Here is a 72,089-nt window from a genome sequence, read left to right on the forward strand (position 1 = left end):
AGAAGTATTGTCTATTGGGGGGGGTGATGGATATCTACAATCAATATTATTTATAACACTCCCCCTTGAATGTCCATCAATAGATAATGTACATCGTTAAAACCTTACTAAGAAAAAACCCTGTGGGAAAAAATCTTAGTGAAGGAAAAAGAGTATACATATCTAAATAATACGTATTGGTAGCTGCCTCATTAAAAATCTTACCAGGAAAACCTAGTGAGACAAAACCTTGGTGAAGGGAAAAAGAGTGCAGCACGTATTTTACTCCCCCTGATGATAACATCATTGAGTATCTTTGAATACTCATATTCCAATATCATGTACCAGCTTCTCAAACTTTGAAGTAAGCAATGCTTCAGTAAATAAGTCTGTCAAATTATCACTTGAACGAATTCAATGAACATAGATTTCACAATTTCATTGAAAATCATGAGTGAAGAACAATTTCGGTGAAATATGCTTTGTTCTATCTTCTTTGATGTATCATCCTGTATCTGCATAACAAGTAAGTTGATGTCCACATTCATAAAATAACATAATGTCAATAATTCATCGAATATACTGAAATATATGTTTTATAATATTTCAGTGTCTTCGTATTGGAGAGTAAATAAATCTTGTTAATACACTTATAGAAAATGTTACATCAAATTGTGTATTATCAGCAAGATACATTAATGCCCCAATTGCACTAAGATATGGTACTTCATGACCAATAAATTCTCCACTGTTTTATTGGGGTTGAAATGAATCTTTCTTTATATTGAGCGATCTCACAACCATTGGGGTACTCAATGGATGTATTTTATCTAGATAAAATTGCTTCAAAATATTCTCTATATAAGTTGATTGATGAACGAATATTTCATTCGTCAAATGCTCAATTTACAAGTCAAGACAAAACATTGTCTTTTCAAGATTTTCATTTCAACTTTCTTCAAATAATCTACTGCTTTTGGAAATTCTTCAGGAATTCCAATGATATTTAAGTCATCTTCATATACACTCATTAAAATCAGATCCATATCCTTTAATAAAAACATAATAATAAAATTGGATCATTTTTATACTCTTCATTTAGTAAATATCCACTAAAGAAGTTATATCATATATGTCATAATCATCTCTGAAGCCTTATTGAACAAATTTCATAGGAATTTTTATGTGCTTCAGGCATTTTGAATCTTTCTGGGATTTTCATATATATTTGACACTTGAGTGAGCCATATGAATAGGTTTTAATAATATCCAGTAGACGCATGTCAAAATTTTCATATACTGTCAGATTAATAAAATATCTGAAGGTGATTGCATCCACCACAAGAGAACATGTTTCCATGTAATCAATGCCAGCCTCTGCGAAAATTCTTGTGCCATAATTCATGCTTTATATATCATAATTTCATTCTTTTCCTCATTTCATTTTTCGCATGAAAACTCATTTGTACCCCCACTGGCTTTATATCTTCAGATGTTGGACTACAGGTCCACTTTTTCAAACGAATTCAATTCTACTTGAATTGCGTCTGTACATTTTGGCCAATCATTTCTTCATTATATTCATCAACAAATTTATATTCAAGATCCTCGTTTTGTTGCATTATTTCAACAAAAACATTATATGCAAAAATTGTTGTCGACAATTTTATATTTTCGGTTCCATCTTTTTCTTACAATGACATAACTAATCGAGATCTCTTCATTATTTTCAGGTACCTGAACCTCTTCTGGGGTCTTATAGAAATTTATGTCTTCAGGATCTTCATAATCAATTGTCCATATTATGACCATCTTGATCATTTGCTCATTTCCTTTTCTAGGATTATATCCTTGGAACCGATTGATCTTTCACGTTTTAACCGTGGTTTAATTTCATTTGCACTGATAAATTGTCCTACTGGGACATCAATTCTAATTGGAGCATTTACAACTGGAATATGAGATTTAGTAACTCTTAGCAAGGTTAGCAAATCTGGCGTTAGTTCATAATATTTATTGTATTATCTTTTGAACTTCAAGTTCACAGTGCTCAGTGCGAACATCTAATGAGATAATGATAATGCATACAATCAATCACTTTTTCCAACTGTTTATTTTCTTCTCCTCATGTTGGAAAAACTAATTCATTAAATAAATCTCCTATCATTAGCAATATATTGAATTATATAATGAGCATATCCAACATATATTCCCAACTTTATTTGGGAACTCATCTTTGTGCGTTGTGATGGAGCAATTAGAACATAAGCCGCACATCCAAAAAATTTTAAGATGATAAATATTTTGCTTCTGACCATAAGCCAATTGTAATAGGGAGAATTTATGACAACATTTTGGCCTGATGCGTACAAATGATGTTTTGTTCTCATAAACAATGGTTTAGCTATTAATTGGAGACATTTAATAAATAATTATACCAAACCATTTTAGATATAAACATGAGCAATAGGCTATTCAACTGTGATTTCAGTTGTTATACAATAATCATAAAGCCTGAGATATAAATTCATCAGCATTATCAAGATAAACTATCTTTATCTTATAATCTATAAATTATGCTCTTAGTCTCATTATTTGAGCAAACAATCTCGCAAACACCAAATGGCGAGTTCATAATGAACATACATGTGACCACTTTATAGATGCATCTACTAAAATCATATATTATCTGAATGGTCCACATGATGGGTGAATGTGCCCATATATTTCACCCTCTACACGTAAAAAACGTAGAATGTTCAATCTCAACTTTAGCTGGTGAATATCTAATAATAAATTTCTCTTGAGAACAAGCAACACAAGAAAATTCATTTAATTGAAGAATCTTCTGGTTCTTCAATGGATGACAATTGAATTTTCAATAATTTTTCACATCATAAATGATCCGGGATTGTTTAACCGGTAATGCCAAATAATAAAATTATTGGAATCAATGTTCATTTGATTTACCTAAGCATGTGTTTCAACCATGTGAATATTCATGTAGTACAAATTGGGAGAAAATAATGAATTATTTATAGTCAATTTCATCTCCCAAATAATAATAGATTAGCTCTTCCGGAGCTTCCAATCAATGTTGTACTACCGATTTTTATATGAACATTGGCTTCCGCATCATCAAATAAGAGAAATATGTCTATTTTTCTCTCAATATAATATGCGTCACAGCATATAAGAGAATATTCACATTCTTCATCAAAATGAAATAAAATATATTAAAAGATATATAGAAAGTTAATAAAAAAATATTAGAATAGAAAAATATTAAATTTAAGATAAACTAACATATGAGATGAGATTTGAAGAGAAAAAAAATTATAAACTAATATAATATTAATTTTATTTTTATTTGAATTCCACTAACATAATCAAATCTTCGACTATTATCTTCAAAGGAGTTTGTAGCATCTAGATGTGTAGTCTCTGTGAGGCTATCAAAATCATTAATTTTATAGACTAAAATTACTCAAGTATCATGATTTTGGAAAATCCAATTTATCTCCACATTATTTTTATTTCTTTAATTAAAGCTTGACAAAGCTTAATTAAATATAGTGGAGTATGACAGATACATGTCTAATGACTTTCATACCACATCGGTAACAAATATTATCTTCACTTCTTGAATTGTCATATTGATAATCCTTATTATTATCTTATTTATTTCCATAAAAATGACGGTAATTATTCCGTCTTTTGCCTCATCCTCTTCCACAGTCATGACAATAATTTCAATTTTGCCTTCTTTCAGGCATATCATGAATTGCTGCATATACTTCAGAGAATGGAACAGAACCAATAAAACGAGCTTCATGATTTTTCATTAATAGTCCATTATTTTACTCTGTCACAAATAGGCATGATATCATTCAAAGTATTTCTTAAAACTCTTTTTACAATATTACTATTGTAACAACAAATCTAAAACTTAAAAATTTGCTGGGATATTTTCATGAATAATATTTTCTCCTTATATTTTCAAAAGAGAATTAATTTAAAAAACTACAGAACTGTATTTATTTATAGTTTCAAATCTTGCAGTTTCAAATCGTGCAACTTCATGTGCATCTGCAGAACTGTATTCATTTACAGTTGCAACTTCAAGTGCATTTGCAGAATTGTACTTATTTATAATTTCAAATCTTGCAACTTCATTTGCATTCGTAGAACTGTACTTATTTATAATTTCAAATCTTGCAACTTCATGTGCATCTGTAGAACTGTATTCATTTACAGTTTCAAATCTTGCAACTTCTTGTGCATTTAATAATATTTGTGGTACAAAACTAGCAACCACTATATCCAATAAATAAAACCAATTGTTAATGACAAACCACAATTGTTTAGGCAATTTAATATCTGATTATTTGTTTGATTCTTATATTCAATAAAACACATACATTTTTATCATGAGGCACCTACATTTCAAGATGGACAAGATAAACTCCATTGTTTACAAAAACGTGTGAGGATGTCGATCATTTTTTTCACTTTGGAATAGAAAATATAATGATATATAGTCTACTGTCTTTCTTCTCAAAACGCAATACTTGAGCCAGAATCGTGTTGATAACGTGTTATAAAATAAAGAAGAAAGACAAGATGAGTTCAATCAGAACTAGTCCATTCAGTTGAGTGCATTACATATTTATAGTAGAAGGAACATCTACTCTGATATGAAAATATCAGAGTCTACAAAGAAATACAATATATGATTCTCACACACAATAAGATAATCTTGATATGGAAAGATAGATTGCCACCCAAGATAAAAGGTGCATAGAATGGAAATATTGACTGCCAACATTGTGTGTTGAGATCACTGTAATCTTCAATTAAGATGGGAATATGAATCACCAAGATTGTATGATGAGGTAGTTGAGATCTTCAATTGGAAGTATTGTCTATTAGGGGGGTGATGGATATCTACAATCAATATTATTTATAACAAGACTTTCATTCTTTTCATTTATGTGCTGGTTCACTTAAAGTTTTTATAGTTAAGATGAGGGTAAAATAGTCAATACACATTCTTTTATAAAAATCATACTTTTCCCCTATCTTCTCACTTACTTACTATTATTTTCTAACAATTTTTTATTTTGACACCAAATTTATTTTCGACAAAATTCACCAAACCATTTTTCATTATTGACCAATAATGAATTCTTGTATTTATTTCTTGGGTAATTTTCATCTGGACCCCCTGAGGTTTGGTCCAAGTCACTTTTTGTCCAGTTTAAGTTTTCTTTTGCATATGGCTCCCCTGTGGTTTCATGAAATGATTAAATAAGGACAAGTTTAACAGAAACTGTTAATTTAATAATTTTTGTGACAAAAATGCCATTTTTCTAATTTATTTGTTTTAGTTTTTTTTTCTTCTTCTTTTTAATAAGTTTCTTTCTTTTATTCAAAGAAAAAATGTAAAAATTTCATTATTGATAGTCAAAGGACTCTCTCCATCTTCTCCATCGTCGGCCAAGAATTCAGTCGCTGCTCAGCCCTTGTTGCAGAAGAAGAGCCCCTTGAAAAGAAATCTCAAAAATATAACTCCAAAACTTCTAGAAGGGAAATACGATCATGGTATCATCATTCATAAAATCCTGAAAAGAAATCTCATTTTACCCAAAAAAAAAGACAAAAGAAAAGAAAAAAAAAGAAAGAAGAAATCTCAACAACAATGGCGTATCGTTCCCATCACGGGTACCCACTAAACTAAAATATGCATACCACTGCACTGTTCCTCTGTCTTCAGAAAGCTTCTCACCTGAAAACCTTATCTTAAACCTCCATCGTAGAGGTCTCTTAATGGAAATCAATACCCCCATTTTTAAAATTCTCAACCCTAGTTTTTAAATTCAAGTTGGATCCGCAGATTCATAAAGTTCAGGTGAAGGTTGGATCATGACAGCATCTCAACGATGGACAGCAAAACAGAAAGAATGTAAGACAGCAAAGGAAGGATCAAAATCCCTCTGGATCTAGTGAAAGAGAAAGCCAACAGTCACAGAGAGAGAGAGAGAGAGAGAGAGAGAGAGAGAGAGAGAGAGAGAGAGAGAGAGAGAGAGAGAGAGAGAGAGAGAGAAATGTGAAATGTGACTGTTAGGTTCACCTTACGCTTCTAAGCTCTTCGAGTGTTGCTCTCAAATGGCTACCACACCTCAATTTCAAACTTCCCCCTAGGACTTGTGGTTTCGTTTCTTCTACTTTGCTCAACTTCTTATGTTTCTCTCTCTGGCACTCTCGAATCTTGTTCTGCACACCAGGCATTTTTGGAATTGGGTTTCTCGCTATGGAAGAAGGTCTTTCTCTACCTTTATCTTCTTCTCCTTCTTCTATCCACGTCAATGGTGAGCCTTCAGGTTCTGCTTAATCTTCCTCCTCTTCTTCCTCATCTGGAACCGTACGGGAAGAAGAGAACCATGATAACCAGGAGCTGCCGCAAGAGCTTCAACAGCAGCAGCAGGCGAAATGCCTAAAATGCGAGCTGAAACCTGGACTGTATGAATTAATCAAATACCAGGGTGTTTTGTTAAAGCAATTATCTCATGAATATGTTGGAGACGCCATGAAATTAAGGACCCAAAGCTACACCTAACATGAGTCGTGACTAAGTAATTGTTTTCTCCCACTCTTGCCTGCTTCGTCTCCGAAGCTTTCGAAATCAGCTGCAACAAGGGCGAGTTCTTGGCCGACGATGGAGAAGACAGAGAGACTCACATTTTTTCTTTGAATAAAAGAAAGAAACTTATTAAAAAAAAAAATTGGAAAAGGGCATTTTCGTCCAAAAAATTATTAAATTAACAGTTTCTGTTAAACTTGTCCTTATTTAATAATTTTATGAAACCACAGGGAACCATATGCAAAAGAAAACTTAAACTGGACTAAAAGTGACTTGGACCAAACCTCAATGAAAATTACCCTTATTTCTTTTTTTCTTTTTTTTTTGGTTTGCCTACCTCGGTTTATAAACCGGTTGTTCGACCCGCGTCGCACACTGATTGCGGTGTGTGAGTCTTCCAGCGGGGATTTTTTGCATCTACAAAGATTCGATACCGGAACCTTGCTTAAGCGAACCACTTAGACCAACCGCCGTTGGTACCCTTATTTCTTTTAAATAGGCATAATAGAGAATAAAAATTGATACAAAAAACATCCTAAGTTAGTCATTCTAGAAATTATTCTATTTATAGACCATGAAACCTATTTCTTATTCTACAACCACCAATGTTCATTAGTCATCAAACATATCTATCCTTGTTTTTCATGATAAAATGGTTTGCCAACCTGAGACTGAGACCAGTAGTGTACAGCCAACGTTGGTGGTGTTGACTTTTCGCTTGCAATGAAAGAAACCAAAGGAAAAAACTAAGCTTCTTGTCTTCTTCCAACAAATGACAAGCTCAGTTCACCCTCCAAGCATATTTGAGAGATCCTTCATGGTAAAATTAAAAGAAATTAGTCTTTTGAGAAAAAGAAAAAGAAATAAATCTTCAAATACCTTTGACATTGAACTGCTAATTTTGAATTACGAAGGAGGAAAATGTTTTTATACTAGCATTCACGGTTGTGTATGCATACAACAATATTTGTAAACTATTGTATGGAGGTGAAAAATTGTACATAACATTAACTTCTTACTTGATTACTGATACCTCTAGCCAATGGATGAAAATATGATCATATATATACATACATTGACCGTATATATACATAATTATACATGAATCTTTTACTTAATAAAATGAAAGAAGAGATAAATGAAGGAGAATCGTTTTCATTTATGTGAAGAATTTCTTCCAACAAATTTTCATTTTTTTTGGGAACTAGTATCTTTGTTAATATTGGAAATGCCGTCCTCAAGGGTCAAACCCATGACCTCTCAACGGATAAGTATTGTTGTAAATATGTTTAAAATTTTATATAAATATTTTATTTATTTTAATTGTGTCTTTTATCCATGGTTTTATTTAGTCCCACATTGGGTGGAGAGGATCTGATTATATGGTTTTTATATAGTAAGAGCCCATGTATCATTAATTTACTTGAACCCTATAGTGACCCTGCCATGATTATATAGATAGATATATATATTAATATTAATATATCTATATGACTTGGGATAGCTGGGTGAATACGTGGAGATGCCATTTGAGTGGCACTCTCCTGTAGGGAGGTCAGCTGGAGGTACTTTGTTGAAGCGAGTTGAGCTGAAAGGTACCCTCACAGCCTTACCCTTTCACCCACAGCCTTTGGGGCTCTATATAAACTCAATTTCGTGCTCATTCTTGACACACAGAATTCCTCCTCGTCTTTCTCTCTCTCTCCCTGTTATTTTGTTAAGCTGATTATACCTTGAGTAAACCTTTCTGGGGTGCAACCTTAAAGAACCCGTATTGCACAATTCAGGGTGTCTAAATACCTTAAAAAAAGTACTTCATGTACGTTTCAGTTCTAAAGGAGTATTGTGATTACAACAATAGTTTTGGTGTGCGGTGCAGATCCCTCAATCATCAACAACAAGTATGAATCTTTATTTGCATATTTGAAGAGTCTTTCCCTATGCCATTTGATGGTATCTATAGCAACTAGGAAAACAATCTCCTTTCCATCGTCGATGCGTAAGAATCTGGAAAATTATCCTCTCAAGTTTTTGTTCTCTGAATCCTCTAGTTATAGTTGAGAAAAATGACATCTGATTACTAAAAATCTAACAATCTCTTCAAATCTAGATCTCTTGAATTGACTTTAGTTGGTGAAGAGGTTGAGAGAGAAAAATTTGACCATCACAGGGTTGTTCAATTGGTGAGACCAACAACTCTTTGTGAAAAGATCGTGGTGGTATATTATGTAATACTCCTATCTTCAACATATAAAAATCGCGTCTTTCAAAAGAATTTTGCTATGTAAACTCCTCTGTATTGCTTTCCTATTCCCCTGCAGGGGCATCCTTGCTTGAAAACAAGATTTTTCATATTGTGGTCCCAATTGGAAAATATTTATAAAACGAGTAATCAAATACTTATATCCAAACAGAACATGATCTTCTAATATAGAAACATGTAAAGCAAGTTTATATAAGAGCTGATCACTCAAAACAAAAATATTAGCAAATACATATTTTTCAGTCTGGCCAATTATATCATTTACAAATTGAAGACGAACTCTACAAAAGGAAGGATAATTACCGTTGCTCCGTTGTATTGTAGCTTAAATACTACTTTATTCTCTATATTTTTTGAGATTATTAATCTAACATTTGATTTTGCTTGTAATTACTAATACCCCTTCCGTTGAACTACGTTAATTAAGTGATGACATGGCATCTTTGAGTCATACAAAAACCCCAAAATAACCATGAAATTTTATAGTACTTGTTGTTACACTTTGTATTAAATTACATTAGTATCCTTAGTAATTGAGGAAAAAAATTAACCTAAAGTGCTAAATGTTCTTCTTTCTCTTGAAAAAAGAAAGAAATAAATAAAGAAGAAAACACATCTTCTTCTCTTACCCCGCTAGGAAAAAAAATGATTATCTGGTAAAAGAGCTCACGGGATTTCAACTCATAGTCTTTTTTTTGATAAACTTGATTTCGTCTCATTAAGATCAGATTTCCTAGAATCTAAAATGACAAGATTTATAAGGGTAAACTTAGTATTTTATATGACTTGATTTCTAATTTTAAAATGACAAAATAGATATTAAACATTCAACCATATAAGTTTCTTCATGTCTTAAAAAATGAAGGCGATATAAGTAATTTTTCTAAAAAACTTAACTTCTTTTGTAATAACTAAAATACAAGAGGCCAAGAGTAATTATGCCAAATAAAAATCATCGAAGTGGGGCCCAAAAATCGGATTAACGATCGGTAACTACCACTGGGCCAAGCCACGAGATGAATAATGATGCTTGGTTGCTTCTTGCTCTTGCAATAATGGGTTGTTGGAAGCTTGGAAGCTTGGAACCTTCAACGGTGGGCTTTGGGTCTCTTCTACTTTTTTGGGTCTCTTCTACTTACTACACAAATTACATGATAAAAGCAATTTCAGTGGGCACCACACCAGAACGTCACCGCCGGGCCCACCTCATTACCAAATAAATTACTTACGAAAGCAGTTTTGGGTTACGTCGATGTCCTATACGACGTCGTCTTCTTGCGCTCTGTATTGGTATTTATCGAATTCCACCTTATGACCTTTTGCTTAAAAATCACACCTCTCCTCACTCCTCACCACCGAAACTTGTGGGTTAATAACGTCATTATCCAATTAACTAATTAAATTAAAAGAGCTAAATTCAGTAATTATTTGGACGGAAGTTTTGGTAGTCAGTGACAGCAAACACGTGTAGCTCCTTGTGTAATCACCTTTGTACACGTGTCGCTTACACGTGCTAACTATGTCCTTGCATTAGTACTCAACTACTCACCGTCACCTGTGCCTCTCCAATCTCCACTCGCGTTTCCACCCGCGTTCCCACTCTCAGTCTCAGACGATTACCAATAAGATTCCGATTATTTTATTTTTCGTATGAATAAAAAATTATGAAAAGGTCAAAAAAGAAAAAGAAAAAATCGTTTAATTATACGAATTTCAATTACTCCCCTATCGCATCGTAACAACTGAACAATGACCAGTTAACGCTTAAATCTACTGGTCCTCTTACCTTCTCTATCGCTCTCGACTGATGCTATCTTCATGAGCAGGTCGAGCTGAATGCCGTTTAATCTGATATTCTTCTGAGATCAGAAATTCATTTCAGACAGAAGAAATGTTCAAGTTGCACAAGAACCGGTCCCGGGAGTCAGGGGATAAGATCGATTTCAAGTTTTCCAATTTGCAGGCTCTTCAGGTGCAAGTTTATATTTCTCGTTTGATTTATTTGTTTTTCCTTTCTATATGCATTTCAAGTTTTAACATTCCGTTTCAGTCCAACAACCCACTGTTGGATCTGTTTCCATTAACATTCAATACAATTCTTGATTCTTCTTCAAGAAGAAAATACTCAATGCTGTAAGAAGCTGCTCTGATGTGACTGAATTTTCGTTTTTATAAATCTTTTTATCCTTTTGAGATTCAACTATTTGTCTGATTGTGTAGTGCTCAATCAATTTTTCGGTTATAGCTTTCTTATTTTGTTTGATTGGGAGTTATGGCTTTCTTGTTTATTGCTTAATTTTCGACGTTAAACTCCCAATTTCGCAGAGACCATGTTTTAGTAGTAGCAGCAATGAGAAATAAGATGATGCTTTTATGAGAATTTAACATTAACAGTTTACATGAATCACATTAGCTTTTCTTGGTTGTGCTTGGCATGATTCATGAACGACACTACTTGGCTCAATCTGTTTAGTCCTATTTAGAATTTTTATATTACCTCAGCATGTTTGGGCAATTTTCCACGTTATCACATTTATATAAGATACTAGTGTCCAGTTACCTAATATATGAAACTGGGATGCATACACTTTAGCCACCAGAGGTATGATACAACCAGCCTTTTGGGATTAAATCAATGTCTGAGATCCTACATGTTTTTAACGGATCCTGACCAGCACTTAACCAGTAAGGATAATAAGGTAAAAACTATCATCGAGAGCAGCTTTGGAATCAAGAGGCTTTAAACTGAGTAGAACGAAGACAAATTATCTAGTTTGTAACTTTAGTCATGATCGGGTAGACGATGAAGTGATGAAACTTGACGATAAAGAGATTCTTCAGAGAGATTGTTTTAGGCATCTAGGTTCAATCATAAATAAAAGAGGTGATATAGAGGATGATATTCCTAGTGAATTAAATAGGATGGATGAAGTGGAGAGGTGCGTTCGGGGTCTTGTGTGATCAACGTATTCCATTAAATTATAAATGAAAATTCTATAGGATCGTCGTTTGACCAGCTATGATGTACAGTGTTGGGCTGTAAAAAAGAATCATATAGATAAACTTAGTGTAGCAGAAATGAGGATGCTAAGATGAATGAGTGGCAAAACTAGGAAGGATAAGATAAGGAATGATCATATTAGAGTTGGTTTGGGAGTTGCTCCCATGAGTGATAAGCTTCAAGAAAGTCGTTTGAGGTGACACGACCACGTTCAACAGAGACCTATAAATGCCCTTGTATGGAGAAGTGATATAATCTAAATTAAAGGAACTAGAAGAGCTAGGGGCAGACCTAAGATAATCTTAAGAGAAGTGGTGAGAAATGATATGCATAGCTTAGGTCTTGCATTTAGCATGACCTCAAATAGAACTAATTAGAAGGCAAGAATCCATGCCAACCCCATTTAGTTGGGACAAGGCTTGTTGTTGTTGTTGTTGTTGTAAACTATCACTAGAATGGAAAAGTCTTTTGTCCTCCATGCAAGCACTAACCTGGCCCAAAAGTTGGGCCTAGCTCAACTGTCCAACCCAGACAAGGTAACAAGGGCTGCCTTCATGACCATTGGTCAAAAACCACCATTCCAATTGTATAATTACCTGACTCCCATTTATCACTTACGTACAAGTAATACATTTGAAGCTGGATCTAAGGTTTACACATTGTATATACGCATCAACCTAGAGGCACTAAAGTTCAGTATAGTAATATTGCGTCAAAAAACATTATTTAAACATCTTAAGGTCTCATGTAGTGTTTCGAATATGTGGACATAGCTAAGGATATGTATGATGGTTCAGTGACAAGAGTAGGAACGGTTGGAGGACAAAGTAGTGAATTCCCAATTATAGTTGGGCTTCATCAAAGATAAACTTTAAGCCATATTCATTTGAACTTATAATAACTGATTTAACCAAAGACATTCATGACGAGGTTCCTTGATGTGTGTCTTTTGCTGATGATATTGTGTTGATAGATGAGACTCAAGTAGGGATTAATACCAAGTTAAAATCATGGAGAACAACTTTGGAATCAAAAGGCTTTAAACTAAGTAGAACAAAGATAGAATATCTAGTTTGTAACTTTGGTCATGATTAGGTAGACGATGAGGTGGTGAACCTTAATGTTAAGGAGATTCCTTAGAGCAATTGTTTTAGATACCTTGGTTCAATCATAAATAAAAAAAGTGATATAGAGGATGATGTTTCCCAAAGAATTAAAATATGGTGGATGAAGTGGAGAGGTGTGTCCGGGGTTTTTTTGTGATCAATGTATTCCTTTAAAGCTTAAAGGAAAATTCTATAGGACCGTTGTTTGACCAACTATATGTATGGTGCAGAGTGTTGGGCTGTTAGAAAGAATCATATAGATAAAATCAGTGTAGTAGAAATGAGGATGCTAAGATGGATGAGTAGCAAAGCTAGGAAGGATAAGATAAGGAATGATCATATTAGAGTTGGTCTGGGAGTAGTTCCCATAAGTGATAAGCTATGAGAAAGTCATTTGAGACGGCATGACCATGTTCAACGGAGACCTATAAATGCCCCCTGTATGGAGAAGTGATATAATCTAGATTGAAGGAACTACAAGAGCTAGGGGCAGACCTAAAATAACCTTATGAGAAGTGGTGAGAAAGGATATGCATAGCTTAGGCTTTGATCTAGCATGGCCTCAAGCATAGCTGATTGGAAGGCAATAATCCATATAGCCGACCCCACTTAGTTGGGACAAGGCTTCTTGTTGTTGTTGTTTGCAGTGTTTTCAAATGTACTAACAGCCTATGAAATCTGGAGCTGTGTACATCTCATCTCTGAACAGAAGTATTGACTGGGAATGAGCTAATGGCTTCATGAGGAAATCATGTTAGACTACGAAAAAGTTTTCTTGTACCTCAACAATAGTGTACAGGTACAGCGGTTCTACTGATAAGTCAGGTTTTGCCAATACTTTGAAATAATGATATGGCTCTGTGCATGAGAGGTTGGCCAGGCCACGTTATTTAACCCTGCAGCCTAGTACTGCAGCCCAAGAGAGGAATGACATCGCTCATACTTGTACAGTTGTACTTATATTCTCATAGTCTCAAGAGATGGCTTGAAAAACCTTATCCAGTAACTAACCCCCTAAATGAAAGGATTCACAGGGATCATGTTCTCATATTTCTACCTTTAATTCACATGTCTCATATACTTGTTCACGCTCGTACTTCTCATACTCTTGTTAGCATATCTCATTCACATATACATAACAACAGAACCTGTCATGTAACACCTTAACATATTCTTAACTTCATCATCTTCACATACTTTATATCATATACGCAGGAATTATTCACTTTTCTACATATTCTCATATATTTATTCACCTTTTATACTCGGACACAAGCTCATTCATCTTGGCATGTAGTATTACCATATAAACTTGTCGTCATTTCATATCACTGGCAACCATATAATAGTACTCACTTCAATCAGAAAATAGTAGTTGTCACTCATACATGGATCTTTATCATTCTCAGCCCCTACATTTATTCATTTTGTAGCAATACTAATAGGATTCCATCACTTTTCAAACGTAAGTTATTAAATCATATTAGCAGAATTGAATATGAAGATTCATGTAGTAGGTGCTTCTAGTTATAAACAACAGATTCACACAAATATTGTACAGTACAGTATATGATCTTCACCTAGTTTTCGTACTTGATCTTTACAAGCTTAAGGCTGGAAAATTGGTTTGACTTACAGGATTCAGGGGAATCAGTTCAGGTCTCAAAGTAGAACTGAAAGATATGGGAGATGAATTCTCACGCAGTACTTTTCAGGGGCTTGACTTTCAAGCTGCAGGCTCTTGGATTGTGGGTGAGTTGGGCTGTTTGATGAGAAGTCAAAGACGATGGGAATGGTTTGAAGTTTGGAGTATGTCAGAGAGAAGATAAGCAAAATAATTGAAGATAACTTGGCAGCTAGAGATTCACTAGAACCCACCTTAGGAATCCATCTAGGTCAAACAAAAGAAATCCATCTTTGGCCACTTGAGTTTGCAAGCAAGATTCTCGATGAGAACTTGTTTTATTTATTATGTAGCCATAAGTCGATTCCACGGTTTTCTTATTTCGATCAGGTTCTGGAGGCTAAATTCCTCTTGAAATTACAAAGCACAATAAAGAGGATTTTTGGTATTCTAAGACGATGGTAATTCCAAGAAATCAAATTGAAAGATCTGAACATAAATTAAACTTACCACTGCTTAGGAACTGGAAAAAGACTAACTGCCTTAGAAATCAGAAAAGGCTCATTACCTTCATGCTTTTGCAATACGAGACAGGTTAGGAGATATCCTGGTGGCTTCCTAGCAAGGTCATTAGATGAACATCAACAAACCCAGGCAAGAAATGCACTGGCGAGCCTAGGCGAAGATTTATGGAATGGGCTTCAGCTTGGACCTGCACCAGCTTTTTTTGGAGAATTAAAATGCCTATTGGCTGGTAGATGGCCTGCATAATTTTTGTTTGATATGCATTTGTGCTGTGACACCCTGGAATTCTAATGGCCAGCTTGAGAGATCGTGGTCCCCATAAAGAAAACGCGTGGTTCCAGGGAGGACTGGGAGGCCACTGGGTCAAAAACTGTAGACCCAAATCACCTAGTGGGAAGTCCCTTACACAATGGATGAACTCAAGCACCTCAAGCTAGTATGATGCCTTCTAAAACCTCGATGTCCATAGGCCAAAGCATACAATATCATGCTGCTGGTATGGATCTAGGGCGTTGCAAATGGTGTCAGAGTGTACCCTAACAGTGTAGGGCCATGGCAAGGATATTGTGTCCATAAGGGGTTAGTGAATACCCAAGGGAGGGCAATGTAGCAGCCTGCCTAGGAGAATGTTGAGGGTTCCTCTCCTAAAAATGGTAAGGAGTAAAAGGGTGTTTGGGCTTTTGAGGTGTTGCAAAACTTCAGTCCCACATTGCCTAGGATGAAAGTTCCTAGACAATTGATAATCTCAAGCACCCCATCCTAGTATGAGTCATTTTAAAATCATGAGGAACCTGGTCCAAAATAGACAATATCATGCTAGCAATACGGGTCTGATCATATGTGCACCTGTAGACTGTATTCTCTGTTTTATAGAGCCATTGTGCAGTAGTTCTAGTTCCTTGTTCTCCTATGAGATCTATAATGCGTCTAAAAGTGTAGGGACCAGTCATTGAGTCTATTATACAGTCAATGTGTTAAATTCTTTCCTCACTAAAATTGGAATTATCAACAAAATTTTTCAGTGAATCAATTTTCTTAACTTTTTGCCTTAACTGTATTTTTCATTGAACTCTCTTTCCCATTTAAAAGTGAAGATAAATCTTTGTGATGAACAATGTCATATGGAGTTTCAGGCTTGTGAACCATGTCATTGAACAGAATTCTGTTTTTTTTGGGTAGCAGGTACCAAAAGGATGGGATAAACTCTTTGTGTCAATCGTGTCTGTCGAAACAGGGAAAACAATTGCCAAGTCAAGTAAAGCGTCAGTACGGCAAGGGAATTGCCAATGGACAGAGTCTCTGTCAGAATCTATTTGGCTTTCACAAGATTCAAAAGAGCTTGAAGGGTGTCTTTACAAGTTTGTTGTTGCCATGGTGAGATTCTTATGTGGATCAGCTAGTATACCTAAATCATTGATAGGGATTTCTTGTCCATTGCGTAGCACATCATTTTTTTTCACCCCTCAAACATTTAATATTGTAGATTGCTACTATCCTAAATGACATTCTTATTCTAGGGATCTGTTAGATCTGGTATTCTTGGCGAGGCTACGGTGAACCTGTCAGACTATGTTAAATCCAAAGCCTCTTCTCCTGCCTTATTGCTACTGAAAAAATGCAATCATGGGACAAGTTTACAAGTGAGTTATTTACAATCCTCAATTCTGTTATCTTTATAGCATTTCCAGGTATGGAGCCTTTTTTTTTTGAATTTTTGTATTTTACTTGATATGGGTGTATTGTCAAGCATCTAAACCTTTTATAGATCAAAAATTTCCTTTTTGGCTATGTTACTGTATCAAAGAATACCCAGAATTAATTTCTTAGTTATGTATGCATGGCTAATTAGAAAGAAATAATGATAGTGAATATTAGGCATATTTATAATGCAAAAGAAAACTGTGAATCATAAGCATTGATTAAGAATTGAAAAGTTGGAGGATGACATATGGGCCCATGATCTCAATTACAAGATCTTGCTGAATTGGAGGAACATGGAATATTAGGCATATTTGTAATGCAAAAGAAACTGTGTATCATAAGCATTGATTAAGAATTGAAAAGTTGGAGGATGAGTTATGGGCCCATGGGCTCAATTACAAGATCTTGTTGAATTGGAGGAGCATGGAAGTGCTTTATGCCTAAGGAAGTAGAGAAGAAATGGTGTAAATGATATGAATATTTGCAACTTCTGTTTGTCATTGAGTAGGCACATACTCATTTATTTATTGGAGAGCCAAGTTCAGGTCCCATCCATTGTTCATCTATACTGTCTACTCACTTTCTGTATTTATTTATTTATTTGAATAATATAATGGTGAACAAAAAGTTGCCGCTGAGGATGTTAAGATTTTGATTTCCATGTAACATATTGAGGATGGAGAAGGTGTATCACTTGCTTCACCTCTAGCTGTTGGAAAAGGGTTCAAAACATGGAAATCTTCTTAGATCTTCATCAGTTTTCATCAGCAAATCAAATATCTGTGAATCAACTTTACCCTCAGAAGGAGGTCATGCTTCTTTATACTTGTAGATAAAGTGGTGACCTCTTTGTGCTCTGTGATGGTGAATTACATAATACTTGTGATTTGTGTACTCATAATCCCCTACCACTATTTTACAAGACGACTTAAATGTAAAACTTGGTGTGGAAACAAAACCATTTGCTTGAACAGTGAGTGGAGAGAGGAGACCATTCGTTGCTGGGCTTTTTGATACTTAGTTTCATTAATCTTATAGGGGCAGTTTGTCTACAGATCTGGTATTAGTTTGTGCTAGTTTAGTAAGGGAAATCTGTCCTTCGTTGTCTATTTTTAGTCCTGAGTAGGTTGGTAGTATTAAGGGTATATTAGTCAAGTTGTGATTTATGTATTCAGCTCCATGATCTGTATTAAAGAAGACACCCCTGCAATCGGGAATTATTCACTAATTGTCTTGGGATGTTGAAGACTTATGAAGCTCTGCTTCTTGCTCTCTCATCTTTCTTCTTTTCCTCCTCTGCTTCTTCCAAATCTGGTTACTAGGTTCTGGTCTTACGATGTGGTCCCAGTTGTGACTTTTGTTGTAATCTTTACGGCTATTTTGGGTATATTTGTAATTTTATATTGTTCTGGGGGTCTATCTTCTTTCACCTCGGTTTCTTATTAGAAATAGAGCATGGCAGCCCTCTTGAGACACAAAGCATTTTTTCCTTACTCTCTCTCTTTCTCTCATCATGGTGTTGGAGCAGGAACCATTCTTTATTCTTGCCCTAAACCTAGAATCTAACCGCTACACCTCTTTCTCCCCTCACAGATTAACCTTTCAAGCTTTCACCTTCTTCTCTTCTTTTCACTTCATGTAAACCTATCTAGACTAGTGGCGGACTTATGGGGAGAAGGGGAAAGAGATCGCATAATCAAAGTTCTCAAAATAAAACACACAATCTTCTGTTTAATTCACTTTATCAACTGCTGAGTTACAAGCAAGTATTTAAAGAAGAAAATATGAAACTGAAAATAAAGTACAATTCAAATTATAACTCTAATGAACTCCCACATGGGTATCCATAGAATACTTGAATAATAAATAATAAATTTACTAATTCCAAGCCTTGTTGGATGAAAACCCACTAGAATAGCTGTTTTTTGGGTTTGGGCCTCCAATACCTGGTGTTGGTCCAACAAATCAAGTGGATACTACACCACAGGTCACCTAAGCTCTTTCCCTTCCTTATTGGGCTCTCAGAGGTCTCCTCAAGGATTTGGGGGACCCATTTATGAAAACAAGCTTTTGTCAAAGTTTTGAGGTAGATCGACTTTTAAGGATTTTGAGGCTTGGATGGACTTTCTTATAGTTTTCTTTCCCCTCTCAACCTTTTTATCAGTCCTTTTGTGATGTCTCTTCGATCTCCTCAAGCCTCTTTCTAAGACCACGACTGACAGAAGAAATACCTTCTTTGCAACTACCAAAGGAAGTGAGTGTTCCACATTACTTGGTGCCTTGGTAAAATTTAGATGGTAGCAACTATCTTTTGTGTTTTTGCTTTTGTTATGTTTCAATTACTGCTCATGTCCTCACCAGAAATCTTATGGCTATGCTTAAAAAAGCTCCCCAGGACTTATGTCCCTTAGAAAAGTGGCTTTCTTATGATGCCCCTGTGATAGCTTTTCTGATCAACTCTATGAAGCCTGATATTGGTCAGGGTTATCTTCATTTGGACTCCACTAAGAAGGTCTAGAAATTTTCCAAAATAAACTTATTGGGAAGTGGAATCTAACTAGGGTTATCTGCTTTGAATATGCACTGGGGTTTTCAGGTGAACAAATTAAATACTGGCATTCCTTACCGTCTTATATGCTATATTGAGTTCCTCAACTGATGAACCCAAACATGCTTGATTTTGCCATGCATATATTTGATTTATGATTGGACTTGTTGGAAGCAAGTACCACGCAAGGGTCGGAATCTCTGTTTTGATGCCGATTTTGACCATGGTAGAGATTGAGATATGGTGGTGTTGACCAAAATTTGGACTGCAACGATTTGCTTCCTTTAAAATCTTTGTTTTATTCTTATTCTAACATCCTGCCTGTCCCCTCAACAAACAAAATAAATAACAGTTAAGAAGTGCTTTGCCCCCTCACATAATTTATTTTTGTTTTTAACAGATTTTTTATGGGAAACATTATTTATTTTGTTTGTTGAGGGGGCAGGCAGGATGTTAGAATAAGAATAAAACAAATATTTTAAAGGAAGCAAATCGTTGCATATATGTTGAGGCCTCTTAGAACATCTGTGAGCAAAGCATTGAAATAAACTATGGCTTATGTATGTTTTGTCAAATATTACTAGCACAACAAGAGTTCTAAAGGAACAAATCACTGTTATAACTACAGTGAGAATATAGGAAACATGCTCCCCATAAAAAGGAAAAAATCTTTTAGGGTAAATTTTTGGTGTCATGTCACATTACCTTGTCATGCACTCTGAATTACATTGAACCACTTTTGGTATCCAAATGTCTTATGTTCTCAGCTTTTAAAAATAAATGCATTCTTAACTGTTAAACTTGCTGACTCTGAGAAAGTATACCCACTTTTTAGATGACTTCTGCCTATTATAGCCATCTCTCTTTCTTGGAATTTTCAAAAGAGCCTCAACGATTTTTGAAGACCGAGATTTGATGCATCTGTTGAGTTTGGTACGACTTATCTCAAACATGGTTCAAAGATTATATGTACACCTATTGAAGGTGTTCCATGTTGTTATGTAATGGGCCATGTACTTATTGATGTTGGTAGACATTGATACAATACATAGGATATAAAATGTAAAAAGAAAAGATACTGGGTTGTATTGATCCATATCAACCACGTCCTGTTCATATGGGTCGCTACAATTGATGCTTTATGGTGCCTTGTGCATAAATAATGTTTTGCACGTACTTAAGCATTTCCAAGCATTTTTAAGTGTTTGTATGTGGTTTTCAGTCTATCTTCTCTCTTGGTGTCCATCCAATATGTCTCAAGATGTTTCCAAAAACCACCTCCCAGTATGTTGACCAATACTGATTCTTGACACCTTGGACCAAGGAATCCATGTATTCCATCTCTGAATGTGGCAAGGCAGTCTTCTGTTTTTCAGTGATCTTAATTAGTTGTTTCCATCATGCATTACTTACTTGGTTTCTTAAAATATGCCTTTTTTCTCCCTTGCAACAGTTGGTCATAAGTCATCATTGATGGCAGCTTCTCTTGTCTATATGATATGCAGGTCAAAATTCAATGTCTGACACCAAGAGCGAGAGTCAGGTTTTCAGTTTACGGTGGAAGTTCTCTACCATTTTTCAGAATTTTAGGTTTCTCGTTTGATAGTGTAGAATCCATGTGTATTTCAGGGATAATCAACAGAAAGGAACACTTTCCCATCCAGAGGATCTGAATGCAGACTATGATGACATGGACAACAAGTCAGATGGATCTGACCATACATTCAATCAGAGTTTTGGGTCTTCGTCCAGCAATAATTTAGACAGCACTTCTCATCCTGGAGATCTTGGTAGCAGGGTCTGGTTTTCATGCTGACTCTTTTTTGGATGAATTCATCCTCATTCTATTGAGTTACATGTTGCATTGATGAAAGTTGGTACTATTGGCATTTCTGGTTTCTATAGTCAGTGAGCTTTTCGTAATCATCTTTGGTATTTTTTTATTTTTTATTTTTAAATATTCTCATATGATGCAGGTAACTGGCATGCAGTTCTTATCTATTTTGTGAAGTCTGGGATACATAACTGTTGAAATTTTCTGTAGTTTGTATCCTAATATGGGATTCAGCATTGTGAAGTTTGTGATGGCCTTTTTTGCTGTCAGTTGCACTGTGACAAATTACAATCCCTAAAGTTCTTGAGAACACCTATCTGAAAGCATAAATTATCTTCGAAAATAGAAAAGAAAGGCAACACAATATCTTATTCAATGTTTGATCTGATATAGCTAGCTAGTATTGCAACCTGAAAGGTTTAAGCCGTGTCAACTCAAGTGAACCACACTGTAGAAGGGTTACTATCTTCTTTTCGTTTTGGGTTGTGTGCATGTAGATGTGATAGGTAGGCCCCGAAAGGAGATTCTCTTTTGCCAACTAAGCCCCTCTTGGAATTACAAAAGGATGATTGCTTTACACTATCATTGAAATGGTGATGCAATATTCAATTTAAAGACCAATACAAATGACATGCTTCATACAACTGATTTCTTACCTACTACCTAAATCTCCAAAATACACTAGCTAAAGTTATTGGTGGTTTCATGATTTCCATCATATGCACAATACTGTATTATCAGTATCTGTTTTTATCCCTTATTACTGTTGGATTCTACTAGGAGTCAAATTAGAGTTTGTATTCATGTAAAATTCTATTTCTTGTAATAGTGTACTTTCCACTTAATTATAAATAGAGGGCTTGAGATCATTGATCAATAAACCATTCTACCAATATCGTGTTTCTCAACATGGCATTAGAGCCTAATTTCGATTAGGGAAGTGAGAAAAAAAGAGAGTGTTGAACCTACCTCCTCCGCCTCTCTCTCTTTCGCTGTCTTTGTCGCAGACGAGTATCGAAACCCATCGCCCATCACCTTTTCTTTCTGGCAGTTCTTCAAACCCATCGAAGACCCATCAAAACCAATCGCCCTTTCTTTCTGGATATTCTTCAGTACTCATCAAAACTCATCGCCTGGCTGTTCTTCCGTACCGCTGCATCCGGTGAGTGCGATTTGACAAAATCAAGAACAGAAAAAAGGGAAAGAAGAAGAAGAACTCCGCCATCGTCTTCACCATCGCCATCGAAGTTCCGCCATCGCCGCCACACTTCACCTTGTCCTTCGTTTCGGGGTGGTGGTTTGTGAATTCTTGTAAGTGCTCCCTAGGAGGGTATCACTCCAGATCAGCAGCGTCTCATCTTTACTGGGAAACAGCTTGAGGATGGACGAACCCTCGCGAAGGAATCCACAGACATCGCCATCGCCATGAAGCCAGGTACCCTTCGTCTGAAACATGACCTTCAACCCTTAAACCCTTCTGAAAGTCTTTATATTTAAACCCAGCCAAACCAAACCATATTTGGTTCTCTTTACATTTAGACTAGACCCATTGCTCTTTGGCCGAACCATATGTTTGGTTCTATTTTTTTCTTCCCTTTTCTATTGTTCTATTAGTATAAAAAAAAAAGGGGCTCATATCATTACTTAGAATTGTTCGGCTATTGCACTTTGCGACGTTTCTGTTACTTTGAAATGGTGAAGACTGAAGAACTGCAGATAATTTTGTCAACATGACAACTATTGATGGTACTCTTGCTCAAAGTGGCTCCGAACATTACCCCACTCTTCCTCCTCTTTCGGTGAGATTTGATGGAACAAATTATTTGATCTGGTCTCGATCTGCTTACTTGACTATTGCCGAAAGAGGACTTGTTGGACACATTACTGGAGCCACTATCAAACCTACTACCATAGGTCTTTACAGGATAAATGGATTTCGAATGACTCTCTTATTATGTCATTTCTTTTGAATTCCATGATTCCAAATATTGCCCGTGGATATTTATTACTTGATACTACACCCCAAATTTGGAAGGCTACTACTGAAACATATGGACAGTTAGGGAATGATGCATAGATTTATAAGCTCCACAAAAAGCTTCATGAGACTACCCAAAAGGAACTGACTGTGGCCCACTATTATGCTGAGTTAAGATCTCTTTGACAGGAGTTGAATCACTATGGGGATTATCACCCCACTAATTCAGATGATGTGGCTACTTATAAGAATCACATTGAAAAGATTTGAGTATATGACTTCTTGGCCGGTTTGAATGTAGAGTATGATTAGATCAGAGTGCAGGTATTAAGTCGTTCTCCCTTTCCTACTCTTGAACAGTCTTATGCCCTTGTTCAGCGTGAGGAAAGTCATCGTTTAGCCATGCTTTATGCTCCTATTGTGGAGAAATCAACTTTATAGTCTGTTAGCACTAAATATGATTCAACTAAGGAGATTGTCAAGTGTGAGCACTGTCGCAAACCATAACATACCAAGGCAAATTGTTGGAAGCTCCATGGGAAGCCTGTTGATTTTGAGCAAAAAAGAGCACAAAGAAGAGGAAAACCAAAGGCTCATATTTCTGAGACAGTTTCCACAATACCCTCTGCAGACATTGGTTTTTCATAGGAGGAGTTAACTACTCTGCGACATATTCTACAGTCTTCTACTGCAAGTACAACCTTTACCACTGCTTCCTCTACTACCCATACCAACTCTTACCTTGCTACTTCAGTTAAAACTTTTACAGGCTTCCAAGTTTCTTCAGTTTCTACTCCTTGGATCATTGATACAGGAGCCATAGATCATATGACAGGTTTATCCTCATTTTTCTTACAATATTCTCCAACTTCTGGAAAGGATAAAGTTCGAATTGCTGATGACTCCTATTCTTCCATTGCTGAAAAAGGGACCATTCAGCATTTTCCATCAGTTTCTTTGTCTAAAGTTTTACATGTTCCCTCTTTCTTTACTAACTTGCTATCTATCAATAGTCTTACACATGACTTGAGTTGTAAAGTGACTTTTTTCCCATCTTACTGTGTCTTCCAGGATCTGGTCTCGGGGAAGGAGATTGGATGTGGTAAACTAGAAAATGGACTTTATTTGCTCGAGCCGGTTGGAGGATCTATCTCTACTCTGACTACATCTTCTAATCCGGTCCATTCGGTAACATCAGACATTCATTAGTGGCACCGTAGGCTAGATCACCCCCCTTTAGGAACTCTTAAGAAAATCTATTCCTTTTATGCTCATTCATACTGATGTGTGGGGCCCTTGCCGATGTGTGTTTATTACTGGCCATAGGTACTTTGTTACTTTTATTGATTGTCACTCTCGTTCTACATGGTTTTATCTTTTAAAACAAAAAAAAAAAAGAAGAGGTTTTTCGATGTTTTCGTGATTTTCATAATATGATTAAAACTTAGTTCAATGCCACTGTGAAGATCTTTCGCAGTGACAATGGCACAAAGTATATTGATGGTGAATTTCAGAGATATCTCTCTGACTCTGGCATAATACACCAGACCAGTTGTGTTGATACGGCTGCCCAAAATGGGGTTGCCGAAAGGAAGAATCGGCATCTTTTAGAGATAGCCCGTTCAATTATGATTGCTATGCTTGTACCTGACCAATATTGAAGTGATGCTATACTCACGATTTCTTACCTTACAAATAGGATGCCTAGTAGGATACTTGGTTTTAAATGTCCTAATGAGATTCTCTAGGGAGTCTCTTCTTTTATTATTCCCCCAAAGATTTTTGGATGTGTGTTATGCCAGAATAACAGCCCACCAAAGTAAGTTGGCTCCCCGTGGCCTACACTGCATTTTTTTGGGGTAATTCTTTACTCAAAAAGGGTACAAATGTTATCATCCTCCTTCTAGGAAAACCATTGTATCCATGGATGTAATTTTTAATGAGTCTAGCCCTTACTATACACCTCTCTAAGGGGAGAGTCTTAGAGGAGAGGTGTTCTTTCCAACTTTAGATCTTCCTATCACACACCAACATAACTTAAGAGTTCAAGAAGAGTTTCCTGACCAGGGGGAGACTTCGGCCAGTATACTTAAGGACTCTAATCCTCCCCCTTCATTTTTTGAACCATGTGAAGAATCTAGCCAGGGGGAGACCACTCCTGTGAGACACACTGTTGAGGTCTTTCAAAACCAGATTGACCAGAATAAGGAAGTGCAGACTTATCAGATGAAGAATTACAACCGGCTAAAGCTGGTGGAAAAAGGTGATACGTTGCCGCTTCAGTCCCCTGCTCCAAAATCAGATTCTACTGTTCCCCTTAAGGTATCTTCTTCTGATCTTCCTATTGTTGTTAGAAAAGGAGTCAGAGCTTGTACTCAACATCCCATAGCTAATTATGTTTCTTATAACTCTTTGTCTGATTCCTACTGTGCTGTTATATCCTCTCTGTCATCTATATACGTTCCTAAAAGTTGGCAAGAATCCTATGCTGATAAGAGATGGAAGGCAGCTATGGTAGAGGAAATGCATGCAATGAAGAAAAATTACTCTTGGGAGCTGGTTACACTTCCTCCAGGAAAAAAACTAGTGGGCTACAAATGGGTGTTTGTGGTTAAACAAAATATGGATGGATCAGTCAACAAGTTGAAAGTTAGACTAGTTGCAAAGGGGTTTACCTAGACCTATGGGATTGATTATCAGGAGACTTTTGCCTCTGTTGTGAAACTAAACACTGTCAGAGTTCTGTTGTCTGTAGCTGTGAACAAAGACTGGAACTTGCACTATAGACGTAAAGAATGCCTTTTTACATGGGAGTTAGAGGAAGAAGTCTCTATGGAAATCCCACATGGTTTCTCCGATGACAATACTGCGGGGAAAGTTTGTCGGTTGAAGAGGTCAATTTATGGGTTAAAACAATCTCCTAGATGCTGGTTTGGATGCCTCCTGAAGGCAATGACTTCTATTGGGTACAAGCAAAGCAATGTTGATCATACACTATTTGTCAAGAAGTCAGGTACTAACATCACACTTCTCATTGTCTATGTAGACGATATTGTCATCGCAGGGAATGATGGTGAAGAAATTCAAAAGTTGAAGGACTTTCTTGGCAGAAAGTTTGAAATTAAAGATCTAGGGAAGTTACAATAGGGGATTGAGGTGGCTCGATCAAAGAAAGGTATATTCTTATCCCAAAGAAAGTATGTCCTAAATTTATTATTAGAAGTGGGAATGTTGGGGTGTAAAGCAGTTGATACCCTTATTGAAGCTGGAGCTAAACTTAAAGAAAAAGAGGGAGAACCAGCAGACAAAGGAAGATACCAAAGGCTAGTAGGGAAGCTTATTTACTTGTCCCACACCAGGCCAGGCATTGCTTATGCCGTACGGATAGTGAGCCAATTCATGCATAATCCATATTTAGCTCATATGAAGGATTACCAGAATATTACAGTATTTGAAGGGAACTCCTGGAAAAGGAATACTTTTGTCATCCACTGATAATCTAAAAGTAGAAGCATATATTGATGCAGACTGGGTTGGATCTCCAGACATGAAGTCAATTTCAGGTTACTGTACCTTTGTTGGAGGTAATCTAGTTACTTGGAGAAGTAAGAAACAGAATGTGGTAGTTTTATCTAGTACTAAAGCTGAATATAAAGCTATGGTTCGTGGAGTTTGTGAGCTACTATGGTTGAAAGGCTTGTTGTAAGATATTGGAGTCCAAGTTCCGAACCCTATGATGTTATATTGTGACAACAAGGCTGCTATTAGTATTGCTAATAATCCGGAGCAACGTGATCGAACCAAGCACATTGAAATTGACAGGTTTTTTGTCAAAGGAAAGCTGGAACAAGGGCTTATCTGCATGCCTTTTGTAAGATCTGGAGACCAAGTAGCAGATGTTTTCACTAAGGGTTTGAAAGAAAGAGATTTCCTTCATATTGTAGGCAAGTTGGGCATGATTAATATTCTATGCCTCAACTTGAGGGGGAGTGTTGGATTCTACTAGGAGTCAAATTAGAGTTTGTATTTATGTAAAATTCTATTTCTTGTAATAGTGTACTTTCCACTTAATTATAAATAGAGGGCTTGAGATCATTGATCAATAAGCCATTCTACCAATATCGTGTTTCTCAACAATTACAAACAAATTCACCACAGTATATCAGAATCTCTCTCTCATGCACACACTGAACTCTCTCGCATTTTTGTTCACTTGCTAGCTCTTTTGAGTACATTTTTGTAATGTAATTTATATGTTATTACCAAGAGGTTTCTCTCTGTCTTGCTCTCTTAATATGCATATATTCTTACATGCATTGGCAATTCTTTTTGTATTTTCTGACCTCTTCCATTTTGTCTCACAACTGATAATATTTCCTCTTACTATTCCAGGATCCAAGTTTCTCTGCATCAGGGTCACACCACAGCTCTGATTCTGCTGAAGGTTTGATAGGCAGGAAAAAAATTTCACCCATGAACAGCTTGACTGCTGATGTCTGCAATCCAATTGGAAGACAAGATTTAAATGGTCCTTATTCTACTGATGATCATTTCCAGTCAAATCATGCTTCCCCTAATTCAAGAATGACAATTTCAGGCAACAATCTAAAGAACCAGAGAGCAGAATTGTCGCGTTCTTCACCTGTGCATCATGCAGCATCCTTGAGGAATTCTGGTTCTTCTGAAGGTGTGGAAGCTGCAGAAGACACTGTCAAGGAGCTCCGTTCTGAAGCTAGGATGTGGGAAAGAGATGCTCGCAAGTTGATGCAAGATATGGAAATATTGAAGAAGGAATTCTCTGACCAGTCAATGCACCAGGCAGATCTTGATATGGAGCTTTCAGCAGCAAATGTGGAGCGTGATCGGTTGAAGCAGGAAATCAAACAACTTAAAGCATTGTTAGAGGAATCAACAATGAAACAAACAGCTACTGAAGATTCCAAATTTCAATTGAAAGGCATGTCACATCTTCAAAAGGAATTGGAAGAAGAGATCAAGTTTCATCAGGAGTCCAATGCTGAATTGGCTCTTCAACTGAAGAAATCACAAGAATCTAATTTTGAGCTCGTTGATATTCTTCAGGAACTGGAAGAGACCATAGAGAAACAAAAATTGGAAATGGATAATCAAAGATTGGAAATAGAAAATCTTTCAGCTAAGTTAAATGATCTGGAGAACTGTGTCCAAGACAATGCAGGACTAAATTCAAATAAAGAAGCTTTAACCATTAAGACAGGAGCGAATTCTGATGTGGAAGGTAGTACTGTTGAAATCATGCCCAAATCCCATGAAGCAGGGGAAGAGGATAAGTTGATATTCGAATCCCAGCTGAAGGAGTTGCAAGAATCACAGAAGAGTTTGCAAACCACTGTCGAGTTATTGGAAAAGGTGGTGGAGGAAAAAAACCAAGAGATCGAGGTAGAGCGAAGTATGAGGAACCAAATGCTACTGAATACGGAAGCTAATTGGAGACATGAGCTATCTGCAAAAGAGGAACAAATCCTCACTTTGGAAGCAAAACTATCCGATTCTCTGAATACCCAGTGTTCAGAGGATACAGGGTTTGTTAATGGATCTGACCTTGATCTGCTCAAAGAAATTGAAACCTTAAAAGAGCAAGTGCAGGAACTAGAGAAGGACTGCAATGAACTTACAGATGAAAACCTGGGTCTTCTACTTGAGCTCAAGGAATCAAAAAAGGACCCTCAGACTGGAGGCATTATGTTTCAGTCTTGTGAAGTTAATCTTTCTGCCAGTGCATCTGTGTCTGAAGCAAGTAATATTAAGTCCCAGATAATCAATCATGAAGAGGGGATGAATAAAGAATTGGGGAATGATGGTTTTCCAATTAAAAACTTACAAAACCTATCGTTGGATTTTCAGAAGAAGTGTGATGATCTGGAGCTTCAGGTACAATCTTTTAAGGACAAAGTACACGATCTTGATACTCAACTCCAAAAGAGCCAAGAGAAGGTAGCAAAGCAAGAAATTGAAATTGCTGCACTGCAGAGGCAATTTGTCAGTTCTGAAGCAGTAAAAATAGACACAGAAGATTTGCTTACTGTTCCATCTGCAAAAAATCTTGAACCGAATGGTGAGATACAAATGCCAAAACTACTTCCTGAATTATTTGAGCAGCTTCATTTGGTTCTGGCACATATTCAGAAGCCATGGCTCAACTTTTGTCTTGTAAATAATGGATGTGAAAATCCTAGTGATAATTCAGAGGGTTTGAACAGTGTACATATCGTCACTCAGAAGGAGCAGTCTGAGCTTATTCTAAATGATTTTGTCAATCTAATTAAATTATTGGAAGAGGAGCTTAGCAGGTTTGAGGAAGTACTTCATAACAATGAAGCAAAGAGCAAGGTAGCATGTGGACGTGATAATGACGCTCTGAAGAAGCCGCATATTTATGATTTGAAGGAAAATAGACTTCATCACTCAATCCAAGACATTGAGAATTTAAGTTCAGAATCAGAAGCTAAAGTTTCTTGCCCAAATAAGGAACCACTTGCAAAGAGGTCTGAGACTGGGGAGCTTGTAGGTGGCTTATCATCAAAGGAAGATGAGATTGAGGTTCTGAGGTGTACTAAGAGTGAGTTAGAATCACAGGTTTCTGATCTTCAGAAAGAGAAAAGTCATTTGGAGGAGAGCATAGAGGCCTTGCAAAGAGAAAGCAGTATTACCTCTAAAAGTGTGGATGATGCACGAAAAGATTTGATGGTGCTCAGCAGTTTGGAATCCCATGTTTCTGCAAATAAGATTCTTGAAAGGAAATTGTCGGAGCTAGAAAGTGGAAAATATGAATTGGAGCTCCATTTATCTGAGCTGGAAGAAGAGAATATACAGTTGTCAGAGCGGGTATCTGGTTTAGAAGCGCAACTAAGGTATTTTACGGATGAGAGGGAGTCCAGGCGATTGGGGCTGGAAAATTCTAAAGAATTTTCTCTTGGTCTCCAGGATGAGATTAGAAGACTTGGGGTTGAGATTGAGGCACAAAAATCGGATCTAAAGCAAAAATTGCAGGATATGCAGAAGCGTTGGTCTGAAGCTCAAGAGGAGTGTGAATATCTGAAGAGGGCAAATCCAAAACTACAGGCCACAGCTGAAAATCTCATTGAAGAATGCAGTTCTCTACAGAAATTGAATGGGGAGCTACGGAAGCAGAAACTGGAGTTGCATGGACGTTGTACACATTTGGAGACTGAACTGAGGGAATCACAAGAGAGGTTTTCTGATTGCTTTAAAAAAGTTGAAGTTCTCGAGGAAAGTTTGTCTTCAATGCAGGAGGATATTGCCTCAAAAGGAAAGTTCCTAACATCAGAACTTGATGCTGTTCTACGTGAAAACAAGGAACTTAAAGACAAACTTATGGAAGAGAGCTTGTTAAATCAGATGCATTTAGAGAAGAAAAGTGAAATTGAGAATCTCCAAAGAGAGGTAGCACATCTCACTGGGCAGATCTCTTCAAATCATGATGAAAGAGGGGTGATAGGTTCAGATGCTGTACATGAAGTGTCCAGTTTACGTTTGGATAAAGCCAAACTGGAAACTGTTCTTGAAGAAGTCCAATCTAGAATTAAATCAACTGAGGATGAATTAGATTCCCATCGAGCAAAGTCAGAAGCTAAGGTAGAAAGCTTGATTATTGAGCTGTCTGCTTCCAAACAAAATCAGGAACTGCTGATGTCTGATAATGACAGACTGCTTCAATCATTGCATGATGCAAGAGGTAACGAAGAAAAGCTTAAAAGTAATGTAAACATGCTTGAAAAGAAACTTTCAGCTTCTGAATATGAAAGGCAACAACTGATGGAAGAAATTACTACCTTGAAGGTTCAGTTGCAGAAAATTGCACATCTTCAGGAAGAAGTTTTGGCTCTTAAGAACTCGCTTAATGAAACTAAGTTTGAAAAGGAGAAATTGGAAGCGGCATTGCAGCTAGTGTCTGAAGATTGTGAAGAACTGAAGGCAGAAAAAATATCATTTCTTGAGAAAATTTCAGATCTACAAAATACTGTGTCCGAATTTGAGGATTGTAGACATGCAAGGGTTGCCCTTGAAGAAAAACTTCTGCGTCTTGAAGGTGATCTGACTGCAAGTGAAGCATTATGTGCCCATGAAGCTGAGCTGAAGAATGAGCTTAGCCGCCTTAAAAGAGCAAATAACCAACTTCAGAGGAAGATACAGCTCCTTGAAGAAGAGAAAGAAGAGTACCTGAAGAAAGCTCAAACCCTTGAAGAGGAACTACAGCTGAAGAAAGAAGAAAAACCTGGTCAAAGTGAGTCCAGAAATGAAGATTTATCAAGATCTTCCAAGTCCGATACCATAGCTTTTCCATCACATGGAGAACAGGAGCTCTCAAAGGTCTGCTCCAGCTATTCATCCATAATATGCAAGAATCATTGCCTGTATGTTTGGTTATGACAAATAAGTTACATTAGAGATCTGAATTCTGTCTTAAATATTCCTGTGTTGACAGAATGAAATGGAAAGTAATACTCAGAACCAAGAACCATCCATGAAGTCGAGTTCCATGGAAGAGCTTCCAGAACATCAACTGAGTTGCAATGTCAATCAATGCAAGAGAGAGGTAAACATCACCATCTTATCCAATGACCTCGACAAATGGACCAATTTAATGTTTGGAATGGCCAGACTTCAGTCACATTGTGCTTTCTGGTTTTCTATGGATATTGACCATGGCACTTAAGATGCACACAACTATACCAATGTCATGTTTCTTGGCAACCATAAAACCCAAGCAGTCTTTTTTACAAATTTTCATTGAAAATATTACCTAATAAATTGGTTATTAATTGGCATTCATTGGTTTGCAGTTTTAAAACTTCTCCTTCCTTTTTATGGAGTTGATCTACATTTAATAAAAGCTAGATTATTAGTAATGTAATCTTGCCCCTACTGACCAAGTGGTCAGGGTTTGATTCTGGAAAAAACTTCTTTATAAAAGCAGGAGTAAGGCTGCGTACATTATGATCTCTCCAGACACTGGGTGGGTGGAGATTTGAGCACTAAGTACACCCTAATTTTATAACTAGTTGGTAGCGATTCACTATGATATTATGCCAAAATACTGCTAGGTAATTGTTTTCTTATTTTGGGTTCATCTGACAAGTATTTGATTCTCCATTATTGCAATTTGAGGGTGTATAAAATATTTGTTGTTCTTCCTGATTTTTTTAGTTCTACTTGCTTTGACTGTTGAATATATTTGGCTCTATTTCGTTAGAATTTCAAAAAGAAAAAAAGGAAAAGAAAATGCATTTCACTCATTGCATTCACTTTTTGTCCTTGCAACTAACATTGATATGCTTAAGATACAACTATATTGGTTCTTTCATATTTGTTTTCAGGGTGATAGCTTTCATCACGGTCAGGGTGGAAGTCCTCATGTTATAGGAGTTGATCTTGTAGCAAAGATCCAACAGCTTGAGAATGAACTTGCGGAGGCTTTGGAGGCAAATGAAATGTATAAACTGCAGCTTAGGAGGTATTCATGTTCATTTTCTTGGACTCAATTTGTGTCAGTAGAATTAGCTTGAAGAACTTGATCTTTCCGTCTGTAGAATCAACATAAAAGTCCCTATTGTTCCTTGTCCGCCAATTAGTTTCCTCTTTGTTCCTATTTAGCAATTTATAAGGATGAATCTAGGTTTCAAGGAGGGGTGAATTTCCAATTTAAGTATATGGTATAGCACATATTGAATGATTAATTGTGAGAACATGATATTGTTATTGAGCTGGTAGGAATTCAAGGGCATGTAAAACCCTCTTTGATGCATATACTGATCAAGAGTTTCATATCCATTACATCATTCAGGTTGTTATCTGAAGGGGAGAATGGTCATTCAGATGTTTCGAAGCAATTAACAGCTGAGCTTGAGATCTTAAGGAAAGAAGGATATGAGCAGAAGGCTTTATCGCTTGAGGCAGAGTTACAAGATATTCGTGAGCGCTACTTCCAAATGAGTCTAAGATACGCAGAGGTAGAAGCTCAGCGTGGGGAACTTGTGTTACAGCTCAAGACTGTCAAAAATGGGAGGCGATGGTTCTCATGAATCCATGTCCTTACTGGGTCAGTTTCCTTGCTGTCTCGTGTAACTCTTCTAACTAGCTAGAAGTCTTTTTTTGGCCTTTTTCAGTCTCAATCTCAGGGAGGAATAATGTGTTTGGTCAAAAAAGAGGGCAGAGAATTTTTAGCCAGAGGAACATGCATGTAAATTGGAATAGATCAACTTAAAATTTACCAAATTTCTGCTGTATTCATGTAATAACATCCCAATATATAGCATGACCGCATGTTACCAAAACAATTTAAAAAGATGAAAGAAAATCAAATTTCCAGCAGGAAGAAATGACTAATCTGAGAGAGGTCGATTCAAGACCTTAAAATTAGAAGAAACTCAGAGAACAGGAACTAGAGCTTTTGCAGATTTCCATCAATCTGTGAACTGTATCAATGTAGACATATTGATCCATAAATCTATACATCTTGATCAGAAAAGAATCAAATTGATTGATATCTATCTCGAAACTTGTCTTCTGAATCCTTACAAATGCAGTGTAGTTTATGCTTATGCAGCATATGCAACTCAACTGTGACTGATCCTTCTTAAGATGGTAAGCTATATGAGTTACTGTTTGCCTTTCCTTTCCTTTTTCATGTCATATTGGAAGCGCCAATCAAGAATCGATGAAAGGCTGGTAAGTTAACCTGTTTCTGGGATACCTGTTTTGTAATTTCTTATTGGTTATCAAGGGTGCCAATCTCACTGAATGCACCTTACTGGGACAAACTTGTTTATGGAACTCATGTTTATATGTATAGCCATCTATTTAGCATTTTGAGCATTTATGACCCTTGTACCTCTAATCTCTGGTTGAAGTTCACAAATAAACTGATATACTTCTGGCAAGGCTCGCCACATGCATGATTTACTGAGACATTCTTTTTTCTGAGCTGAGCCAATAGCTATTGGTTTGATACATCAGTCAATAGCTATTGCTTGCACAAACTGTGAAATTGGCTGAATTATTGGTAAACAACTTTTGAGTCTGATTTAAGTCATTCAGTCATTCTCAGGCATATGAAAAGTTACAGTACCCTTCAAGATTATATATCAACATTGTCTTCCAAACTTCAAAAGGCTTTTAGAGAGGGTTTTTTGGAGGAAGCAACACAAAGGAGTGCGTCAAGTTTGGTGCGACAAACTCTTGTCTTACATCAAAGGACAACAAAATCATATATGCGACCATTAAAAGGTTGTTCAGTTGGCAATGACAAACACATTTTAGTAAAGAGGTCACAGGTTTAATTCTCTATGATAATTACGTGAATAGGATTGTAGTTCATTAAAAAAAAAAAAGCGCCCCCATTTTTATTTGCTTAGTTCTGGCGGTTAAAAGAGTGCAAGCATTAACACAAATTTAGATATATGATTCCAAATTTGAGGATGGAGTTGTAAAGACTAACCATATAATAGTGATCGTGGAGAAGGTGGTTCTGGAGTTCTGATAAGTATATCCTCCGTATGGAAGGAGGGATATATGTCAAAGAGCTACGATCCAAAATTGTATTGTATGGAGAATCTCCACAGGATTTAATTTTTTGAATTGAACAAGTATTGGTTTCAGGCAAATGTAATAAAATGTGATTACTAATGGGAAAACACCAATTCATGATGGGGGCATCCATTGGAGGTCTATTCTCCAATTTATACAAACTTCAAATAAAGAGGAGCATTTTATTAGCTCAGCTTTGAGTCCTAAGGGGCCTGCTTCTAATAGGTGTTTCGATATATCACAACCAAAGAAGACATGCCAAATGGTCTCCTCATGAGATTTATAAATGGAGCATACTTTGGAAATAGGGCTACATTTTATAGGGCTACATTTTCCAATGATTGAGTTGATCATAAGTCCATTTGAGATAGTTCTCCAAAAAAAAAAAAAGGACACTTTATACCAGGGATGTAAGTTAACCTTTTTTTTTATAGGAAAAAGCACCACCACTTCATATGCTTAACTCCGATAGGAGTAGGAGGAGGAGAAAGATAAAGAGCAGCCATCCTTGTGGAGAATTTGGTACCCTGAATGAAAGAACATTCCCATTTGTCATCCTCTCCAGCAATCCTGGAAGACACAATTTTACATAATGAGCTGGCAAAAGTGATATTAGTTGATTTATATTCCAATTTCTCTCCAGTATTGTTTGAGAAACCCATTTTATATGAGAATTATGATGAACTTCCTTAAGAATAACCTTATTAGCTAAAGTTGGGATCCAAGGATCATTCTAGAAATCAGTACCTATCCCATTTCCTATTTGTCTGAACACTAGGGGCTTAAGGAGGGGCAAAGTAGATGCAAGACTATTACAAATTCGTGACCCTTGGTTTTTGTGTATTTTGGGATAAACAAGGAAGAGTGGGGGAAATACTTCCCTTTGATTACCTTGGCCCAAAGCGAGTCAAGTTCCAAGATTAAATGCAACCCTTGCTTGAGAAGGAACGCTTAATTATGAGTTTTGGAAGGACGGATACCCATCCCAGCTTTCCAAGTAGGGGTGAATCGTTTACCCTCTGGTTAGGGTTTGCTTGAGTTTTCTCTCTAGAGACTTTGTTATCACTTTCTTACGGAAAGTTTTATTTGCATTTGCTAGTAGGTACTTGTCTTCCTTCCTCGGAAACTTTGTTATCCGGCTATATTTCAACTTGTGGCTCTAGTTGTTTTACCTGAACGCTATTAGGTATTCATTCCCGTGAGGGGTTGGGATTTTCTTTCTTCTCTCTTTCTTATTTTCTTGTGAACAAGCTTTCTGCAGGTCTTAGGAAGCAGCTCAACTCTTCACACGCTATTACATAGGTTATTAAATACTTTTGGGGTGAACGGTGAACCATTAAAAAAGCTTGTTAATATCTTGTCTTAGTGCCATTTTCTAACATTTCCTTTCTGAAATCTACTTCTTCTAGTGTTCTCTATTTTGTCATTTAGTTTATTCATGTCTTGTTGTTTTATTTAACCATCGGGATTGCAAACTCCACTACAGTGACTCACATGCCTTGTTGTCTTCTTAACATTGTAAATAGCTCTTAGTTTCTTGTGTGCAGAATGGCGTCCCCACCTGTGTTAGGCGAAGCTTTTGCACCAGATATTTTTATTCCAGATGAGGACCCTGTTGAAACAGGGCTTCAACAACAACCGAGGGAGCTCGTTTGGGAATGTGTTGTTATCGAAAAACTCATCACAACCAAAAGAATCAGTGCTTCTACAGTATTTATTTCTCTAGCAAATGCATGGGGTATATCAAGATATCTGGAAGTTTGTCAAGTTGGAGCACATGTTTTTTTTATTCAACTTCTTGAGCTCACAGGAAATGCACACAACCCTCAATCGAGGTCCTTGGCTTGTGAAAAACCACCTTATAATTCTGAAAAAAGGGGCCCAGGATATGCCAGTTAACCAGGTGGTGTTTGGTCAATATGAAATATGGGTTAAAGCCATTAATCTTCCACTAGCTTTACAGAACCGAGAGATAGCTACCCTGATAGGTGACAAATTGGGACTATTCAAAGAGATGAAACCTCATAACAGGTTTAAGGATTTTGGAAGGCCTATAGAAATCAAGGTAACTTAGTCTCTACAATCTCCGATTAAGCTAGGTCTTCGTATGTTCAGACCAAGGTAGGGTGAGATCTGGGTTGATTTGCAGTACAGTAAACTACCTCTTGTTTGCTATTTTTGTGGTTATTTTGGACATGATTCACGATCTTGTCAATGGCATCTGCATCTGAAAAGTAGGGGGCTTCCAATTTATGAAGGAATTAAAGATATAGAGTGTAGTGATATGTGTGGCACCATGTTTGGGGATTGGATTAAAACTGGAAGCACATCAACCCGTCCGGCAAGAGAAGTAATCCGCAAACTTCTGGTGAAAACAACGTTGATTGAGTATAATTTGTTGAGGCCTCCAGTAAGTATTCATGAACCAGTGATTTTACACCCCCAATTTCTACAATTCGTCAAGGAGCTTCTTTGATCTGCTCCAAATACTCTAGTAATCGCAACGGCATGGAAATTCAGAGTGGTGGAGCTGGAACTAGTAGAAAAGCCGGCAACAATTCACACCAGGTCACCCTAATGCACCATCATCAGCAAAGTTCCCTTTCTACTCTTGGAGATACAGCTTCTAGATCTTTTTCAAATGTGAACCGTGTGGGATTTTTAGAAATGGGTCAAGACAATGGATCTGGGCTTGCTTTAAGCTTTGAAAATAATTATATTTCCAACCAAGGACAAGCTCATGGGCTCAAGGTAAATCATAAATTGAGTTTGGCAGAATTAAACTTGGGTGCCTAGGAAGATATTAGGCCCAATATATCTGGCAATAATATTTCTTTTTGGAGCCTGAGAAGAAGCTATGGCTCAAGTTCTGAAAGATATGGAGAATTTTCTACCGACCGAAATCCTAGAGACAAGTCAGAGGGAGTTGTGGTCAATGCCCAAGGAGACCAAAAAGGATATAACACAACCGCCTTTGGCTTCAAAGCAAAGGCAGAGAGTTCCGCCGGAGATCTTGCCAAGAGGAGTTTCGGAGAATTGGATTCAACATGAAAATGGTTATCCTGGGTGATAGCGGGAACGTCTCAACCATTACTAGATCTACATCAATTTGATGCATGCTTGGTCTTGATGCAATAACAAATTCTCCAAACTCAAGATCTATTTAGAGTTTACGCCTGTCAGTTAGGAGTAACTCCAACTGTAGTAGCTCCAGCCGTGGAAATCCGGACAGGCCTAAATCTCCCTTCTCGAGTTGGAGAAAGCCAATTCGACCTACTCGAAAGCAAGGATCCAGAAGGCATTCAATGGAGGTGAATTCCAAATCTGAAGGACAAGGACAAAATCACAATGAAATTCAAATAATCTACCTTTAGAAAAGAATCCTGAAAATGCAACTCGATTAAGAAACCAGCAGAAAGTAGAGTAAATCAATCCAAAACTTACAAAAGCAGATGTGATCGAAAGCAAGGAGGAAGGATGAATAGAGTAACAATATAAATTTTCTACACGAATCTAAGATTAACAAGAGATTCAAGATCATGGATGGAAGGATCGAAAGATTATACAAAAAAGATGGAGAAGAGTATTATAAATTGGTGAGCTAGCATCCGTTAGCCAAAGAAATCATGGAAGCTCCGCTTTCAAAGGGATTTAAATTCCCAATGACTCACTTGACCATCGGAGATAGATTGCCGATCACAACGATCGGCTATGTCTAATGATCTCTCTCAGTGATTGCAGGATCAGATTCTCATCCGCAGATTCCCAGCAGATCAGATTTGCTCAAATGACTTCGACCAGAGTCAGGTTGGTCTGCTCAAGTGTTGGAGTTGAATGGTTTAACAACCAGCTAAATTCTTCACCAACATAATCATATAACTGACTGGTCTCTCAATTGAAGAGCCCCCCAAGTAGGGGCAGATCCAGGATTGAATTTTTTTTTTTTTTTTTTTGGGGGTGGGAACATTTGCATTTTTGCAGAAACTAACTGTCGTCATGCCAAGAATAACTACAAGAAAACAAATGGGATAGATCTCCATTTTGCAAATAGTTTCTGTTGAAGTTTCAAGCGTTGTTGATGCGTTATCTACCAGCGGTTGCTTATAATACACTTCGAATTTCAAATTTAAACACAATCCAACCACTATAACTAATTTTCTTTTCTTTTTGGGGTAAAAAACCATTATAACCATCACAACTCTCATTATTAACTGAATTCAGCCACCAACACTTGACACATTGAACTCACAACTCACTAATCACCAACCATTCAGTCACTTTCTTCATTCACCCATTGCTTGTCTTCTACAATGCAGTTCGCAGATAAGGGAAACATGATTAAAAAAGGATGTAAAAATCAAGTTCTAATAGTTTTTGCCCCAAATTACCACCTTCTATAATTTTTTGTGGGAAAATGTACCATGCCAGTTTCGTTTTCTGGATCTTTCTTTGTTGGAATCACTCCCTTAGTACGCTTCTTGCTTCTTCTTTTTTGGTGAAGGTCTTGTTGACAATTCCCTTTGTTGGGTAACTTGGGAACCCAAATGAATTATTTCTTGATTAACCATGTTCTGGAAGATGATGGTAGCCCAATAAAGGGTCCCCGTATCTTCAATATACATAAGATCTCCATGCAGTGATAATACCATAGAACAATTCAGTATACGTAATATGTAAAACCAAAAAGTCACATTTCAAGCCAACATCCTGAATCGGTTATCGAACAGGTACTAGTTCCTCCTGCAGCTCAAACAGAGGGATTATCACCCAATGATGATAATTCTTCACCACAGAATGATAAAAATCCTTGCATAATATACATATATCTTTTTTAGAACACCCATTGATGCAACATGCAGTGAATTCTTTGCTTCTACCCCTTTTCTCGCACCCTCAATGTTGAAATTTGTAGGCAAAAGTCAATTTTGAGACCTTTATTGAGACCATGAAGGATTGAATTTAGGACTGTTATTCTAAGGGATTACATTTTGCATATATGTTCAAACAATTAATCAGAACAGCAGGCAAGAAAGAAGGAAAAATGAAAATCTACAGATGAAGAACCTGGAGGAGCCTTAATTCCACTGAAGACAATTAGAAGGGGAAAATAAACTCCAGCATCTTGTCCTTCAACATTTTTCTCCCTCCAATTTTACAGGATGGAGTAAGCTCGTATCACCTCAACAATGGGTGCACGGCACAGCGGGCATTTCCCTCCACCTCGAACCAGCTCATTGGCACATTTTGAACAAGTGCACATATGACCACATCTGCAAATTTCAAAAAAATAGGTGTTTTTAAATAACAAGAAACAATAGTACTCTATTCATTGTTCTGGCATGCGCCAACCTAAAACTCGGCAATGGCTCGCAACTGAATAATATGGCACGTGCTTTTTTATAGGATTAAGGCTTTTCTTGGCTTGGCTGACTTTGTCAGAAAAGAAATTAGGTTCCGGGGGTTCATTGGTTAGATGCTCGCGCCTATGAGCATTGAATCTTCAATGGTAACCTTGCCATGGCATATAGGCTACCAATACAATTTTTTTCCCAAAGCGAATGCTTTTGGTCTTAAAATCTTCTTGGCAAAGCTACAAATATGTTAACTTACCTGTACAATAGAGAATCAATATGGTTATCACAGCAAACACAACAAGTACCCTTCTTCACATGACCCCATTTTGATCCGTCTTCCGATGATTCTACGCCTGCTCCTCCTGCAATGCATGAAATGTATACCGATCAACTATGAGGAGAAATAAACCCAAAAAAGACAAAAGTATTCCATCCAAAGCAAGAGGAAATTGTAGTGGTCTAAAACATAAATTACTTTAGGCATATAATAAAGAAACTAATAACTTTCTGATGAAATATCTGCATGTTTTCTCAGAAAAGTGTAGGCAACTTGATTAAGGAATTCTAGACACCCACCCACGGATGAAAGATTTTCCTCAATCAAGCATGCCCAAAAACTGCTGCATCACACAACCTCCCTTTAAAAATGCAAATAAAGATGCTAAAAAATTTTATAAGCAAAAGTGAAGTTAAAATTCCTGGACACGTCTTTCCATATTCCATTAAAATATCTAAGATAAGAAAGAACAATGACCTTGAACAGTAAAGTAAGCACTCACAAAGAAAAAAGCAGTGAAGTAAGCACTGAAGAGATTCTTTTTGTAAGAGAATTGGGAAAATAATTGTGATAGGGCCCTGGGAGGTAGACATGTGGAGGAGAGAGAGTGAGTTAACGGGAGTTTAAGGGGATTATAAATAGGGGGAATTTGGAGGAGGACGTCCGCCATTTGTTGTGTGAGTTAGGGCAGCCTCTGGCTGAGGGCACCACTCGGTGTTGGGGTGACTGGCACCATAAAACCAGATCTGCTTGTCAATTTCTCTGTTTTGATATTGAATTTCATACTACTAGATTTAAGGGATCTTATCAAATGTATATGAATGGTTTCTGGGCAGCATTGAATGCTGTGGGGATGACTGGTACCATCAAAGCCAGATTAACTTGTTGATTTCTCGGTTTCTGTATTAGTTTTGATATTGGATTAGAGGGATCTTATCAAATTATACAAAAGCAAGCAATTAGAAAATTAGACTACTCCAGGAATGTACACAGACCTTCACCGGAAGCAGACCGATTCAAAGCTGCAGATACCTCCTGTCTGACTGAGCGTTGCAACTCAAGTTGCATATCCATGCAGGCTTCCAACATCCTTTGCATGTGGCTCATCCCTTGCTGAAGCCTAGCCATGTCAGCTCTCAAATCGTTAACGATCTCCCACTCCTGTTCCAAATCAGTACTCACATTCAGTTCTCAAGTATGCAACAAAGCCACATAAAAGAAAGAGATATTCTGCTAAGCAAATTAAGATGACTCACACTCAATTCATCCATGACCTAAGAGACACTAGAAAGCAGCCCATCTTACTTTTAAATTCCACTAGGAAATCATACACTGCTGTATAACTGCTTCTACATGTTGTATCAGTTATCCCATTTGAGGATACTTTGTATGCAAAGAAGAGGAATCTGTACAATGCCATAACAAGCTGCATAAAGCAGCTCCATAATAAACTAACACAGTGGTGGGTTTTTTTTTAAGACCTAAACAGGCTACCACTATAATGCGGGCACTAAACAAAGGTGAATGCTGATCAACCAAGTTGGTATAGACGATCAATTTGGACACAGGAGGTACATAATTCACAATCGCAAATAAGCAAAAATTGAGGGGAGTTCATAAAGAAACAAGTGTTTGTACAGACAGCTGGCCACTGCGATATACCCTGAAAAAAGTCCTCCGCATGTCCAATTTTCCTGGCAGAATCAATTTGGGCACAACCCTAGAAACTGAGACTCTTACATAGCTCTAAGGACATTATGAGTAATGCAATTTGATGTCCTGATCAAAGTAAAAGTTGTTTAAGCTTGGTAACTCAACAGTAAGCAACCCACCAGAAAAGTAAGGGGAAAATAAAAGAGGAACCTCACCAGACAATCCCAAGTCTGTACATTCTAAAAATGATTCAATGACTTGCTTATCAGATTTTAGAGAAGGTAGAAAACCAGAAAGAATCACATTTTATGAGTTATAGAGGAAAGATAGCCCACAATTTCTGAGCGATGCATGCTGTGGCGTGACCAATGAGCATTATGAAGATCCTGCTGCCAAATTGGCTGTGGTGGGGGAACTGGTGGAGAAGGCATCACAAGTGGAGGTCTACCAGCAGTATCTTGACCTTCATTCTGATCTCTCTGCTGCTCCTGATCTTGATCTGGTAAGTTAGGAGAAGGCAATGTTCGATGCAGATCCCAGTCAATGGGAGCACGACCTTGTCTATCTACATAAGACTGTATCAACTGGTCCAGGCTCTCACGGAACCCACTTCGAAGAAGATTCGATACACTTCTCCTACAAGGTAAGTTAAAATTCTATTAAGCACACATGTGAACCATCACCAAAACGGATTCACATCCTCTGTAATTCCCTTTCCTATAATTCCCTGCAATTCCCTCATAGGATTGTGCCATTTAAGTAATCCAAAGGTTACCCAACAAACTAGAGTTTAAATAAAATTCAAATTTATGGGTGGGTTTAAATAAAATTCAAATTTATTTTAAATTAGATAGGAATTGTAGGGAATGGAATTACAGAGGATGTGAATCCCACCAAAACCTACTCCACAACCCAATGAATAGTAAAAGAATAAGACAAATACCGCAAGAAGATAATTATAAAAAATTACCTGCTTAGGAGTTCCCTCAGTTCCATGCTGTAAACATTATCATCGTCTGGTGGATGGAATCTATTGACTCGTCTAATAGGAATAGCTCGCCGAGTTCTTGGTAGATCAGAAGGTCCTTGTGGCCAATTTTGCACAGCATCCTGAGAGCCAGCCTCATGCCACTCGTGAATTTCTTGTAGATGGCCATCTTCTCCACCTTCATTCCCTGAAGCTTCCCGGGTCCAGTCACTGGCAGTAGTCTCCTGCCAGTTTCCATTCATTTCTTGCCCATTAACATCTTGCCACTGATTAAGGTCAGCTTCAGTAGACTGTTGCAAGTCTCTCCTCTCATTTTCTGCAATTTGTTCCTGCCAGTTCCTCCTTTCAGGACCTGCATTATTAAGCAAGCTCCCAGTTTGCTCTGGCAGCCGACTGAGGTCAGCCTCCAGAATCCCAGTTTGAGATTGCTCATGGTTTTCATTTGAAACCTCCCTGCGAGGGGCCTGATTGAGTTTGGTCATTTCCATGAGGACTAATATTATTGTTAGATGACACATCAGAGTGACTGGTTGCTTGACCACGAACAATATTTTCTAACCTGGACCGAAATCCTTCCCTAATAACATGGCAGATTATTGTTAGGGGAGCCAACAGATCACAACAATAGCCACAATCCAGAACTTACGTAGAAAGGCTAAAATAAAAGGCCAGGAAACTAATAAAAAAGAAATATAACTGAAGCAGCACAGAGATTCATGAGAGAAGCAGCGTCCTTCACATAAGCACACATGTGAGAGCAACACCCAGAGAAAAATTTCACAGCAACCCACCTAGAGCAAATTACATATACACCCCTGGAATCATTCTATTGTGTTTAGATCCCCTATGTCTCAAGTTATAAATCAAATGCACCCCTACTGTTTAGAAATGAGGTTGACCAATGACTCAGCATGTACTGTATTTTCAAAATTCCCAAACTACCCTCAAACCCACTTTACCCTTCACTCTGATCTTTCCCTTTAGCAAAGAACTCCTGAGCTTCATTCTTGTCCCTACTGCAATCAACTGGAGTTGGAAACGAATCAGCTTTTCAACATAACACATTCAAGAAGTAACTTTTCTAGAGATTCAAAGTATAGCTGGTTTGGTAAATGTCTGACTTGATGCAAGACACAAAACCGTGACTTCCTGTTCGAAATGCCAGAAAGATTCAAATTCTTTAAAAACACCTCTTCCGTGGAAGTGAAAGTGTCCCACAGCAAAAACCTTAAGGGTAGGCAGTGAGACAATGGAATCCCAGCGACTCAACCTGACCAAGTAACAAGATCAACATTACTACTGTCAGGTTTCTAGTTCTCTTGCTTCTCCCACATTATCAATTTTGCCATTACAGCTGCCTCCATCTAGAATCATCTTTGCTCCTCTTAGGTTACAAGGTTGCAGCATGCTATTTTCTTTAATCATCTATAATTTGGATTGATAGGAAATCCCACTGACAACCATCAGAGGAAAGGGAAAAAGAGAAGGCAACGGAGCTCAGGGATAGAAAAGAAGGGTTTGAGTTTTGATTGACCATTATGCTCCTGCTAGTAGAAATTCAGTGGCTTTTTAGGGGGACTTTTTTTCTTGCTCGTAAAAATTGAATTAACGATGAATAAATTCTCAATCTTATCTAGCTTCCTAAAGTTAATCATTGGAAGCTAGTTTTTTGAAGGAAGTACCTAGAGTCTAATGATTGGAGTTCTACAACTTAAAGAAATCATTCTCTTTGATATAAAAAAGAAAGAAAAAAAGGACGTAACGACAAGCAAAGAAACACAGACATAGGCAGAAGGAAGAAGACAACCGCCTAGTGAAGATGTTCATTGGAAAGAACAACGATGCAAATGAAGGGTAAAACTGTGAAGAAACATTCACCATTGAGGAAAATACCACCTGTCGATTAGTTCAGTAAACTTGAACTTAATATGGTCTGATTTTGTCAAGTAGAGGAAATGATTAGGTTTGTAAAATAAAACTCAAAGGTAACTTTTTGTAATACAAAATAAAACTCACAGGTTAGTAAAATTAATCTAGTAATTTTGCAATTTTTCCCACTTGTAAGAAGAGTCAGCAAGAGTAGTCTTAGGCACAGGGGGATGTTTGTTAAATAATAAATCCCACAGGGTGTAGACATAATTCACTCACCTCCCTACCATCTTGAAGCAGCAGCATCAGGACATTTTTGGGTTTATATTTGTACATTCATAATACTAATACTAATGTTTTACTTTGTCCATTGATATTAAGAGGATAGGAGAGGGAGTACAAGGTAGATAAATGTCTTCCATTTAGTTTCAAATCTACATTTAAGACTGTTATCCACTCAACTAAGTGCTTCAATGGAGCCTACAGCTAATTTTTCAATTAAGCAGTCAACATGATCACTTGGACTAAGAACAAACCACTAGGTGAAAACCATCACCAGTATCTAGTTACAACGTACAAGACTAAAGGATATATTCAGTCATGCAAGCTAGTGGTAAGATTAAGAATAAGCTTAGACATGATAAGAACATTAAAGATTAAACCCAGGAAAAACAAGGATTGAAGTCATGTTCTTCCTTGTATAATTTTCTCAGGACACAGGAAATATACTAGAAGATCAAATCATCATTTTACACAAGCAACCATGGAAAGTGAGAAAACCTTAGCTTCCTCTAAAAAATATACAACACACCCATCTTCATCCTTCATCTAACAAATGTTTAGGACCAAAGACTTCAGTACTGAAGAGAATGCCCAAGAGAGTAAGTACCAGTTAGATGATGACACTATGGTGAAATATCCAATAAGAAGACTAGGATTGTTGAAGGAAGATGCTAAGTTCGAATTTTCAACATTTGAATTATCATTTATAAGCAAGGCTCGGCTTGGTTACTATCACCACCTATCTGCAAGAACAAGGCTCGGCTTGGTTAACAGTGCCCACCTATTCTGTCTTACCCACCTGTCATTCCACTTTCAAGAATTCATGGGCCAGCAGGTATTCTGTCTTACCCGCCAGTCATTCCACTCTCAAGAATTCATGGGTCAGCAGGCTGGGCAGATTGGAACCATTGACGAAGTGACTCAACATGCTGCAGCCACTACTTTGATTCCTTTTATGTAAATGTGAACTCAAATTTTCTCAACTCCAACTCAACTTATCCTTCTGGAGTTGACTTATACCCTAATGAGTTCACAAAAACCACAGGACTACACCAGGAGTCAAATATAAGCAATTGTCTCTATGCATTTGTAAGGATGAAACACATCTTACAAGAGAAGAAGCCAATAATGTTATGCCATTTGATGATAATCTTACTGAACCTTAGGCATTATCCTGACAAATCAACTTGAATGAGACCAGTTAACCAGTCACCAAAACTGACTCAGGTTGGATCCCCTTCCAATCCTCCAACACCCCTCCCCCCCCCCCAAAAAAAAAAAAAGAGGCTTGGTGAAAAAGATAAGAGAATTTCTGTCACAACTCAAATAAGTCTCAGAACTATTTCAGGTCAAACATGAACATCTTGATCATTTTGTGCAATTTATAGTATATACAATGCAATATTAACTGTATCATAACTCTATCACCCTCATCTCTAGGTCATCTTCTGCCTCTCTGTTCTTTTTTTACTCTTCTATGATAATAAATCACACATTCACACCTACACATTGAAATACCCACTGATATGAATTGAGTTCCAATAGTCACCTACTGGTAGTACTATGTTTCTTCAACAGCATTCGTTTCTGACTATATCTATTCCAAAGATCCTCAACTCCACTATAACAACTTATGTATTCCTTGTTGAAATCAATATTTTATTACGAAAAGGAAACAAAAAAGGTTCAAAATAAGGCAGTCTATTAAGAAAACCTAGCTTACCACAAGAAGGTAATTCATAAAGAAAAACTCTGATCACTGACCAAAAGATGTATCAAGAGTCCATACTTGCCATCCTGGCTCAACAACCCATGAAGGGAGCATGAGATGTTTCAGTCAGAGAATTGAGCTATTACCAAATGGAGCAGATAAGCATTTGTAACATGATGATCACATGAACAAAGTATGCTATTGAAACTGCTGACAAAATTTTCCGATACAGTAACTATAAGTCTCACCATGCTTAACGTAGCAATGTGTCCGGCAATCAACAATGAACCCATACAGAACAGCTGTTGCCAAGGATTGTGACAAAGATATGACTTTAAAAAGTGGCTCTATAACTCTAACAGAATAGGGCCAACTGGCCAAGTTTAATGCCAGAATATCCCAATTCTACACAACCCAGCAGAGCAAGAAGTCCAGCCAATATCAAAATGATTCACTTAGAATTGAATCAATCGGAATCAACAGAGACTGACCCTAGATATAGTTCCAAATTACAAAACCTTGATTAAATATGTGCTCAAGCAATATTCAAAATTTTGTTTCGTTTGGTGGGCGAAACTTTGGAATTTCGGTCGGTTTTTCGTGTTTTTCTATTTGGTGGTTTTTAGTGTCCAACCTAATTTGAGGCCAATAAACACAATAGAAGTATTATTTTTGCATAAAACCTAGCCTAAAGGGGTGTTCTTGATCAGCACATGCCCGGCTAAACTGGAAGTCTGGCACATGCATTTTCAAAAATGTAAATGTGGATGGTAGACAAGACAACACCAAGATTTTCATTAAAATGCACCAACAAGTACAATAAACTAGAATTCAATATACAAGAAGTGTGGAGGTCAATAATCGGTTAAAAATTACAATGAATGATGAATAACACTATATGACCAAATAAGATACATCATACTAAACATTAGATGTCCACAATAACAAATATACACAATGAAAGAGACCTAGTTTAATCTAATAAAAGCTTCAATGTTGGGCTAGATCCATCCACTGAGACATGGGGGAGCATTTTGAATGCTGGACATAAGGAGGACATGACATGGTACATATAAAGTTATCCTATAGTCCTTCCCTACCCTTCTATAGGTAGCATCACCAACATAAAGTAAATATCCTACCCTAGGGAATGTGTTAAATGACCATCAAGTGCAACCCGGTTGTGGAATTGGCATAACTAGTTGTGTTGGTCCTGATGGATATCCAAAGATGAAGTCCACAAATGGTGCACTTGATCCATCCCCATACCCATATGCAGATGAACCACCATATCCAAATCCATAGACATAAGCCTTATATAGTACAACCCCTTGGAATTTTCAAAACTTAACCGAAATTTTTGAGATCTCCATTAAATTTCGCTGAAAGTTTCCAAAATTTTGGTAAATTATGACAAAATATTGCAATTTCGCTGAAAATTTTCAAAATTTCAGTAAAATTTCGACAAAATATTGCAATTTCAAACTTCGACATGAATTTTGTTTCGGACACTACCAACATTTAGCGAAATATCACCGGAATTTAGCAAAATTCCATACTAAATGCTCAAGGCAACTATACTACACAAACTTAATTAGCCTCTCATTGCTCTGAAAGTCATCTCAAAGGAACTGATGTAACCTCAATTTGAGGGCCAGTTTTTCCAATATCTTTTAAAAGAACCAACTCATATGGGGTGATATGTTTGGTTCTAGGTGAAAATGGTTATGTTAGAGCCATATGTATAAAAGTAATGCACACTTAAATGATGCCTAGATTATTAAAGATACTTAACCCATCCCATGGGAGGTACAGGATAAATTTCTTGACATGGCTGAAACTTGGGAGAATGTAGGTAAAAACAAAAGAAAGATCCTCCAAGTTTGAAATAGATCTAACGGTTAGATTGGTGAAGATTTTATGTTAAATTTTGGGTGTGTTGGGAAGTCCAAAAATTCAAGAAAATCAAAATAAAAATAACAAGGTACTAGGAAAGAGGAATAAACTTTAGGCTGCGAGATACCTAGATGGGGAAGCCTTGAGCTATGGAGTGAATGGAATGGCTTCTTGAAAGCTATCTATTCACTCATAGCAAGGATCTGGCTTGACTTCACCAATAACTTTAATAAAATAGTCAAGCCTTGGACTTTCTTTGACCAATATTGACAAAAACCAATAGTTGCAAACTTGCAACAGCAACATGCATAAAAGCACTCCAAGCTTGAGAGAAGATAATCAACAATCAGAACTGTTTCTATTCTTCCCTCAAGATTAGAGGGGTGAAATGAATAAGATTCTAATCAGCCTTAGAACTCATAATCAAAAAGGAATCAAGCTCTTAAAAGAAATAGAACCTTCAAAACCTATTGGACCTAGGACACCTACAAGACTTATGACACAGATACTTAAAACTAATATAAATCATTATAATAGACTACTCCACCCTTATACATTAAGTAGGGCAGAATTTACATAATCAAAACATTTATTCATACTTGGCCTAGACACTCAACTATGAGGCCCATGACCACATAAACTTATGGGACAAGGCCCAATGCCTATGTCTATCAAAACTTGGTTGATTTAAAAATAGAGGAAAATACCCTAGTTTGGTGCTGGATATGCATCAAGAAGAAAGGAGAACCAAATAGCAGGAATAACCCCATGAATTAACCCCTCTTGAGGTTAATGCAAGCCTGGGAATGGCTTGCTATGCATGGTGGGAGATCTCGCGAGATATCTCGTTTTTTCACCTTGGCGAAAAGAGATGGAGGTTGAGATCTGCGAGTTGGGATATCTCGCTCGAGATCTTGCCATATCTCGCTATATCTCACCATATCTCGCCCTGGATCTCGCTGGAACTCTCAATTTTTGCCTTTTTTTGTAGATTTTGGCTGAATTTTCACTTGCAACTACTCTTAGCACATCTACAACAAAGAAGATCAATCATTCTCTACTTGTCTTATGAATTTATGATTTAATGACTTATATAGAACTTCTAATGGTTGTATAATTATTTTATTCTTGAAAATTGAGATTGTGATACTCATATGGATGGAATTTTGATAACATTTAAGTTAGTTAATGCATTTGAGATACTTGCTTTTCATTTATATGCTTTAAAGGTTCTATATTACACGTTGTATAACATTGCATTCCCTAATCCTACTATATTTTGGTTTCACACTATGGGTAGACTTAGAAATCATACATAGGGTTGTTTCTAACAAATCCAAGGCCACCAACGTGTTCAAAAGGCCTTAAATAAGCTAAATACCAAGTTTCAACCCAATTGGGACCCTAAAACCCACCAAGATGGGCCACCGAGTTGACGCCAAAAAATTGTATATCTCGACCGAGATCTCACCGAGATGGTCGAGATCTCTCTCGAGAGCGAGATCTTCTACCATGTTGCTATGGTGAGCTTTCACAAAAAGGGAAAATAGAAGAATAGGAAGAAGAAGAAGAAGAAGAAGAACACTAAGCCTAGTAAATTGCATCCTAATACGGGGAAGGAAATCTCACAATCGAGTAACACTAAGCCTATCTCTCAATTAAATTGCATCCTAATACAGACTACTTAAAGGAAATAAAACACAAACTCTAGTTGAACTATAGAACTCAAAAACAATGTTCAAACCAAAACCTCACTCACCCCTACATTAGGAGAACTAAGACAATTTACAGAATAAAAATTAAAACTAAAATACTATATTAAATTAAGTCCAACTCTTTTTGGATCAAACCCATTGGTCTGGTTCTTTTGGAGTTGGACAGGGAAACAATTCTACTGTTACTACATCAAGGGGGCTACAATATCATGATGTATGGTTCAGTTGGTAATGAGGTGGGATCAAGTAGTTGCAGTCACTGCAGCTCTAAAGGAACAGGGGAATTTAAAGTGATGGGCGGGATGCTTAGCTATTTGAGTTTGAGTGGAAAATCTCTAACAGTAGGAGACTAGGAATTCAAATGACCAGAAGTCTTTAAAGGAATGTAAGCATAATCAATAGAATCAACTTTGCAAAAAAGAATACCTAATGATCTTAATTGGCTACTAGAGCTCCATTTGCTGCCTCTTCTCATTTCCCTTTACCCCTTGACCACCACACCCCCCCCCCCCCAAAAAAAAAAAAAAAAACCAAGAATAACAACAAAGGGTGAACCCGATGCCAAAGGCTTCCGCACAAGCAAAGTCTAGGGGCACTTTTCCTACACAGTCTTACCCCCAACAACTTTTGCTAGGAGGCTAACCTGAAATCAACTTGAGGAAATCCTGTAATCAACTTGAAATTTTAGCTGAAGGCAACACCAAAAGAAGATTACCTATATCAGTGCTTTGTAATTGTCTCTATCTTTGTTATCATGTAATATTTTTGTTATTTTTTTGAATTGTATCTTTGTTGATCCCTTATCCCAAGATAGAAGCAAAATAGAACCCCAATACATGGTAAATTATTATCTGAGATCATTTGGCTTAACATAGACTGAAAATAACTCATGAAAACATTACAATAGATATAGCAAGAAAACAACACATACCTCAAGCCGGATACGGTATGGCGTTGTCTTAACTGACCTAATTCTCCAGCTGCCACTGAAGGTGGCCTCTCTTCTTCAATAGATCTTTCATTTCGTAAGAATCTACCCCTCAGAAGTGACTGGGAAATGACACAGTATCAGATTTCCAATGTACCCAAAGCATCGCAATTTCAATTAGATTTCGTGCTGCTAGCATAATAGACAATGAAGTAGATACTTTACAGAGAATAATGGTAAATGAAATGTATAGAAAAACATGAATAAAAACTGCCCAAGTACTCATGATTACTAAGCAGATTGATACAAATGGGAAAAAATGAAGGCACCATTGGTTTTTTCAATAAAAGGCCATGTTCTACTCCTCAGATGGTTATGGTTTATAACGTAATTGGTGGATCCACTTCAATTTTTGCATAAGTGCAAATAAAAGTGTTCAAGCTCACTTTTAGAATGTTTCATAGCACAATTACCAAGGATTTAATTTAGGGTAGGCAAACACATCAATTAGCATTGTGGTTTTACCCAAAAAAAAAAAAAAATCAGTCCAATTTTAAGTTTTTGAAGAAATGACAGCATTACAGCAGTTTCCTTACAAATGTTCCCATACTCCTACATGTGAGCTATGGAGCTCTGGAAGGTGGTGTTTACACTGTTCAATGTAATAAAGGCACCTCTAGAACAAAAAATTTGTATTTTGCACTTTTAGCACCATGAGACTAAGATACTTAATCCCAGATATGGAGAAGAAAAAAATTACAAATCCAGATATGTAATCACGTATTAGGTTTCAACAACCCACAGGTTTCCATCTCCCATGACAAAGATATACTTCATCCCTCCCCCCCCCCCCCCAAAAAAAAAAAAAAAGAAAAGAAAGAAACCCTGAATCCTGTAGGTAGTAGGACAAAAGTGTCACATTCAATACAAACTATTTTACAGGCCGCCAATAAATCCATAACAAGTTCAGTAAATTAGCAATTCTGTATTTACCAATTCACTAATCATGCCAGCTGAATTCATCCTTTTGTTTTTTCTCTTTTCTTGCGATAAGTGAGCTCAATTCATCTTGTTTCCATTAAATAATCCAAGTAAATTGTAAAACAAAAAAATAAAGGGTTCGCAGGGTTTACATTCAACTGGATGGATATGAGGGATTTTAGAACTATATTAGGTCATTTTGTTGACGTGACACTTTCTGTCTTCAGTAGTAGCATGGTCTCTTTGATTTCCAATTTGTTTTGTATCTCCATCTAGTTGGGCATTTGGGTGTCTTGGGGTTTAAATTTGTCTTCTGTTTCCCAGAATTATTTCCTTCATTGTCTGCTTTCTAACAATTTTCTCATCCCTTCTCCTTTCATGCATCTTCTTTCTTTTTCATTATTTTTTTAAGGAAAAGAATCTTCTTGAAGTTCCACTGCCGCCCAGATTAGATATCTAGTGACGAAAGTCGGTAAAATACGTGTAACTTTTATGCCATAAGTTTAGCTGCATTATTGGATATGAAACAGAATAAAACAGCAGAAATTGCCAACATAATAAATTTTATGTAAAGCAAAGTAGTCCATTAATTAATCAATTATTAATGAATAAAAAGTACTTATGCAATGATACTTAAAAAATCAACACAAAAGCATCTATAAGAACAAATATCCTAACATCAGGAAAAAAACATCAAAAACTCTCCCATGCTCACAGAATTTCTACCCCTCTTTCCCAATGTATCAGGTGCTAATATTTTAAGGCTAGCATATCTTGGATGATTTAGTTGAAAGGGAAACACATGATAACTATGGTGAGTATCATTAGTTTCTATATAGGTAAGAAAGAAATAAATAAAATTGCATAAATTCAAGAAACAACATTCTGATAACCGACTGACCTGAATACGGTTACGGTGAGCAAAGTCTGTAACAGCCCGATGCTCTAGCAACCCCTGAAGTTCCCTCTGCCTTTCCCTTTCAATTCTTACAAGCAAATCAATGATAGCCTGTCTTCCACGCAATCTCAGCATATCCCGTCGGATATGCTCCGGTTGTCCTTCATCTTGGTCAACCACCAGCCCGTTACGAACCCGGTCAATCTGAGCACCCACTCCCATAGTCTGGTCTTCTCTTCTGCTGCCACGGCCACTTCTCTGTTGAGTAGTCATTTGAACCCACTCCCGGACAAGTCTCACCCTTTCACGTTCATTTTCACCAAGCCATTCTTCCCTTTGGTTGTTATTCCGCTGGGAAATATTTGATGCATGGTCACTAATGCCACTATCCATCCATCCCCGAGCAATTTGTCTCACCCTTTCCCTCTCAACTTCTCCATCAGGAGATTGCTCGCGGCTAGAATCACGACTAGAATCATTGTGGCCATCATGTTCATTCTGTGATTCCGTTTGCCCTTGGGACCACGTCCCGTAATCCATCTCGCTCTCACTAGCATCTTCCGAACTACTCCGGGGCTCACTCTCTCGGCCTACAGAGATGTTAGTGCCAGAGAGGTTAGTGTTAGAATCAACACTCCTCTGTTGCCTCAACCTTTCCCTCACCCTTTCTCGACTGAGCAAATGCTCGTCTTCTAGCTCCCGCCACATTTGCAGGAGAGCAGATGCCCGAGTGTTTGGCCTTTCGGCTACCCCTTGTCCCCGGGAGGTTGGAGACTGCGACTCTCTCAGGAAGGAAGCATCAAGCATGGAGACAGTATGCAAACCGGCAAGCGCCATGAGTTCAGACTCACGATTCCTCCTCTCTATTGTGGTGATCATCTCCTCAGCCTGCCGCGCAGCCCAGCTGCTTAAAATTCGAGAATGGCGCCTTCGAACAGCAGAAGATTCAGCCAGGTCATCTCCTTCGAGATCGGAACGTCTCCTCCGACGCACAAGCTGATCACCCTCTTCATCGTCAGCTTCCTGATCACGAGTAGAGCTACAGGAAGCCAATGACATACATTCATCCAACTGACCCCGCATGAACTCCTCCAATCCCCATTGGAACTCAGCACAGGCATCACTACTCTCCTGCTTCTGTTGCCGTGGTTGAAAATCAGTCATGTTCTCAATCCCCGCCCACCACTCCCCAACCCAGAACACTCGATCACCTGCTAACCCCCTTCACTTGGAAGGTGAAACCGATGCGACATAGAAACCGAAATCAAGCAACTAGACCTACAACTAACCAACGACAGGAATGCAAAACCTATTCAATTTCTAAAACAACTAAAAGAAATCCTAAATCGGCATTGAAGAAAGACCTGAAATACGATCACCGGATTACAATTGGCAAAAATAATGGTTCAATCGAAGAATTATCAACAACAAGAAGGGAATAAAACGCAACAGCTCTTACGATCAAACCAAGAACGAAAAGAAACAGAGGAAAAATGAAATTTTGAAAGCTACGATTAGATCAGAACTTCTAGGGCAACGGAAATCAAAAAAATTGAAAATGGACGTACCTCCAAGGCTCACCACCGCTTCTCTTCCACAATACAACAAACAATAAAATCCGAAAGAAAACAAAAACGAAAGAAGAAAAAAAGCCCTAAACTTGCAGGGAAAGCTTCAGAAGAATAGATTTGTGCGAGAGACAGGGAGAGAGCGAAGAAGTGATGATGTGAGAAATATAAATACAGCAACAAGAAGCGCGGAGAAAGGAAGACAAGTCGACGTTTTTTTGTCTCTCAATTTCTTTTCCCCCCTCTTTTCTTGCCCGAGAGAGAGAGAGAGAGCAGCGCTGAGTGAAACACGTCACAGTCTTTTCTTTTTCGCAACATCCACATCATATTTCCACGAATAGCCGTGGATAAATGCCATGTGGCACTTTACTGACCGAGACACTAAATCGCTACATATCGGCATTGGATGGTTGTAGCATTTGGAGGGTGTCAAATAAGGGCGTCAGTCAGTACGGTTTTGGTAATTCAGTACGGTTTTTGTACGGAACCAACTTTAAATACTGGAAATCAGAACCGTACATAATTTACACGGTACGGTTTGGTTTTGGTATTTGTAAAAACAGTTTGGTACAGTTTTGGTATAAAATCGGTCAGGAAAAACAGTTTAAATACGATATTTAGTACGGTACAATTTTTATATGAACGAACCTATGCCACTTTTGTTATTAGTTCATTTTTTTTTTAGGTGGAAAGTTCTCAATTTCATTCAATGGGAGCAAAAGCCAAGGTTGAAGATTTCAACCAAGGAGAGGAAATAGGCCAAGATGTCGAGTCCACGATCGACATAGCCTTCCGGGCTAGATCATGAGCAACTGTGTTGCTGGACCTAGGAATTACATCAAACCTGTACTCCACAAAATAGGACTTTAGGTTGTTAATATCATCAATGAAACATGTGGGGGTGGGTGATGAAGAAGCTTAATCAATTCCTCACAATCAGACATGAAGAAAAATTTATCAAGGGATTCTCCCAATGCATCAAGCATTACTAGTCTTAGAGCCAATGCTTCACCAACGATAGCTGAGCCAAATCGATCATTTTTTGAAACCGCTTGAAGCACGACACCATCAGCCTTATAGATCACAAAGTCCAGGCCCATTTGATTTGAGCGGGGTGCAGCAGCATCACTTAGGATCAGATTCCATTCAGTTGGTATGGGTGGTAGCTGATACGAATACCTTGTAAGCTTCGATTTTTGTGTCTTCTCAATCTCCTCAAGGCCTTGAAGCTTCCAGAACTCAGTATATTTTGCAGAGGCTCGATTCATTACCTCCATTAGAAATTTGTTCCCCATTTGAAAGATGAAGTCGTTTCGAGCGAGCCAGATCTCCCAAATGATAAAGAAACTTAGACTAATAAATCTCCTGGCCTCCCATTTGTCTGGCGGTTTCCTGTGTGAAAGTTCTTGAAGCAACTCCGGTACATTGAGTCGATCATTTGAGGGTGGATGGTAGCCGAAAGGAGAAAGGAACTAGACCCTTCTTGCAAAATCGCAGCTAAGGAAGAGATGGCCAGCCGTTTCTTCTGTATCGCATCCTTTGGGGCATGTGTATTCAACTCTGATTTTTCTTCGTCAAAGGTTATCTCCTGTTTGTATTCCTTCCGCGCAGATACGCCATATGAGGTGCCTGATTTTAGGGAAAGTGTGCACCTTCCAGATCAGCTTCCATATTTCCTTCGATATAGATTTCCACCTCTGAATATGTGAAGTAGTTGATTGTTGTAGATCTTTTGCAATTTTTTATTTGACAAAGCATGATATGCAGATTTCACTGAAAATATACCTCTTTTATTAGCTCCCCAGATCAGAACGTCTTGAGTAGGGAAAATTCCTAGCTGGATTTTACTAATTGCCAAGGCTTCTGTGGGAAGAAAGATACTTGAGAGAAGAGGGATATTCCAGCACCTACGCTCCAAATCTATGAGATCTGCCACCAATCGAACTTGACAATCCCTTGGTTGTGGAGATTTTACTTTACCGTCCAAGGAAGTTTTGTAACCAACGATCTTCCCAGATCTTAACCTGATTGCCGAGACCTATTTTCCATCGAAGCTATTCTTCCAGGACCTTTTTACCTTCCATTATGCTACGCCAAGGCCCGGCTTGGTTCTGCCCCATGGATGCACGAAGGAAATCTCTCCTCGGGAAGTAGATTGCTTTAGTGAATTTAGCCCCGAGTGAGTTTGGCTGACTCCATAATCGATGAGCAACCTTTGTAAGCAAGGCAATATTATGTCTTTGGTTATCCCTTAGGCCTAAGCCCCCTGAATCTTTAGATATACAAAGTCTCTTCCAACTAATCCAGTGAATTTCTGTTTATCCCCGTAGTTTCCCAAGTAGAATCTTGCAGTTGTTTTTCTCAGGTTTGCGTGGATACTCTTTGGAAGCTTGGAGTGAGAGCTAGCTAATTGTGGGAGAGCCATCGCCACAAATTTGAGTAATATTTCTTTTCCAACTGGGGACAGCAGTTTCATCTTCCAACTTTCAAATTTCCTTTGAATTCTTTAGTGAGGAAGCCGAAGGTATTAGCCTTGGATATGCCTATTTCCGGAGGTAAACCTAGGTATTTTGTTGGTTCCTTCGTATATGACATTTTCAAAATTCTTGAAAAAAATCTTCTAAATCTCAGTGGAGTATTTGGGCTGAAGATTAAGCTGGATTTATGCATGTTAATCGCCTGATCACTTCCCTTGCAATAGATGTTTAGACTGGCTTTGATATTTTGGACTTTTTCCAGGGTTAGCTCAGTAAAGAGTAATGTGTCATCTGTGAAAAGCAAGTGGGAGATAGCTAGTGCCCTTTGCTTGATTGAAATACCTCTGAGTCTACCTGCCATTTCTTCTTTATTAATGAGGGCACTAAATCCTTGAGCACAAAGAATAAATAAAGCAAGGGATAGTGGATCTCCTTGTCGAATGCCTCTTGTAGGAGTGATAGCACTACTGATGTTACCATTGATAAGCAATTTGTAGGAGACCGAGGTTACACTGCTCATGACAAGAGAGATCCAAGAAGTCTAAAAACCCAATTTGCACAAGATTGCCTTGAGGTATCTCCACTCAACTTGATCATACACTTTTTTCATATCAAGCTTGATGCCTAATAACTTCTTTTTTTCCTTTTTTCCTTTTTTCCTCTTTTTGATATAATTGAATAATTCATGTGCCATAAATATATTGTCTGATATGAGCCTTGATGGAACAAAAGCTGACTGATAAGGGCTGATAATCTGCGGCAAATGCTCCTGAAGTCTATTAGCAATGATTTTTTATATCACTTTAGAGACCACATTTCCAAGACTAATCGGTCTAAACTTGTCAGCCGGTATCTGGCAGGCCACCTTAGGAATGAGACAAATATAAGAGTCATTGATATTAGGCTCCATTTTACCTGTTATTAGTTCATTAAGATCTTAATGAAATTGCAATCAAACAATCGATAGAATCTAATATTAATATAGACAAAGCAAGTAGAAAATGAGTGAAGGACAAAAAAAACTGAAATCGGGAATTAGGGATAGGGTAAAGGTAAAATGTTTTAATTGTAAAATTACATTTATATTCTTTAATTTAGTAGGGTACCAATTCGGTACGGTTTCGGTACATACCAACAGTATGAGTATACCTGAAACTGGAACCGTACCTAAGAAATTCGGTTTCAGTATGTACCGTACTGAATTTTGAACGGTGTTGTTTGATACGGTTAAACGATTTCGGTATGCAATTGACACCCTTAGTGTCAAATTGCAATTTGAATCATTCTAATCGAATCGAACTGGCCTGTTATAGCCCAACCAGCTCAAACCAAATCTTAATGGCCTGTGTTTGGGCTAAAGTAGGAAAGTTCGAATGGTTTGGGCTGGTTCGGACTAGCCCGTGCGTAGCCTATTAGCCTGTTAGTTTAAATATGGTTTTGGAGAGATTTTAATACACTTTCTATTAAGCCCGTTATTATTATTAATTTTTTTTTCTCCTTTCCTTTTTTTGGGAGATGTCTTAATTTTGTTGGACAAAGTTTTCTATTCAATAGCATCCACATTTATGAAACATACATAAGTTCAATTTTGAGCTTCAGTTCTCTAATATATTTCAAGTTTAACTTATATCGAGTGCAATCAAAATATCTTTTGCTTCAAACGCTTTTTATTTTCTACTCAAAATTAATTGTTAAGAGTGAATAACAATATTTTATAATGGTCTCAAAGCCATTCTAACCCAAATCAAAATTGTTACAAATCGTTAGCCAACCTGAATCCAAATCACACTAAATTGAAACCGTTATTTTGCAAATGCCTTGTGTTTGGGCTTGGTATTTTTCAACCTGAAAATCGTTAAACACAAACTAAAACCACCCAAACTGCAACGTTGACACCCTTAGATGGTTGTTTTGGACATATTCACTTTTTGAAAAAGAATTATTATTTGAATTGTTCTTTCTTAGGATCAAATATCCTACACAAAAGTCATGATTTTTTTTATCTAATGTTCATCCAGTCCGGCTTATATGCACCTCAATTACATCATTATGGGACAAAAACCATGATTTCCCCTATTTATCCGTACATGATATGATATCATCAAGGTAGAGCGATGATTCAACAATGGGGCCATAAATGACCTTTCTACCAATTGGCGTAACCCTTAAAAATTTCCCCCAATAAGGGAGATGCTCAAGTGCTAATGTTTCATAATGGAAGGAGCGCTAGATGACCAACAAATAAAAAGAAGAAGAAGAAGAAAAAAAAAAAATACTAATAGGGTTTTTATTTATTTATTTTGGTAAACAACATTTCATTCACCGAACCAAGAAAAATACAAACAAGAGATGCATGACAACACAAGGATCGATACGATCCAAGGAGCGGAAATTGACCAAACTATCATACATGCAATAGACAGGGTCATCCAAGTTAAGGGATGGGTCAAGCCCAATAAACCCTTAGAACGAAAGTTGTAATAAATACAGCACCAACTAAACACCAACACCCACATAGGGGGACATAAAACACACCACAGGGGCGGATACATAACACACCTCAGGGGCGGACACATAACATGCCTCAGGGGCAAACACAAGACAACACGCCTTAGGGGTGGACACATAACAACATGCCTCAGGGGCAAACACAAGACAACACGCCTCAGGAGCAGACACAAAACTCGTTCGGTTGTTGCAGTGGTAGCATCAAAAGTGCGGAGAAGGTTTGGACCTGCCATCCGGCTCTGCCGTAGAGGTGTACCTGTCAAGCTCGCCACAGAAGAACTTGTACTTCCAGATCTAGAGTTGTTCTGCGGTATGCACCAAGGATCGCTGCAACCAGGGAGAGTTTTATTTGCAACCGGAGAGAGGAGCAGAGAAAGATCGGCCGGATAAAACAACAGATCTAAGCCAAAAAACTACAGATCTGAGTGTCCACGCAAACTAGAAAAGGAGGGAGGGGAGTGGATGAGTAATGGAGGAGAGAATGAAAAAAATTAAATCTGCAATATGCACCAAATCTTGCTGCAACTAGATTTTTTTTATTTTTTTTAACCGAAGAAAACAGATTTGGAAGAGAGGAGACAGATTTGGAAGAGAGGAGAAAGATCGGCAGCAGTAGGAAAGATGGATGAGTAGGCGGGAGACGGAGATGGGAGATGGGAGAGACGGTAGCGAGAGAGGCGGAAACTATAGAAACGGAAGAGACGAGAGAGATGGAGCAGAGAGGAGGTGGAGAGAGAAGCGGGAGAGAAAAGCAGAAGAGCCAGGAGAGAAGAGCAGAGGAGTCTCTCCGCCTCAAGCGGCAGTAACTTGGGTGTCGGTCAGATCTGGAGGAGAAAGTAGGGTTTAATGAAAAGCATTTTTTCACTCTGCAAAATCTTCCCCTCTTCATTAATAAGGCTTTTATTATGATATTCTAAAAGGGCACAACCCCTTGGCCTAGGGGAGCTTCACCCTTAATATCAATTAGTTGCTATATGGATTAGCAACGTTCTTTATTCTTTAAAAACAAACTGGTAAGAAAATTGTTTGAAGAACCTTTTTTACATGGTGAACAAAAACTTGATAAAATGGTCATGACGATGAAGGTCTCTCACGACCACTCGAATGGTTTTCAAATTGTGAAATTAAAATATTCTTGAGTTTTACAAAGAAACGTTAGAGCTGATGTTATTTCCTAATAAGTATCTAAATAACCATTGGGGATTCTATGGAAATACTTTTTTGAATGGCTCAATGACAAGCCTTGAAGAAAAAGACATGGTTTAGGACATATCTTTTGGGATCTTAGTTTCTTGGTTTTCACATCTAAGTTCTACCAATGAGTTTGTGAGTAATATCTCTAGTCATTCTTTGGAACTAATTTCCCTTGGAGTGCATGTTAGTCTCTTCTACAATTTTAGTTTTAGATAATTTTTGTTGGAGGAGAAAATGCAGTCTTAGCTCCACGGTTCGCTTTGGAGCCCTTACTCTTGAGACCAAAACAAAGTGAGAGTGGGCCGCCTATAAAGACGGGGAGCCACCTCTGACGATCGAGTTAGTCCAGGCCAGCAAATCAAAGACTCCATTGAGGAGTGTAAAACCCCAAGAGATGATGAAGACCATGCTCTTGACGAGTTAGAAAACTAAAGAGAGTAGTGGCTAGAATGGTTAGAGCTTACCCTGTTTAGGTGTGGTGAAGGGTTGTATAAGTGATTCATACCTCCACAGATATCATGCTTCTTAGCCTTTGGATGCTCATATCATGAGATGGAGGGCGGAGATGACTTCACTTTTGCACCTTGAGGACTCGAGGCGCAAATAAGGGAGTCGCCTTAGTCGTCAGGGGGTTCCATCAGATGGGAACACACTTGTCATGCCTCTCTGCCAATGTGACTGAGGCTCACGAAGAGGGGTCAAGCAAGCCGCCACCCCAGGTCTCGAGGAGATCCTTGAGTGCACACAAATCTTTCTGTCTACAGTAAGGGTTCTGAGCTCATTTAATATGGTTTTGTCATGTGAGACTTCCTTGCTAAGTCACGTATTGGTGAATGATATAGGTATTAAATTACTTCTTGGTCTGCGGGTTTTTGATGAGACATTAATCAGAGAAGAGCCCAGGCTCAACATGTTGCCAAGGGTTGGCCCTAGAACCTGGCTCTTTGGACCATACGAAAATGTCGATAACATTTTCAAAACCAATAGTACCATTAAACTATTGAATTAAATCTAAGCCTTTTCTAATGGATGATTCAGATTTAATTCAATCATATTTAATGGTAAAATTTTTAGAACAGCTCAATCAAGCAATTTACACGCCGTTCAACCACCAATTTCTCATATTTTAAAACCAGATTGTTGTCCGTTTATTTCCAAACAAAAAATCATCTCCTAACAAATAAACATATAAAAATGATTTTACACAACAATGATGTCCCGACAACAAAAATATCACCATAATTGAAGCCCCACTTTTCATGATACATTAATACTCCAGATGTTATATGATGCCAAAACTGGTCAAAATTAATTAAAACCATTAAAATTAGTTGAAACTACTTCAATAAAAGCGATCAAATTCAGATTCCAACCCTAACTACCAAAATGTACGAAATAGTATAAAAACTGGTTGGAATCGATACGACCTTGATATTTCATCTTGATTATTTGCAAACAAGAATGTCACATTCAAAAATTATAATTTTGGGCAAAAATCAAAACCATGGTCGGTGAAATCATAAATAATTGATTCAAAGCGGAGATACTATACATCCCCACAACCATGACACATAAAGTTCATCGAATCATAAAGACCAACGCTTCTACATAGGAGGTCAGAGTTTGAATTCCCTTGGGGTCAGGGGCGAAGCCTCACCTATATTAATTATATAAAGCTCCCCTGAAGATGTAGTCGAGATGCGCATAAGTGCTCAGATGAACCTCAGATCCGGAAAAAAAATGTTGTAAATATGTTTAAAACTTATTAATGTTGTAATTATATAAAACTTTTAATCGTGTCTTTTATCCATGGTTTTATATATGACTTGGGACTTTTATCTAGAAGGCCCATTTTGTTATGGGCCCTATTCTAGAAAACTCACTGTTGGGTGAAAACGTGGAGATGCCATTAGAGAGGCACTATAAGTACCTTCCTGAAGGGAGTTGAGTTGAAATGTATGTTCACAAAGAGAGGTGACCTTACCCTTTCACCCACAGCCTTTGGGGCTCTATATAAACCCATTTTTGTGTTTATTCTTGACATGGAATTTCCGCCTCCTCTTTCTTTCTCTTTCTCCCTGTTGTTGTTCTATTAAGCAATGAACATAACCTGATATACCTTAAGTAACCTTTCTGGGGTGCAACCTTAAAGGTTAGGCTGATTGATCTTGGGGTGAAGACACTGTAGAACCCGTATTGCACAAATCGGAGTGTCTAAATACCTTAAAGAAAGTACCTCTGGTACATTTTAACTCAAAAAAAGCATTGTGAAAATAAGCGTTCAAGTGTACTTGTAGATTTCTCAACAACATTTCAACATATATAATGAAAGAATACGAAAAATAACAAAAGATATGAAGCCCATGTTTTTAGGTATGGCCTCTCTCTATTTCTTTTTTATTTATTTTATTTTGTCTTTTAGGTGAACACCTCCCTCTCTTTCAAAGTTGGTAAAATGCATTTTTCTTTCTTTAAACCACACGTAAATCGTTTGGCCAAAAAAAAAAAAAAAATTCAAATGTAAATCCATTGTGTTGTCTCTTCTGTATGAAACGCAATAACTTTCTGAAATTTTCAATATATAATGAACATTGATTACTTTATACGATACGTTTAGATGATCTCAATATACTTCATAATATATTTCACTTCAAATGGTGATATGGGCATAGAATCCATGCAATTAGGCAATATTCTTGTTTTGCAAAAAACCCATATTTATAAGAATGCAATACCTTGATGGATAAGAAAACGGTTGACATCACATTATTTTTGAACAAAACATTTTTGGTTACTGTTGAGACTTATCTTTCTAATATATATATGGTAGGAATAAATTTGTTTGAGGATGGTGAAGTATAACATTTTTTGACTAAAATTTGGACATTCAACTTGATTTTGTTAGCTGTCGGCCGATGAATGTTCTCCCCCGTCTTCGTTTGGCTCTCGGTTTTCATTCTTTCTTTGCCGGCCCTGCTTTGAACTTCTTTGCCATTTGTGCTCATTCGCACCATCTTGGTCATCCTGGTTCAGGGATTTCTTCTATCATTTTTGGATTTTATTGGTTTATGATTTATAATTGCTTGCTTCTGCTCCTTCCAAACTATTTGTATTCTATTCATGTCGTTCTTCTTTGGCTTCCTTTTTAAGGGTTGCCTTCCTCTCAGTTGTCTGAAGGAGCTTTAGTTTTGCTGCTCCTAGATTTCTCTTTGGTCTCTCTATCGAAGTTTTTATTTTTTTATTTTTTTTTTGTCATTGGCTCTCTTGGTTTTCCATAGGGTTGCTGCTCTTGCTGTAGATTAATACATGTTTTCCTGCGTCTCTTAACTTCCTTTAAGGTTTGCTACTTTCTTCATATTTTTCTTTCATTTGTTTATAATGAATCATCTTCTTAGGTTTGCTGTAGAAGTTGTGCATGTGATGCTTATGTAATTAAGCACACTGAACGTAAAGTGACTCAAGTTTACAAATGACACAAGATCCCTTGAATTAAGTATGGATCGCCTCCCCCTCAGGAAGAATAATGTGCCTACCTAACCCTCTTGGGCCACAAGATAAGGAACAACGCCCACCTACAAATATTTAAAAAAAAAAAAAAAAAATTCAAAAGAAAGAAATCTCATTGGGTCCCACGTGGCCCTTCCCCTATTTTGTGGTTCAGAAGCATCACCAAAGCGCATTGTTCTTCCTTGATGAGGAGCTAACTCAGACTCCCTTGAAGTTACTACTAACCTTCTTAGTGGTCTTACCACAAAAAAAAAAAAAAAGAGTGGGTCCATTTGTGCAAGTAAGGTTTTATCCTTGACAGTGATGGTCGGGATTTTTATTTGTGGCAGCAGCTAGCTGTTGGATTCACTGTTGGATGTGAATCCAACAAATGTAAAAGCACAAGGATTTAAGTATAATTTTTTTTATTATCTTAGAAAATCTCACCTAATCTTAATGGCAAGATTGTAGGGGCTAGAGTCCGGATCAGCTACCCGTCCAACAGCTTTACCACCATAAATACAGGGGGACCCAGGGGTTGGGTGATGGGTTCTTGTTTTTTATATTTTTATATTTTTTACTTGTGGGTCCCACATAATTTGTGGAGGTAAAGCTGTCAGGGGAGCACAGAGAGTGCTTCCTTGACGTGGTGATGATCCGGATTCTAGGGGCTAGATGTTCCCCATTTGTGAAAATCCAAACAACCCCCACGCCGACACCTATCCATCTAGCCTAGCTATTCAATTTGGATATGGATTTTATCCATTTAACCCGATCCAATAACCTTCCTAATTCTACACTTCCCAAAGATAGCAAATAAGAAAGTCCAGTTCAGATTTGTTGTACACATTAAGAAAACAAAATTCTTGTTAATGAATAGAAGTTTATGGGGAAGAAGAACACATGGTTCCTCAAAGAGTAAAGCAAAAGGGTGCTGGTTCAGGAATGTCCATAAGCATGAGAACAAAAGCATTGGAATTGAAAGAAGACAAGAGAATGTGTTAGGTTATGGGTCATTTGGATCATCCATGCTCATGTACCTTATCCCCTTCTTGTCCATTACCCTATAGCCCCTCAAAGCTTTCTTCTTGGCTTCATTTTACTAGTGGACACAAATTATATGGCTCTAAATAATTCACTCTTGGGTGGGTCTAATTCTATCTTAACTTCGAATCAAAATTCGATCCTGTCTGACTAAAACATATCAGTGTATCGACTTAAATTGGTACGTCAAAAGCTCTGAAGTTGATGAAACACGTTGAATCGAGTCATTGCCAACTAGTTATGTTTTAGAATCCAATGTGTTCTAAGGCTTTGGTTCATATGGTTGGTGTCGGATTCAAATGTCACCTCTACGGGATCACGTTCCATTTGAATGTCGTTAATTGCTAAAATTATTCTCTTCGTGCCCAATCACAGAGTTACGGTCACTCCGTCTGCAGCAAAGAATGGACATGGCTTGAATGATTGAGTTATGTAGCTAGATAACAAGCCATGAGATGCCATACATGTAAAGACAAGGTCACACGAGTAAAGATAAGTATGAGGAGATCAGAACAAAGGAATCCAATGAGAAATTTTCTCTTACATTACACGTGAATGTTAAAAAGATGGTTCTCTGGTGAAGCTTGTTCTTCACGGTTGAATTGCTTTGTATGGATAAAAAGGCAAAGGTGATGCTTTCTTATGAACCCAAATCATATAGATTGAAGGATAGATTGAGAGAAGAAAAGCATATCACATGTTAAAGATTATAACTAAGTTTCTTTATTCATATGGAAGTGGCAATCAAGAGAGGCATTATCCTCTGAAGCCAAGATTTGATATTCAGGCAATTTGAAAATGGGCTATCATTTGGCTTTGTAATGAAGCCCAACACCTAATCCAGCTCGATAAGCTTTTTAAAATTTGAAGCCCATGATCCAACCCATTTCAATTTATTGATCAACTTCAAAAGGGTATTTGTTCACAGTGATTATATTCCCCATATTAAAAGAGAGCTTTGAGATGATGGGACAATGGGAGAAGTTACTAATCCCATTGGCCCCCCACCTTGGGGGTTGGTTTACTTAGCAAACACTAATAAATCAATAAATAAGAGGTCAAGAGTTCAAATTTTCAGACTTTGCTTTAGTTCTGAACATGTTCTGCGAAATTTGCAACCGTTGGATCGAGATCTTAGTCGAGATTTGGATCTTGACCGTTTGTTATCAACGATCAAGATAAAAAATCTTGATCTAACGGTTGTTGTTTCGAACTGAACAGTTCAACGCATTTATTACACTAAACTCGAACAATTTCCTAAGGGCCTGTTTTGGTTATGCGAATCCAGAGATTTCAAATCTCTGGATTCACAAATAGGAGATTTTTACCTGTTAGGTTGTGTGAATCTCTAGATTCATGAAATCTAGAGATTCACATTTTTACACTAAAAACGTGAATCTGTAGATTTATGGGTATGAGGTGAAATCCAGAGATTTCACCCATACTATCAAAGCGTTAAAGATTTGAACCATAATTCAATAAATATTTTTTTAGGATAAATCTAGAAATTTCATTTCAAAAATTCAAACTAACCAAACAGTTAATTTTACGAACCACGACACTAGAGATTTGAAGTCTGTAGATTTGAAATCTCTAAATTTTTGAAATCTACAGACTCAAGTAACCAAACAGGCCCTAAATCTCCTTGGGGATAGAGTTTGGTATAGACATAATAGTTTGCCACTGTAGGGTATGTGTATATAATTCAATTCCAAAATTATGAATATTTGAACTCCTTTGTGAATGTGGGTCCCATTATCTCATGCAAATGTGGAAGGATGGTCTAACGGTTAGGCTAAGTGGAGAGGATCTGGACTTGCTTTTTCTCTGCTTTTTTTCTTCCCTTCCCCTTTTGATAGAAATGCCCTTAGTTATAAGCAAGGTTCAAAAAATCGCTCTGTGTCGCCAACCACCGACACAGCAACATATCGCCATATGTTAGGCAACATTTGGAGGGGTGTCAATGAAAAATCGACCCCCACTTTCGAAGGGTGCTTGGGATAATTTTAGTATGAATTTTGTTGTGTGGCCTAACTTGAGGCCAATAAACACATTGGGATCGTTATTTTGACCTAAAACATCACTTAAACTAATGTTCTTGATCGACACATGCTTGGTTGTGTGTAAGCGAAACTGAAAGACTGGAAAACTCGCAAAATCATATGAAATCCCGCTTGATCGATACCAAAAATATAATAGTCGGCGATAACGAAGCAAGATGTACTCATAAACGTCGAAGATCAGAGTAAAATATGGTTAAAATGCAAAAAACAGGAGAGAGAAGTGACATTAGTGACATATCGGCGATATTGACGACATTTCGACATTAGCGGCATATCAACGACATTGACAATATATCATCGACTTTTTGTCAACCTCGTGTCGCTCCACTCTAACATGGTGATATATCACCATCGCCGAACACTTCGAACCATGGTTATACTAAGTCCTAACCCCTTATTGTTGTTGTCTTCACTCTTGAGCAAGGTGCGGCAAAAACGGCTTAATGCCAGAAACTTTTCTCAACTTTTATCATAAATTTTCTTCGAAGCGTTAGGGTAATGAAGGTTCGTTCTAGGTAACTTTATCATTTGGCTGTGCAATGAAGCCCAACCTAATCTTTTTTTTTTTTTTGGGTAAACAACAATCTTATTCAAATCGGGCGAGAGGTGGTGGCAGGGGCGGACCTATGAAGGGGCCGGAGGGGCATGCCCCCCCCCCCCCGGATTTTTAAAAATTTTATGCATATTCCCTTAATTCCTTTAATTTTCCGATTTTTTCTCTTCCCACATGTGAAATGTCACTATTTGGCCCCCCCTAGATTTTTAAAAATTTTATTCATATTCCCTTAATTCCTTTAATTTTTTCGATTTTTTCTCTTCCCACATGTGAAATGTCACTATTTGCCCCCCCCCCAATATTGTGAACAAATTTTAAAGGTAAAATGATGGGTATAAATGTCATTCCTAATAAAAAACTAATTCATCAATCCCTATTTATTCTCTCCTTTCTTCTCTCTCATCTTTTCTTCTTATTTATTCTCTTCTGTTTCTATAATCGTGGGTTAAAGGAAATTTTTGAAAAAAAATCTTATTAGATATTCAAAAATCAAAATGTTATTTCTAATTAAAAACTAACTCTTCAATCCCTATTTATTCTCCTATCTCTTGTCTCCTCTATTTTATTTTTTTCCTATTTATTATCTTCCCTTTCTATAAGCGTGGCTTAAGAAAATTTGGAAAAAAATCTACTCCACAATCAGGTCTCTTTCTCTTTCTCAATTTATTTATTGTTTATCTTTTTCTCTTTTCTTTTTTTGTTATTCTTTTTAATTTGATTTTATATTCTATGTTTTTTTTATTTCATCTGCAATTTTTGTTATTTGATTTTGTATTGTGAATAAAATGTCTATAGTTAGTAGGTAACTAACTACCGTTGATTTGCATCTCTTACCTAAAAAAAAAATTTTGGTTTACATCTCCTACCAAAGAAAATTTTGGTTTGCATCTAATTTTTTAGGGTTGAAGTCATGTGTATATTTTTTTTATATTGTTGCTTTAATTTTACTTATATTTTGTCGGAAAAAAATATCATTATCAATAATTTTTCATTTTTTTCAAATATGTGTGGGCCCCACAAAATATATGTGGGTCTATTCTTTAATTTAATAAAATAGTTTAGAGGTGGGACCTCAAATGGGAAGGTTATCTGGCACAACCACTCAACGGAAATCGGCCATTCTTTCGGGCTCGAAACCGAAAGGGCCTTCCTGGCTAAGAGATCTGCTATTACATTAGAACTCCTAGGAAAAAAGGCAGGGATACAATGGCAGAAGTTATCCATCAGATAGTGGATATCTTGGATCAAGGGTTCCACTGTCATCGGGGGTTGAATCTCACCATCAAGATACCGGATTAACTATTTGCAATCTGACTCAATTAGGATTGACTCATATCCACATGCCAGCGCTTCCAATAAACCTGCTCTAAAAGCAATAATTTCTCCTTCAGCAGAATTATAATGCCCAGGTAACGATGAAGCGCCCAAGGATTTGCCTTCGGCATCTCTAATAATAATGCCAACACCACCTTTCTTTGTTTTCTCAACCCATGATGCATCGGTATTTACTTTCACAAAACCATTTGGGGAAGGTTCCCAATGTAGCCGCTCATTAACTTCATAAGCATCCCCTCCAATTGAAGTTGGTATACTCATTTTCTGATTAGCCCAAAACTCTTCCATGGTATAGACTACCTTTCCAATTACTTCTTGGGATTTCCAAGTCTTTTCTCCCATTATGCAATCATTTCTAGCTTTCCATAACCACCACGCTACAAATGAGCTAAGACTTTTCATAATTTCTGCATCTTTCTTGCCCAATTTGCTGAATTCCTTCCATATAGTGATCCATTCTTGTAGAGATTTGCATTTGTCATCCGAGACTCTCCAAGAAAGGGGAGAACCATACCATACACTCTTCGCAAATGGACATTGTAATAGTACATGGGATGTTGTTTCCTCTTCCAACCCACATTCTCCACATAAAGCATCTACCCCAATCTTCTTAGAGATTAAGTTTGTAGTAGTTGTTAGGCATTCATTGCAAGCTCTCCAAAGGAAATTTCTGATTTTTGGCCATGTTTTACACTTCCAAATCTCTTTCCAATGTTCCTCCCTCAACTCATCCCAACTATGAGTTTTTGATGTAGAAGGATTCTTCATTTCCTCCGCTTCCAAATGTTGAACTAGCACTTTATAAGCACTCTTCACTGATAACTTTCCATCTCTATTGCAGCCCCAAACTAGTTTATCTTCACTAGGAAATAAGGCCAGCTTGATATTTAAGATTGCACTAGCTTCCTCTGGAGAGAACCATCTAATAATTTTTGTACTATTCCATGTCCTTGATTGTTGGTCTATCAATTCTGCCATAGTTAGAACCCCACAATCATTATGCTTTGTAGTGTAAACTTTGAAGTCCTTGAGTGTAGGAATCCAAGGATCTTTCCATACATCAATATGGTCGCCCATCCCTATTTTCCAAATTGGCCCCTTCTTTAAAACTTCCCTGCCTTCAATGATGCTCCTCCATGCTCATGATGGACTATTGCCCAATCTCGCCTCCAAGAAAGATGTGTTTAGGAAATAGATCTTTTTAAGGAATTGAGCCCAACATGCCTCAGGTTGTGAGAGAAGTCTCCAAGCTACTTTACTTAGTAAAGCTTTGTTGTGCTTTAAAGGGTCTTTAAAGCCCACTCCTCCGTTGCCTTGTCCTTGCACAATCTTTTCCAAGACATCCAATGAATTTTTGCCTTTTCTTTCGTTCCTCCCCAAAAGAATCTTGCAGCCCAAGCTTTCACCTTATTGTGGATGGAGTTTGGGATCTTAAGTGGGAAGTAGCATAGATAGAAGATGGCAAAGCCACAGCTTTTAAGAGTATTTTCCGACTCGTTTGATTTAAGAGTTTGTGAGTCCACCCTAGGAAACGACTCTCCGCTTTATCACTTAATGAGTGAAATAAAGCCACTTTAGATATCCCAAAATCTGTTGGGAGACCTAGATATTTGGTTGGCCCTTCTCCATAGGGAACTTTCAGAATCTTTGAGAACCACCTCTTCACTCTTTGCAGTGTATTGGGACTAAAGCATATGCTTGATTTTTTGTAGTTTATCGCTTGGCCGGAAGCTTTGCAATAAGCACGTATACCTTCTTTCAAAGCATGGACACTCTTCAAGTTTACTTCTGAAAAGAGTACACAATCATCTGCAAACATCAGATGTGTAAGAGGATCCGTTATTCCTTTGATGCTAATTCCTTTAATGTCACCCCTTCCTTCCCCTTGGTTGATCATCTGAGTCAAGCCTTGAGAGACTATCATAAATAGAGCTGGTGATAAAAGGTCCCCTTGCCTTAGACCTATTTCCGGAGTTACCATAAATCTCTCAGATCCATTAATTAAGAAAGAATATCTCACAGAGGATAGCACATTTAATATTAAATTAACAAAGCTAATATTAAAACCCAATTGAGTAAGAATGGCTGCAACATACCTCCATTCAACTCTATCATATGCTCTCTTCATGTCCAATTTAAGTGCCATCATTGCCTTCTTGCCTTTCTTCTTCTTTCTAATGAAGTGGAAAGCTTCATGTGCCATAAATACATTGTCTGAAATTAGTCGATCCTTCACAAAGGCCGATTGGGCTAAGGGAACAATGTCCGGTAACAAAGAATGGAATCTGGATGCTAGCACTTTGGTGGCCACCTTCACTGCTACATTGCACAGGCTGATTGGTCTAAAGTCCTCAACAAGCTTGGGAGTTTCTTTCTTTGGTATTAAACATACCAAAGTATCATTCGTGCCTTCGGGTGGAAACCTGATGAGAAGAAGTCACAGACAAATTTGAATAATTCATCGTGAGTTAGCTCCCAATGGTAGGGGCCCATTCCAGGGCTTTTCAATGGGCCCATA

General features: G+C 37.4%; 2 protein-coding genes across 3 annotated transcripts; one reads left to right on the forward strand and one right to left on the reverse strand.

The window, feature by feature from the left end:
* The first annotated feature begins 10,598 nt into the window (after nt 1-10,598).
* LOC149023673 (uncharacterized) lies at nt 10,599-33,746 on the forward strand. Of its 2 annotated transcripts, XM_089144200.1 has the most exons (10): nt 10,599-10,857; nt 16,324-16,515; nt 16,659-16,781; nt 20,896-20,933; nt 21,020-21,188; nt 27,595-27,730; nt 27,800-31,572; nt 31,688-31,798; nt 32,580-32,716; nt 33,047-33,746. In XM_089144200.1, exons 1-10 carry the CDS (start codon nt 10,777-10,779, stop codon nt 33,282-33,284), a joined length of 4,998 nt encoding a protein of 1,665 aa, XP_089000326.1. In that variant the 5' UTR covers nt 10,599-10,776; the 3' UTR covers nt 33,285-33,746. The 2 variants fall into 2 exon arrangements, with proteins under 2 accessions (XP_089000326.1, XP_089000325.1); XM_089144199.1 differs by having other exon boundaries at nt 27,595-31,572.
* Nucleotides 33,747-38,747: 5,001 nt separating this feature from the next.
* LOC149023674 (uncharacterized) lies at nt 38,748-55,185 on the reverse strand. The gene is given in 9 exon segments (XM_089144201.1): nt 38,748-40,058; nt 40,399-40,504; nt 41,415-41,580; nt 42,408-42,708; nt 43,043-43,512; nt 43,514-43,637; nt 51,465-51,583; nt 53,344-54,704; nt 54,909-55,185. Coding segments are annotated over 8 exon segments (2,565 nt in total). The 5' UTR covers nt 54,505-54,704; nt 54,909-55,185; the 3' UTR covers nt 38,748-39,940.
* Between the last annotated feature and the right edge of the window lie 16,904 nt (nt 55,186-72,089).

Source organism: Hakea prostrata, chromosome 2 (genome assembly GCF_041222555.1).
Source record: "Hakea prostrata isolate BN-2017 chromosome 2, UWA_Hpros_2, whole genome shotgun sequence".
NCBI lineage: Eukaryota > Viridiplantae > Streptophyta > Magnoliopsida > Proteales > Proteaceae > Hakea > Hakea prostrata.

Excerpts from the sequence above, each read along its gene's own strand:
- LOC149023673 (XM_089144199.1), top strand. The coding sequence starts at position 10,777 with ATGTTCAAGTTGCACAAGAACCGGTCCCGGGAGTCAGGGGATAAGATC. Across the intron at positions 16,782-20,895 it reads ATCATGGGACAAGTTTACAA|GTCAAAATTCAATGTCTGAC; the intron begins GTGAGTTATTTA and ends TATGATATGCAG. Across the intron at positions 21,189-27,594 it reads CTGGAGATCTTGGTAGCAGG|GATCCAAGTTTCTCTGCATC; the intron begins GTCTGGTTTTCA and ends TTACTATTCCAG.